At 47.7% G+C, this 72,089-nt stretch overlaps 1 protein-coding gene across 1 annotated transcript; it reads left to right on the top strand.

The window, feature by feature from the left end:
* Nucleotides 1-24,664: 24,664 nt before the first annotated feature.
* Nucleotides 24,665-66,425, top strand: LOC119378969 (NEDD8 ultimate buster 1). Its single transcript, XM_037648085.2, has 10 exons — nt 24,665-24,957; nt 25,077-25,241; nt 27,534-27,701; nt 27,783-27,909; nt 28,035-28,221; nt 31,948-32,134; nt 35,467-35,625; nt 46,255-46,551; nt 55,476-55,746; nt 64,758-66,425. Exons 1-10 carry the CDS (start codon nt 24,841-24,843, stop codon nt 64,898-64,900), a joined length of 1,821 nt encoding a protein of 606 aa, XP_037504013.1. The 5' UTR covers nt 24,665-24,840; the 3' UTR covers nt 64,901-66,425.
* Nucleotides 66,426-72,089: the final 5,664 nt, after the last annotated feature.

The raw sequence follows: 72,089 nt of genomic DNA, 5'->3' as shown, positions 1-72,089 counted from the left end.
ACACTTCAAAAGCACCTCAAACATTTGCATTGGTTTTATGCTAAAACCTTGCACCAAATGCCTGTCAATTCCAATAGCGCGTAACGAAAACTGCACCGCTCAGTGCCAAACTCATTTCGGAAACTGATGCAGATATCTCTCCTCAAATGCTTATTCACCCCAAATCGACATGGAAGTGAACGCATACGATATCGCACATAAACCTTTCAAAACTAGAAAAATTACAAGTTTCGCGCGCAAAAAAAAATACCTTCTTCAGAAGTTCATCCTAATGATTAAAGAACTTCGATGCTCTCTTCAGCCTTTACTACTGCGCGGGTTTTCTTCTTAAAACATTACACCGCATCTAGTAACACACAAAAATAAACTGGCTGAATTCTACATTCCTAACAAAAAAAATCAGTAATCCTAGTTTGCCCGCACGTGCAAAATTACTCGAACTGACCGTTCCCCCTTTTCTCAATTAGATTCGCTTGAATCGTACCCGATGGGGCCGCGGTCCAGCCGGCTTTCTAGCTCGCCAGAGGCTACAACATGCACGAGCCAACAGCGGCATTCCACAGTCACTCTTCATTCGGCACCTTGGTCGGCTTCCTTCAGGAAGGCGAATGGAATGCCAGAAACGGGGAAGAAACAGTGTCCGTTCTCCCTTTGTGCTCGCCTCCGCGCGGTGCTTTGTTACCCGCCGTACACTGGCCTTTCGGCTTTGACGACTCGGACACACCTGCTTTCCCGAAGCTGTCAACCTCGCCTTCCGTCGTGGGAGCGCACCTTGCTTTCTCCCTCTGCGCCCCTCTCGCTGCTTGCGGCTGAATGAACGCCTCAATTTACGTTTCCGCAAACCGTCCTGTGGCCTACCCTTTTGTCTTTTTCGCGCCGGGTTGGGACCTTTCTTAAGCTTACTCTGTGCCGAATGCTTCCGCCGCTTTCTTTTTCTGCGTTTTCGGCAAACATCCTTTCCCTCGACGCCTTCACCCTCGCTTCGGGTTGCGACATGCGGAGCCATGCAGCTCGTTGGTGTTTCCGCTACACCTTCTCTCTCGCTCACACCTCTCGAGTTCTCCGCCACGTCGGACTGTCGGGCCAAATTATCTGCGTCAGCGCTGATAAAATCTGAACCTGTGCCCTCACCGACGGTATCGCCGAACCCTTTAAGCGTCGCGTCCTTGCTATTGTCAGCCACCACGCTAACAGTGTTTACGTTTGACGATTCCGAAACGTCCTCTCGAGGCACGAGGAAGGTTTCCAGCTTCTCCTTGAGCCCATCAGGGCGGCTGGCACAAACCTCGTCCACGCCAGGAACGTCTTTCGGAATTGTCCCTAACTCTAGATCGGCCAAGGCCTCATTCTCCACCTGCTCTGCTTTCATGCTCTTTTGAAACGCCGGGCCTTTCTCTGGCGCGATCTCGCCAACGGCGACCTGTCGCTCGTTGTTCTCAGGAGAAGGATCCCTTAGCATGCTTCTTTTGCTTTCCTCTCTCCTACCAGCTATTCCGAATCTCCGGAATAAAGATGCCTTAATTACATCGTAGTTGTCCGCGTCCTTCTCACTGAGTCGCGTAACAACCTCAACTGCCTCACTGGGCAGAACTGACAATAACCCCTGAGACCAAGTGTCTCGCTCAAAAGACAGTTCTTCACACATTTGTTCAAATTCAGCAAGATATAGGCCGATATCCCCTGATACCACATATGGCTGCATATACCTTGACATCTTGAACTCTGCCTTCTTGTTGAGAAGAGGTACCACTCGCTGGGGACAATTGCCCGACCTCTTACTCAACTCCCGGAGTTCTACCTTGACTTCTAGTTTGCGGAGCTCAATCTCTTGCTTACGCCACCCTTCCTCTCTTTCACGCTCACGCCTCTTTTCTTCCCTTTCTCGCTGTCTGAGCTGCTCTTCCTTTTTTTGTTTGATGCCTTCCCATTCCTCACAGAGCTCCTCATCATCAGCCCCCAAATCGATAATCGCCTGTATGAGTAGGGGTTTTCGTGTCTGACCCTTTGTATCGATCGACAATTCCTGACATAATAGCAACAAGTCCGACTTATGCAGCTTCCGCAAATCCATGATCGTTCTGAGTGCCCGCTACTTCCAAAATAACTATCCGAGAGTACGTAACCTTGAGTCTCTCGGCAAAGTTATCTGCCAGATCTAAAACCCTCGTTTAGAACCTGGTCCACCTCAAAGGAAAAGCCAAGCACTCACCCACACGTGATCGATGTTTCCAGACAGCTGCAATCCCTTAGGCCGACTGTTGTTGTCGCTTGTAGCTTCAGATCCCAGCGCTGATCACCAGTTGTTGCGACCGGGTATTTTGGATCTATCCCACCGCTGACTCCTGTTGTCGTGTCGGTGTATTTGATCCGTCCCTTCTCGACAACCATGCTGTTGCTACGAGAGGGCAGCGTCGTACCCGGACTCCGTTTGGTAGCGTAGTCGAGTCTCCGGGTTGAGGAACTGATGCTAGCAAGTTGGGAAAACAATAACAAGTTTACTGACACTTTTCGTACACTCAATTACATAGTTACAAGGAAAGAGTTCAGCGACGAGCGCATTGGATGAGCCTGTTACCGAGGGCTCAGAGCCCCCTTTCTCACTCAGCACCGTCGTTTTAACCCCTCAGTTTGGCTCCTCCCTCTTGATGACCACCAATCACACACATGACACCTCCCACCATGGCACAGTCCATTTCACTGTCGCGGAGGGGTCATGGCACACTTGAAGCGGCAAGAGTCCTGCGGTTGTCGACACGCAGGTGGGGGAGAAGCAGAACAGGTTCCTCGTGCCTGCCCATGCAGATCTTTTCCCGACGCAGCGAAAGGGTTGCGGAGACTCCCGTCCAAACATACCCGTCAGGTGGCTTCGGCAGCGTACCAAGCCAAGCCCAGGTGGTCCATTGTCTCCGGCATCGCCGTCCCAGACTTTGAGGCCGAGATTCTGCCCATTGTTGGTCACTCACCGTCCCAGGAATTTCGTTTCCAGGAAGGATACAGGTGTTCTAGCAGCGGGAGAACACCTCGTCCGCCGATTCTCTTGGTCAGTGCTTCGCCACCGACAGCCGGTCATAACAGTGCATACCACCAAATCCCCGTGGCTGAAGAAGACATCCCCAAAACAGCCATAACGACACCATTCGGCCTTTTCGAATTTCTGCGTATGCCATTCGGACTCCGAAATGCTGCGCAAACTTCACAGCGTTTCATTGACACAGTGACACGCGGACTACCATTCGTGTTTGCCTACGTCGACGATTTGCTCGTAGCAAGCTCATCCTTCGAAGAGCATGTGCAACACCTCCGGCTTCTCTTTGAGAGGCTGGCAGCCAACGGAATTGTCATCAACAGCGGCAAGAGTGAATTCGGAGTGCACGCTCTTGCATTCCTCGGCCATTATGTGGACACCAACGGCATCCGCCCACTTCCCGACAAAGTGAATGCAATTGTAGAGTTTCCCAAGCCGACATCGCTTACCAAGCTCCGCCAGTTTCTTGGTCTGGTGAATTTTTACCGACGCTTCGTAAGAAACTGCGCCGCGCTACTGGAACCGCTCGATCGTTTGTTTTGCGGCAAACAGCAGCCTGCCACACCACTAGCATGGGACAGTGCCGCGGAGGACGCCTTTCTTTCAATTAAGCGTGCCTTGGCCGAAGCCACCCTCCTCGTTCACCCAAATCCGGACTCTCCATTGGCGCTCATGACCGACGCATCCAGCTCGGCGGTGGGAGCGGTTCTTCAACAAGAAGTTGATGGAGACTGGCAACCTCTTGCCTTCTTCTCTAGACGCATGAACCCCGCCCAAACCCGCTACAGTGTGTTCGGCCGCGAACTCCTCGCCATGTACCTGTCCGTGCGCCATTTCCGCCACCTGCTCGAAGGCCGATCGTTCACCATCTACACCGATCACAAGCCCCTGACCTACTCCATCGGTCGTTCCGAGTCCATATACACTCCACGCGAGGTACGCCAGCTTTCCTTCATATCGGAGTTTACGACGGACATTCGACACATCAGCGGCTGTGATAACGCCCCGGCGGACGCTCTCAGCCGCGTGGACGCCGTCACGCGCAGCCGTTCGAACAGCTCGACAGCCTCGTTTCCATTCAACCTCCGAGAGCTCGCAACAGCGCAAGAGAGCTGTCCGGACTTGACATATCTGCGCAACGCGACGACCTCTCTGCAACTAGAGCCAGTGACCTTTCAGAGTGTACCCATTGTTTGTGATACCTCCACCTCAGGAGGCACACCACGGCCATTTCTACCCGTCGCCTTTCGCAAGCAAGCCTTCAACTCACTGCACAATCTCGCCCACCCTGGAATTCGCGCAACGCAAAAGCTCATCGCGGCTCGATTCGTCTGGCCTCGCATGAACGCGGACGTTCGCGATTGGGTGCGCGCGTGTGCACCTTGCCAGCGTGCTAAAGTTCACCGCTACCCGGTACCGCCACCCCGCCGCTTCCTGCAACCTGATGAACGGTTCGCGGTGGTGCACGTTGACATTGTCGGACCGCTTCCACCTTCTCAAGGCCACCGGTATTTGTTGACATGCGTTGACCGCTTCACCCGGTGGCCCGAGGCAACGCCACTTGCTGACATTACAGCAGCCACAGTCGCCGAAGCGTTCGTCTCCACTTGGGTTGCACGGTTTGGCTGCCCGACAACAATACTCACTGACCGTGGCCGTCAGTTTGAGTCATCGCTCTTCGCAGAACTTCTAAAGCTCCTTGGAACGGCCCGTTTGAGAACAGCTGCTTACCACCCCCAAACAAACGGCCTCGTCGAACGCTTTCATCGGCACCTCAAAGCGGCATTGACAGCGCACGGGTCCCGAAACAAATGGGTCGAGACACTTCCCCTCACTCTTCTGGGCATCCGATCCGCATACAAAGAAGAGCTGTCGGGGGCCACAGCAGAGCTTGTTTATGGCACCACACTTCGCCTCCCCGGCGACTTTTTCGACGCCACAGCAACCCCAAGCGCTCCTACAGCCAGCGAATATGTGAGCCTGCTTCGCACAGCTTTCCGGAATCTTCGACCGCAGCCGACGCGTCCAAACCCAGCCCGGGCAGCTTACATCATGCCAGACTTGGAAAGAGCATCGCACGTGTTCGTGCGGTACGGGCCTGTGCGTGGTTCACTGCAGCCTCATTACCTCGGACCCTTCCCTGTGCTGGAGCGTCTCCCCTCGAACTTTGTTGTGGACATGAATGGTACAGTGAAAACGCGCTCTCTTCTGTTTCGGCATCTTGCCTCACTGTGCCCCCCTCCCCTCTGTCCCTTTGTCACTCATCCCCATCCCGTCCTGCGCTCAGGGTTCACTGGGGCCCACTTTGACCGCGGCAATGGTAATCGTTCGTCGCAGTGGCCTCCTCACTTGGGGGGGAGCTCTGTAGCGCATCCTCTTACGTCGCGCCCCGGAACCGGCGCCTGCCCGGCCCCCCCCCATCGCAAGGAAACAAAATAAAAACTCTCTTGCTAAGCCGCCGCCGCCGGTCCGGGGGCGCGGGGAAGAGGGGACAACTCGAACCGCGCTGCTTCTCTCCTATTTCTCCTCTTTCCCTTTCTCATCGCCCTGCGCGCCTGCTCGCGCTTTTGGGAAACGAATAAACAGTTCCTAACCAGATGTTGTAGCTCTCGGTTCCTCCTGCGCGCGCTCTACATACGAATCCCACCGCCTCCTTCTGCGACTTGCCGGGCTCTCAGAGAGGCAAACTCATAGGCGGGCAATGGCACGCTCCCTTCGTGGCGGGGCTTCCCATTCTGCTGCGGAGATTACTCGTGGGCCGTGGCTGTAAGTTGTTGCTGTCATCGGAGAGGGAGCATGTATTTTCTTGTCTGCTGAACAGGAGTACAAAGAACGAGAGCAGTGCACTTTTTGGGGGGTCGCGGCGTGCCCAGGGTTCCCCTTCAGGGGGGGGGGGGGGCGAAGGTTCATCGCGGCGCCCCCCCACCCTATAAAGTCAAAGTATGGGGCAAACTTTGCGCCCCCCCCCTCCCCTGTGCACACGCCTTGGGGGTCGCGCATGTTTACAACCCAAGAAAAAGGGGGACAGCTTCGGTCAGTTCCAGAGGGAGATGATGATGATGAATCAACTTTTATTAAGCCCAACTGTGTTGGTAGTGCACGCAGGCACCAGACGGGGCGGTTCCCTAGTTTCGGGACCCGTATGTATCTAGCAGCTCCTGGCCCCTGTCCGTTAGTGCAAGCTGAGTCGGTAGGGCGGGGCTGGATAACAAGGTCTCCCATCGCTCAAGGGGTTGGGAATTGGGGGTGTTGGGGGGAAGGGAAGGAGGGGGGTTTTTTAGTTCTGTGCACTCTGTCAAGATGTGCGGCAGGGTGCCATTCTCGCTCTTGCAAAACGGACAGAGCGTGTCGTGTTCCGCAGGGTACATGCGGTTCATCAGTACAGGATGCGCAAGCGATCCCGCCTGCGCTCGACGCAGTATCGTCTGTTGTTGCCTGGTCAGTTTGGGGTGCGGCTAGTGCGGCTCTGGCAGTCTGCACCTTTCCTCTCGGTACATCCGGGTAATGTCCCGAAAGCTGGTAACCGGGTGCGGTAGCTCTTCCGGCTCATGCTCGGCCCGGAGTGACATTTCTCGGGCATGATAGTCGGCAATGGTGTTGCCTGCTACCTGCGAGTGAGCCGGGACCCACACGAGCTCTACGGCTCTTCCCGGAGGCTTGCACTTGGATAGAATGGCTCGGGCCGCGGATGAGATTACCCCCCTGCGGAAGCTTCCGTAGGCTGTCTTCGAGTCAGTGACCACGGTGTCCACGCTCGGCTGTGCGAGTGCGAGGGTCACGGCCGCTTCCTCGGCAACTGCGGGGTCTATTGTCTTCAGGGATGCGCTGACGATCAGCCTGTCTTTGGTTGTAACCACCACCGCCGCACGCGGTCACTGTGTTTTCGGAGCGAGGCGTCCGCGTACAGGACCCTGGGGTTCTCTTCCAGCTTCCGGGCCATGGCTTTGGCCCGTGCGGTGCGCCTCTCGTCGTCCTTGCCCGGCGTCATGTTCCGGGGAAGGGGTTTGGTTTGAATGGTCGTCTTCCAGTCTTCCGGAAGGGCCGCCTTGATGGGTACTGGCTCGATCTGCCATCCTATCTTGCGTAGGACGGCTCGTCCGTGCTCCGTGTGACTGAGCCGGATTCTTTGATTAGAGAGGTGGGCTTTCCAGACACGGATTTTGTGGACGGCCTAGGCGCGCGCGTTCTCTCTAAACATAAAAAAAAGAACAGAGGGAAAATGCCACTCCGACTCGCTGCAAGTTCTCAGAAAACAACCTGCGCAATGTCCTGTCTTTCCCTCTATTTCTTTTCTATTTTGCGCATTTCCGTCTGCACCACTGCCACGTGACGTCCCCTTTTCTGGAATGTAGCTAGAGAACAATGTCCGTATAACCTGCCTCCGGAGGTTGGTGTGACTCCAAGCCAGTCAGACATCGAAGGCATGCAAGCGCCGTACACGATGGCGGAGCTGCAGGCAGCAATCGACCAAGCAAAAGTACGCAAGGCGCCTGTACCAGATGGGATCTCTTATGAAGTGTTCAAAAACACCGATGGCGCTGCCCTACAGTGGCTGCTGGACACGCTTAACGTAATTTGGACGAGTGGAGAGCTGCCTGAATCGTGGAAGCATGCCGAATTGGTGCCGATACCAAAGCCAGGAAAGCACCCGGGCAACCTCTCTGATCTTCGGCCGATCGCTCTTACGTGTACGTTGTGCAAGCTTCTTGAACGCATGTTGGCGTCGCGTATCTCCTGGTGGCTGGAAAAGCACGCCTGGTACCATCCGGCCCAGATTGGTTTTCGACCGCATTTGGGCACGGAAGATGGCCTGGATCATATGACGTCAATGGTGCTCGTGGGAGGGAGAACAAGCAGCATTCGAACCCTTCTCGCAATGGACGTTCATAAGGCCTACGACAACGTCAGTCACTCTGCCATCATTCGCGTAATGCAATGGCTTCAACTTCCGCCTCGTGTGTGCGACTTCGTGGTGTCTTTTCTGGCACACCGTACCTTCTGCATACGAGTCGGCAAGGAAAGAACCGGCCACTTTGTCACGAAAAGGGGTGTGCCGCAGGGCTCGGTGCTGGCTCCGATACTCTTTAATATTGCCCTATTGCCCCTCGCGTGGCAACTAGCAAGCATTCCAGATGCCTTCTTCCTCCTGTATGCGGACGATTTGACTGTGTGGACACTACATCCAGACCTGCAACGCCAGCAGCATGCACTCCAGAGTGCTCTGGACAAGGCCTCGGACTGGTGTGCGCGCATAGGACTCACACTATCGGCCACGAAGACGGTATTCATGTCTATCACCAACAGACGAGGTCGCCGTCGCCTTCTGCAGACGCCTATTTGTTTGAGCCTCAATGGCCAAGCCTCAGCACTGTATCCACTATCCGTGTGCTCGGAGTCGAACTGGACGCATCTGGCTCCGCGAGTGCATGGGTTCGCTCTGCTCGTCGAAAGAGTGCTAATACCCTCCATCTCATTCGACGTATTTCTCAAAAAACCAGAGGTGCTTGCTCTCGAATGGCCCGTGTTTTAGTGCGGTCGATCCTGCAACCTCGGCTTGTTTATCAAGCTCAGTTTCAACGCCTCACATTGAGAGATTGGGACTTGCTCGAAACCGCCAACCGAGATGTCATGAGGGCGATCACATGCCTTCCTCGGATAACACCTATCGCGACCCTCCAGGAGGAAGCGCAGCTCAATACCATCGACGAAATCGTACACCAGCGTCGAATGGCTCGCTACCTAAAAAGTCAAGCTGTTCCTGCGGCGGCGGCTCTAGCTCACTACTATAATTCAACGCTGCCACAGCCTGCTGCACCCTTGCCAGAAATTCCACCATGGCTCAAGGCACAGGCCAGCGACAACCGACCACTGACTCGCCTGCGACAATCCAACCGACAAGTGGAACAGGAAGCCGTCGTCACTACCATCGACGACTCACTATCCGCCTCGTGCATCGGTATGGTGGCGCCACCGCTCGGATAAGGCGGTTGTACCAGAGAATATCTACCACTTGTTGTACCCTCTTCCAACCCCCCATAGGATCCCATGCATTTTGAATCAAGTTTGCGATTTCGTTGCGCAAAAACAAACTAGCGCCATCTCTCGACAATACGCCACACCGACGACGCAACACGTCCTCTTGCTTCCACCGACCGGCCATGCTCCAAGCTAACTCCTCTCTCCACTTTCTTTTATTTCTTTCGGTGGCCGTGAGAGCGCGCCAGAGCGCGCGCTGTGCTAAACCAGTGCACTGTGCTGTAGCGCACCCGACAAGATCGGCTGGGCTCGTCGCTTTCGTCGCGTCTTCCTTGAACGTTGCAACGTTAATATTGTGTTAAGGCGGTGGCCACACGTCGGACGATGAGCCCTGATTTCGTTCAGCTGCCATCTCATCAACGGCAATGTTTCAGACGCCTCAGTTGTGTACTTTTGTCCGTTGGTTGCGGGACAAGATGGCCTCCTGCAAGACCGCGTTTTTCCAAGTCAGCTGTGTGCGTAGTTCTCGGCGTCGTAGAAGTTTGATGACGCGAGGATGTCAACTGGTGCTACATCGTGGGAACCGCTGAAGTGACTGCAAGCTTGACGACATTGTGCCAGAATATTCTAGCGTACTGTACGCGCACGATTGTGCTACACTTAAAATACCGCGCTTGGCCTCGAGCGTCAACCTGGTACGCCTGTGTGCAACAAGTGTGTTGTTATCGTTGTTGCGTCGGTTAATATTGAATTGCAATTGGAATACCGTTTTTGCAAAGGTAAGTGAAGCTGTAAGTAGTTGCCCTTCCATATGCTCGCTACTCCACGAACATTACTTCTAGAATCGCATTTTATTTTGAGCTGCACGTACCAAAGGAGAATCTAGCATACGAGATACATTACACGCGTGCGCATTTCCTATATAAATCTGAGTAATGCCACGCGTGCGCATTTCCTATATAAGTCTGAGTAATGCCATGCTCAATTTAAAGCGCATGTGTTAGAGGATTGTGGCTTCAATTGTGAAAGTGATTAGATATTCCGAAATATGTGATTGCAATGCAGTTAGAACTTTCTCATATGTTAATGCGGTCTGTGAACAAAAAAAAAACGCTGTGTGAATGTTTGTTGGTCATTTGCTACAGTACTTTCACGCATTATTATGCAGCTGTGTGACGGCTGTTAAAACGTTCAGCAAGTTAGATTTTGGTTTTCTTGGCCTAGTTGAGTGCTACGAGTGTTGGGCGAAGATAAAATCGCGTGTCTTTTGTGCGTTTCTTAAGCAGGCATACAGCCGTAATAGTCATTGTTGTACTGTTTGGGGTGTTCAATAAAACAAGAATGCTGTTTTGTACTGCAACAATTTTTATTTCATCTGTGTTAACAGATCACGCAAACAACTTGGACACATGCACGTAAGAAACGTACGCAGTACATCGCGCGCACGCATAAAAAAAACGGGCCTGTCATTTTAAAACAAATAATATAGAACAATGGACGTAACAGACGGCATGGTTGTCTAGTGGAGCAGCGTCGGCAGTACAAAAAAAAACGCCAGGCCTGCGCTGAAACCGCAGCACAGTCACAGCGAAAGCTGGAAGAGCGGCGTTTCTAGAGCCCGTTCTAAGCTCTCTTGGGGCTACAATACAAGTACACTAGAAAGGTACCCACTACGCCATAAATAACAACTTTTGTGAAGTTGGGAAGCACCTACTAAGACATTATTCGTCATTCTGCGGAGAAGCGACGCACTAGCTACACGTCTGTAAGGCATTATGTGCACTTTGTTGACGCGACAACTGCTGACGATGAAGAATTATGACCCATCCCTTTGTAGTGGGTTGGAAGCTTTAAACGGCCCACCAGTTATGTAATTTGCATTGGGTGACGCCCGGTCGCTATTTCCCTCTCCCGTCATGCAGTCTAACATACCTTGACGTGGGAGAGAGACGTGGGGGGGGGGGGGGGGGGGGGCGAATAACTTACTGAGACCCCGAGGAAATGGATCATGCGCTTATGGGCTTCCTTGGCAACCAATACAAGTGCACTTGCGAGCAACCCACTACGCTATAAATCATTGTAATCTTACTGAAGCCCCGAGGAAATGGATCATGCTCTTATTGGCTTCCTTGGCAACCAATACAAGTGCACTTGCGAGGAACCAACTTTGCTATAAATCATTGATATTTTACTGGGACCCCGAGGAAATGGATCATGCGCTTATGGGCTTCCTTGCCAACCACTACAAGTGCACTTGCGAGGAACCCACTACGCTATAAATCATTGTAATTTTTGAGAAGTAGGGCAGCAGGCACTGTGCCATTTTCGTCATTCTAGGGAGAGCCGTGGTACCTGCTAAACGCATGTAAGGCAATATGCGCACTTTGTTGATGCTGTGCCTGATGACGATGAAGAATTATGGCAGAGCCCTTTGTAATGGGTTGGAAGCATTCAACAACCTATTCGTTGCGCAGTTCGCATTGTTTGACGCCTTGTAACAGAATTGTCGTTGTGCGACGCTTGGCACTTATTTTACTCTTCTACCACGCTATATTGCATATGCTAATGTGGTTCCTTCCCGACATGAAGCTTGTATAGAACCTTTTTACAAAGCAGTTTCAAGCACCGGCATGGCTCAGAGGTTGAATACTGGGCTCCCACGCAGAGGGCCCAGGTTTGAACCTCGTTCCATCCTGGAATTTTTTTCTTATTTAGTTTTTTTTTCTTATTTCGAGCGATACTGGTTACGGACACCGGCGGCGGCGGCAGCGGCGGCGGCGGACAACTACGGCGCCAAAAACGGCCGGTGAAATGATCTCATAACAGCTTTCGCTGTAATATCAAACCAGAATGAAACATGAATAGAAAAACGGAGAGTAACAGGCGCTTTACCCACGGCTTCTCTGAGCCGCGCATATCCACCTATCGCCACCGTCCGCCGTTGGTGGCGCCACCAGTACCACTGAAAGCAGCAGCGCACGAGGCGGATAGCGGTATACGTAGATGCAGCTATCGATAGCTGCGTTTTGCACACCAGCCTCGTATGCCCCACGCTACCTGAAACGCAACATACATGCTCCTATGTCACTCAATAGGCTGCTCGTCTATACGGACTCCACGCAGGCAGTTCGAGAGTTGCGAAAAGTTTACTCGTGCGCCTGCCCTGTCCGCGTATCCGCCTCGTGCGCTGCTGCTTTCAGTGGTACTGGTGGCGCCACCAACGGTGGACGGTGGCGATAGGTGGATATGCGCGGCTCATAGAAGCCGTGGGCAAAGCGCCTGTTACTCTCCGTTTTTCTATTCATGTTTCATTCTGGTTTGATATTTGTACTGCCGACGCTGCTCCACTAGACAACCATGCAGTCTGTTACGTCGATTGTTCTATATTATTTGTTTTAAAATGACAGGCCCGTTTTTTTATTCGTGCGCGCGATGCACTGCGTACGTTTCTTACGTGCATGTGTCCAAGTTGTTTGCGTGATCTGTTAACACAGATGAAATAAAAATTGTTGCAGTACAAAACAGCATTCTTGTTTTATTGAACACCCCAAACAGTACAACAACAATGACTATTACGGCTGTATGCCTGCTTAAGAAACGCACAAAAGACACGCGATTTTATCTTCGCCCAACACTCGTAGCACTCAACTAAGCCAAGAAAACCAAAATCTAACTTGCTGAACGTTTTAACAGCCGTCACACAGCTGCATAATAATGCGTGAAAGTACTGTAGCAAATGACCAACAAACATTCACACAGCGTTTTTTTTTTTTTGTTCACAGACCGTATTAACATATGAGAAAGTTCTAACTGCATTGCAATCACATATTTCGGAATATCTAATCACTTTCACCATTGAAGCCACAATCCTCTAACACATGCGCTTTAAATTGAGCATCGCATTACTCAGACTTATATAGGAAATGCGCACGCGTGGCATTACTCAGATTTATATAGGAAATGCGCACGCGTGCAATGTATCTCGTATGCTAGATTCTCCTTTGGTACGTGCAGCTCAAAATAAAATGCGATTCTAGAAGTAATGTTCGTGGAGTAGCGAGCATATAGCAGGACAACTACTTACAGCTTCACTTACCTTTGCAAAAACGGTATTCCAATTGCAATTCAATATTAACCGACGCAACAACGATAACAAGACGCTTGCTGCACACAGGCGTACCAGGTTGACGCGGGAGGCCAAGCGCGGTATTTTAAGTGTAGCACAATCGTGCGCGTACAGTACGCTAGAATATTCTGGCACAATGTCGTCAAGCTTGCAGTCACTTCAGCGGTTCCCACGATGTAGCACCAGTTGACGTCCTCGCGTCATCAAACTGCTACGACGCCGAGAACTACGCACACAGCTGACTTGGAAAAACGCGGTCTTGCAGGAGGCCATCTTGTCCCGCAACCAACGGACAAAAGTACACAACTGAGGCGTCTGAAACATTGCCGTTGATGAGATGGCAGCTGACCGAAATCAGGGCCCATCGTCCGACGTGTGGCCACCGCCTTAACACAATATTAACGTTGAAACGTTCAAGGAAGACGCGACGAAAGCGACGAGCCCAGCCGGTCTTGTCGGGTGCGCTACAGCACAGTGCACAGCGCGCGCTCTCACGGCCACCGAAAGAAGAAATAAAAGAAAGTGGAGAGAGGGGCACCTAGGAGCATCGCGTATCGGTGGAAGCAAGAGGAAGTGTTGCGTCGTCGGTGTGGCGTATTGTCGAGAGATGGCGCTAGTTTGTTTTTGCGCAACGAAATCGCAAACTTCATTCAAAATGCATGGGATCCTATGGGGGGTTGGGAGAGGGTACAACCGCCTTAGCCGAGCGGTGGCGCCACCATACCGATGCACGAGGCGGATTGTGGACCCGTCGGTCTACACTGGCTCAAATGGCCGCAGATGCCGCTTGCCATCCAGCGGAAGTTCAACACCCGCTGCCTCTACTTCGTTTGTCCCCAAAGGACAGCTTGCTCCTGCACAAAGAAACCCTCCGGCGCTCCACGCGTGCACTCATTCCTCCGCGTGGATCGGACCTTCCCGGCGGCTTAACTCGCAGAGAGGAGGTTGCGCTCAGGAGGATTCGTGTGGGCGCCGCGTTGACTCCTGCCATCCGGGCTGCATGGACATCCGGTGCACAGCCTCCCCCAACGACATGCCCCTTCTGCGTTGCTCCAGCCACAGAGGCAACGATCGATCACCTACTTGGGACCTGTCCGGGCCTTCACAAGGCTCGCACCCGCCACCTACGAGGCCTTGACTCGGTCGACCACCCGACTTAACGCGCTGGACGCACGGGCCGTTGCATCGACCGCTCCTGGCCTTTATCAGCGAAACTGAACTCTTTCCTTTTATTTAACTTATGCCGTAGGGCATACTGGGGCCAATAAAAAAAAAAGTGCAAGACAAATTTGTTCGTGTATGTTTTTCCGCAGGTGGCACTCTGAGTTCTAACTCTTTCTGCTCATCCTGTCAATTTTTTTCATTACAAAGGAGCGTTCTACATTGCATTTCAAGAGAGCGCAGAGCACGGTGTGGTCCGTGCCATGGCAACACCTCCTGCCATGGAGTCTGCGGCGGGGGTAGGTAGGGGGCTGAACCCCCCCAATTTTTCGATTTTGTATGTGTGTGTATATATATATATATATATATATATATATATATATATATATATATATATATATATATATATACACGTATGTGTATGTGTGTATATATATATATATTGTAGCGAAGCTTATTGGAACCCTGAAGTGGGTCGTCCTCTCCGGCCCCTTCTAGTGGGTTGCCCTCTTCGGACAGAGCGCAGCTCGCGCAGAGTCGGCCCCGCCTTGACAGTCTCCTCAGGGCAAACAAACAAACAAACAAACAAACAAACAGACTGTCGCTGTCGTTCATCTTCGCCGAGTGTCCGCCAATAAACATCTTTATAATTTGGTGGAGAGTGCTGTGCCCTTCAAACAACTACGGTCAGCATTCAATGCCCTTGGAGCTGCGATCCCGTGCCGTGCCCTCTACCATGACTCAAGATGCCGCCCAGCAAACGCCTCCCCCTGCACCGACATCTTGTCCCGGTGTCCCCCGTATCCGCGACCCTCCTGTTTTCACCGGCGCGGATGACACCGACGTCGAGGACTGGCTCGCGATTTACGAGCGTGTCAGCGTACCCAATAAATGGGACGAGGCCGGAAAACTAAGCAACCTGGTTTTCTACCTCGCGGGTGTCGCAAGCCTATGGTACAACAACCACGCTTCCGATTTCACTACGTGGTCCGCTTTCAAGACCGCCATCGTCGACGTGTATGGCCGCCCTGCCGTTCGTAAGCTGCAAGCTGAACAGCGTTTGCGTGAACGAGCCCAGCAGTCCGGCGAGTCTTTCACGAGTTACATTGAAGACGTCCTGGACTTGTGCAAGAAAGCCAATGCGACCATGCCTGAGTCTGACAAGATCCGGAACGTGATGAAAGGCATCGACGACGATGCCTTCACCATGTTGCTCGCGAAAAACCCTAGCACTGTGGCTGAGGTCATCACACTGTGCCAAAGCTATGAGGAGCTGCGCCGGCAGCGGCTGATGACGCGTCGACCTCCATCACGCGACGCCGACCTCGCAGGCATGTCGGTCATTTCGGACCACTCCGTCTTGCTCGCCGAAATCAAGTCCTTCGTGCGCGAGGAGATTGCCCGCCAGTTCTCTCTACTGGCCTTCGCTCACCCGCAGCCTGTTGAACAGCCGTCGAGCACACTGCTGCCTCCCCTACGCCGGGCTATTGAGCAGGAAATCGCAGAGGTCATGCCGGAATACCACCAGCCCCCTCGGGCGACTGTGCCGCTCAGTTACGCGCAAGTTGTCGCCAGGCCACCTCCAGCGATTCCTGTGGTTCCCCCACATACTTACGCCGGAGCCGTCGCAAGGCCTCAGGCCTTCGAAGAGAGTGTGCCGTCTGCGTACGCCGACGTCGTCCATACGCCACGACTGCAGGCCACCATGCAGTCATATCAGCAGCCACCCCGTCCCTCGCGTCCTGCGACATGGATGGGACCTAGCCCGGCAAGCCGATGGCGCACTTCCGACAACCGCCCCATCTGCTTTGCGTGCGGTTGCGCCGGTCACGTCGCCCGCTATTGCAATCGCATGCAGGCGCCTCGATTCGGATCGACCGTCACCAGCCAGTCCACCCGCCCATACTACGAGCCGCCGCCGCCTATGTCACCGACGTCACGCCCGTCTCCATCTAACCGCCGTTCGCCGTCCCCAAGACGCCGCTCACTGTCACCGATGCGGCCCCGTCCGATCGCGCGCGACCAGGAAAACTAGTCGTCGCAGTCCAAGAGGCAAGGGCTGCGACGCTATCGAACTGCCAAAGCCCTCAGCAAAGCCCATCGAACGTAGTAGACGTGTTTGTAGATGGCGTGCGCACATTGGCCCTTGTGGACACTGGAGCTGCCGTATCCGTTATCGACGCTAAATTTAGCCGACTACTACGAAAAGTGGCGACGCCGCTTTCGCGAAGCTCCGTCGTTTGTTGACGTCTCCTCCGATACTACGCCACTACGACCCTGCGGCCCCTACAGAGGTACACACGGACGCCAGCGGTGTGGGCCTCGGCGCTGTCCTTGCACAGCGCAAACCTGGGTTTCCGGAATATGTCGTGGCATATGCAAGTCGCACGCTTACTAAAGCCGAGACCAATTACACCGTCACGGAGAAAGAATGCCTGGCAATCATCTGGGCCCTTACGAAGTTCCGACCTTATTTGTATGGTCGCCCATTTGATGTCGTCACCGACCATCATGCGCTGTGCTGGTTGTCGTCATTGAAAGATCCTTCAGGCCGTCTCGCCCGTTGGGCACTTCGCCTGCAAGACTACGACATCCGCGTACTGTACCGCAACGGACGCCAGCATGCTGACGCCGACGCCCTGTCGCGCTCTCCCTTGCCTGACGACAGTGCCCACAGCTCAGTGTCTCCCCTTGCCGTTTCTTCCATCGACATTCACACCATCGCTACCGAACAGCGCAAGGATCGCTGGATTGCCTCACTGATAGACTTGCTGACTGATCCGTCGGCAACACCACCCACTCGCGCGTTGCGTCGTCAAGTCCACCATTTCGCCGTTCGCGACGACCTCCTCCACCGACGCAACTACAGCGGCGACGGCCGCCAGTGGCTACTAGTAATACCCCGAAGTCTGCGTTCTGACATATGCGAGTCGTTCCACTCTGATCCGCAGTGTGCGCATTCTGGGGTATCGAAAACTTACCACCGCATCCGCCAACGGTACTTTTGGCGAGGGATGTACCGCTACGTGCAGAAGTTCGTTCGCTCCTGCATCGATTGTAAGCGCCGCAAGACTTCAACGCACCTGTCGCCGACAGGTCTGCAACCTCTACCTTGCCCTGACCGGCCGTTTGGGCGTGTTGGCATCGATTTGTATGGGCCACTTCCTCTGACATCCGCTGGTAACCGCTGGGCCATCGTCGCTGTAGACCACCTCACGCGATACGCCGAAACTGCCGCCCTCCCAGCGGCTACAGCGCGCGATGTGGCCTCCTTCCTGCTCCACCGATTCATGCTACGTCACGGTCCACCTCAGGAGCTGCTCAGTGATCGAGGCCGTGTCTTCTTGTCAGAAGTCGTCGAAGCCATTCTAAAGGAGTGCAACGTTGTTCACCGCAAAACTACTGCTTACCACCCGCAGACGAATGGCCTCACCGAACGCTTTAACCGTACGCTCGGCGACATGCTCTCCATGTACGTCGCCGCCGATCACACCAATTGGGATGCCATTCTGCCCTTCGTCACCTACGCCTACAATACCGCCGCTCAGAGCACCACTGGTTTTTCTCCCTTTTTCTTATTGTATGGCAGGCACCCCTCGCACACAATCGATACAATCCTTCCATACAAGCCGGATCGGTCTGAGTGTGCGCCGATTTCTGCTACCGCCCGACTTGCTGAAGAGTGTCGCGAACTTGCCAAGACCTTCACTACGCATGACCAAGAGCGACAGAGGAGCATTAGCGGTGACAGAATCACTTCTGAGCCGACGTTCCTCCCTGGAGCGCTCGTATGGCTCTCGATTCCTACCACTGCACCTGGCCTCTCTTCAAAACTACTGCCCAAGTACGAAGGCCCCTACCGTGTCGTTGAACGCACATCCCCTGTAAACTACCTGATCGAACCTACCGATCCATCCTCGGACATGCGCCGTCGAGGGCGCGACATTGTAAACGTGGAGCGCCTCAAGGCGTACCATGACCCGCTCATTGTGACAAGTTGTTAGGTCGCCAGGCGGCTCCCTTTTCGCACCCGGAGTAATTGTAGCGAAGCTTATTGGAACCCTGAAGTGGGTCGTCCTCTCCGGCCCCTTCTAGTGGGTTGCCCTCTTCGGACAGAGCGCAGCTCGCGCAGAGTCGGCCCCGCCTTGACTGTCGCTGTCGTTCACCTTCGCCGAGTGTCCGCCAATAGACATCTTTATAAAATATATATATATATATATATATATATATATATATATATATATATATATATATATATATATATATATATATATATATATACACGCACACATACAAACGCACGCACGAACATAAAAAAAAGGATGGTTGAACCCCACACCGAAAAAAATTTCTGTCTACGCTTCTGGTCTGCAGTCATTGACGTAGCCAGGAATGGTGGGGAGGCTGTGGGGGGAGGGGTGTGCAACCCCCCAATTTTCAGTTTTACACGCATAAACACACGCACGAACGTACATAAAGTGTACATGGTTGAATCCATGCAGCAAGGAATACGAAGGAGAGGCCCTATCGTATTTCAATGCATTGCGAAAAGTGTGGCGGAAGTGACGTCGGATTTATGGGGCAAACAAAACAGCAGACGCTCCGCGGCGTGCTCTCCGCGGTGGTTAGCTTCTGCGCAGATTTGTAGTCCCGGCGTAAACTTAGCGCGTATTGTGCGGTTCGCACGCAGTAAAGTGTTGCAAGCAGACGTTTACGAGGCTGTTCGTGCGTGGCAGGCCCGAGCGCGGCGTGCTGAAATTCTTCATGGAGCGTTTTTGTGCAACAGTACAGAATACCGGTACGTGCCGTGATCAAAAACGTTCAGCCCCTGCATCATCGTATTCGAACTCACCTAGCAGTGACTTACGCGTTCTGCTGGGCGTTAGGCCTTCCCTTTCTCGCAGCCCGATTTCCCGATCTGTTGCTGGATTAGCGGTTCTTTGTTCGTGTATATCGTAGTAGCTATTCGGCGCAACGCCAACCTATAGTTGACGTAACTTCACGTCGAAAAGAGGACACCGCTGTATTGTATACGCGATCGTGCACGTAGTTTGTAATTCCAGTACGCACACAACAAGCACGCAGCGAGCGCACACCGCACAATACATACATCACGTAGTCCGATAACAACAACATAAGTTTATTGCCCTTTCGTTGAACGACACAGCCTCTAAAAACGTACGATGCCTTCGGCGCATGTTATGTACGGCGCGTCAGACGCCAAAAACAAAAGTTCACGTGTGTTCTGAGTTGACACAATGAGTAGGAAGCAACAGAGCTCACAATCAAGAGCTTCGCATGCAAATACCATGCATTAGTGATCAGCAATGAAGCGAACGTGTACGTACACATGAAAAGTGACACCCGGTACTTTCCGCAGTGCACGCGATTTGCACCGGTTATACGCAACCATACGCAACAGCTGGGCATTGCGTAGCTTTCCCGAAGAACGCACACAAGTAGCAGAATGCGTGAATCGACTGCGCCGCGGCTCCGCTTGCACGGCGAAAAAAAAAAAAGGCTCGAATCGCGCATGCGCTTGCAACCGACACGACGGAAATCGCGAAATGTTTCGAGGCTCTTTCGCTAGGAGGCGATGTGGGTGATTGCGATGTGGAGGCTTCACGAATGTGACGTCAGGGCCTCTCCTTATTTTTCCTTCCTCCATGGTTGAATCCCCCCCCCCCCCTCCCGGTCTGCGGTGCCAGTTACGTTTTGTCACAGCGCATCTTGCAATATAAAGTGATCTGAAGCTATTTGCGATATCCACTCCAGAACTGAAATTCTCGCAATTAATTCCAAGGAGTGACACCGGTGACACCGCTCAGTGCAGCGTGATGAACTGGCTGTCAAAGCAGAAAGCACCCTATTTATGCTTTCTCTCTGCATGCACATGCACCGCACGCGCTGGAGGTATGTTCTGGCAGTTCCACAGAACACTAGGGGTAGTTCTAGGAGGTATTAACAAAGAAGTCAATGACCTGGCAACTCGCATACCAGCGCTAACCGGTCCAAACGGCCGCAAGGCGTGGAGTGGGGACGTGGGGAGCAGGGGTAAAGTGTGCTAGAATGCTAGAGTCGCTAGAGTCTAGGGTGCCTTGATGCCCGCGCGCTCCGCTGAGGGTGAGGACAGGCGCGTCGTCTGCTACGACGGCCGCCATTGCGAATCCCGCCGCAGCTTGGCAGCATGCGAAACGCGCTACACAAAGCGCTTGCGGTGCGCGGATACGTCCGGAAATAAGTGCACGCTAGTGAGCTTTCCCTTTTTCTTTTCTTTTTTGAAGCTTGGGCAGCTTTTATTGCTGTTGTTGCCTAAATGTTTATCAAGGACGCATGTAATTCATGTAAGCTGATGACCTGCGCATGTGTTATGCGCTAGAGGTAGACGTAGATGCGCGCAGTATCAGTACGTTTTTCCTTCTTCTTTTAGGGGCGAAGCTCCTTATGCCGTGGGTCTGTCCATCCTCCGTTTGTAGCGTTGTAGTAGGCACCTCTAGCTCGTGAGAAGCGCGCGTTCTGGTATGCAGTAGAAGAAGAAGACGACTTGACGAGTGAGACTCTCGTGCGTGTTCGCCTGTGTGGCATTATTTCTTCTTTACTGCGCGCGTTCTGGTATGCAGTAGAAGAAGAAGACGACGTTGACGAGTAACGGAGGGCACGGAAGGCGGCGGCAGCGCGCGCTCGCAGACAGAATCCTGAGGTGAGAGCCCGCGAGGACGAAGCTGCACGTCGACGCCGCGAAGCAGATTCCGCCGTTCGAGCCCGCGAAGCCGAAGCTGCTCGACAAGCTGCACGGCTGCGGCGCGAAGACCCCGCCGTTCGAGCCCGCGAGGCCGAAGCTGCTCGACAAGCTGCACGGCTGTGGCGCGAAGACCCCGCCGTTCGAGCCCGCGAAGCCGAAGCTGCTCGACAAGCTGCACGGCTGCGGCGCGAAGACCCCGCCGTTCGAGCCCGCGAGGCCGAAGCTGCACGGCTGCGGTGCGAATCGGATCTTCAAAATGTGAAGGACCGTGAAGCGGCGAGAAAGCGCGCGTACCGGCAGGCAGAGCCCGGGGCTCTGCGAGCACATGAAGTGGCTGTAAAACGCACCAGGAGGGCTCTGCCCGAAGGCGCCGACGCGCGCTTCCAGCGGGACTTCCTTGATAACAGTTTCGGCCATAGTTGCGGTGTGTGCAACAGATTGTGGTTCTCAAACAATCTAGTCACAATATCTTCCATCAAGAAGGACCACGCTCGCGCCAATGCCATCGCCTTGCTGCAGCGCGAGTTTGCTTCGCCCCACTCATCATCATTCACCACGTGGATATGCTGTGATTCTTTTTTTGTATCTGCCGTTTCTTTTTCTGTATCTGCAGGTATTTTTTTGCATGCGCCTAATTGCATGCACATATTATTGAGTGTTTGCAATACTGTTTTACACTTTGTGCGGCAGATGCACGGCGTCGTTTATTTGTCTCTTTTATTAAAATAATGTCTGGGGTTTTACTTGCCAGAACCATGATATGATTACGAGGCACGCCGCAGTGGAGGGCAATATGAATTTTGACCATCTGGTGTTCTTTAACCTGCACTGACATCGCACAGTACACGGGCCTCTAGAATTTCGCCTCCACCTAAATGCGACCGCCGCGGCCGGGATCGAACCCGTGACTTTCGGGTCAACAGCCGAGCTCCGTCACCACTATACCACCGTGGCGGACATATTTTTTAAGGCGATAGATTTAAATGCCTTATCAAACGCGAAATTTGACTGTCGGCGTCCCGCGTCTACGGCGTCAGCGTACCACCACGTCGGCGACGAGGGATGCAAGAAATCATCGTCATGTGATGACGTCACCATATGACGTCATCATGGCTTCGCAAATTTTGGCGTGACGTTATATGATGGTGTTATCACATGACATCGTAGCTTGGTCAAGAGTGGGCAGATCACGGAGGCAGTGCAAAACCAGGTGAGGTGCCTCTGACCTTGGACGCAATGCAAAACCGCGCTAGGGCGCAAAAAACTGAGAAGATGGCTTTCGCTTTCGAGCCGTCTTAAGCGAACGAATAAGGGAGCCTGTGAGTTTTTATTTCATTAACTGGTTTTCCATGACGTACTCATTGTACAACTTGACTTTGTTTCTTGTATTGTTTTGCTGACATAGCGTGTCTACTGTACACAATGCTTCCCCGTCTTCTTGTTGTTTTCATGCGTCTTCTTTGTATAGACGCTTCGCGAGAACTGTTTGTATGCGCATGCTTGTATGAGCCTTCAGGGCTTACATTATTAGTAAGTAAATAAATTATACTTGCGCAAAGCAATAAAATACGAATGTGTGTGTGTGTGTGTCCATTTATTTGTGCGCATTATTGCTGCGCTGACAGAAGCAATTACACAAATAAAACACAAATTACACAATAAAACACAACTGCCACTAGTCGCTTTACAGTGACCGTAAATGATTAAAAGAACAGGAACTGCGTAATTAAGACAGGACGAAAACGTAGCCTTGAAACACAGAAACAGGGAAGGATAAAAAACATTTAACTGCACACGCATATGGGCATCAGACCAGCACAGAAGGCGTACTTGAAACACGGAAAGGAATATAAAAAACAAGAACCCGCCGTGGTTTTAGTTATGGTGCTTGACTGGTGACCCGAAGTTTGCGGGATCGAATTCCGGCCGCAGCGGCCCCATTTCGATGGAGGTGAAATGGCAGAGGCCCACATACTTAGATTTAGGTGTACATTAAAGAACAACAGATGGTCAAAATTTCGGGAGCCTTCCACTATATACGGCGCCTCTCATAATCATATCGGGGTTCTTGGGACGTAAGTTCTCACAAATAATTATTATTAGGAAAAAAGAAGGAGCTGATCTGCAGACAAACACGCATAATATATTCCATAATACATTTCAAATCACAAAAATAGCGAAAGCAAAAATCAAAGGCAGTGTTGCGATCGGCGAGCCATCCTTTGCCGCGGAGCGCCGGGACGGAAAAAGGCAGCCGCTTCACTGTGCGGCGATAAGGAAGAGCGCGAAGACACCCCGCTGATTCTCATGCGCCAGGAGGTGCATGGTTTCAATTTGCTCGAGACAGCACCATTGTCGCCGGCGCCGGAGCGGAAATGCGACACATAGCGCCTTTGTGCCCCACGAAAGGCCGCGACGCCGAGTTTCCGCCGAAGACGGACCTCGGACCACCGCGGTGTGCGTCTCCGGCTGGTAGGTCGTCTACGCTCAAATCAGCGCCAGCTGCCCACACGAATAGCAGTGGATCTGCCGGGCCTGCAGCCGCCGTTCGACCGCATGGGTGGTCGGCTCGAGCAGCGACACGAAGGACTCATCACAACCCACATGCTGGCGGCATGCTTCCCCCGACGCGACATCGTTGCGAGAACAATGCGCGTGTTTGGGTTGTGTGTGCGTGTGCTGGGGGCGGTGCCAGCAAGGTGACCTGCAGGATTCACTGCCCGATTGGATGGAAACGTCTTCCCCTGTTTCCCTAGGTCTGGCGTCTAGGGACCGCCAAGGGGTTAAAAGACGCGAACGGATGCATGCGAAGGACATTCCGGAACGAGCTGTCTAAATGTAAAAATGTAAATAAACCTCCTGTACGATTCTTCTGCTCCTCAGTCCGGTTCCCTCCAACAGCAGCTCTTTTTGAGGACGAGGTTTGCGACCGCGTGCCTGGACGTGTGGAAACCAGCGCAATTGCGGGAGAGCCTCCTCTACACGAACTTCCAATAGCAGATAAAGGACCAACCAAGTGCAGTAAAGAATGTTTGCGAAGAAAAATGCAGGATTCACGCACACGTGAACCAAAGCATTTTAAGCACGTAGCTGATATCAGTGTGTCCATTTATTACGCAAGGTCAACACCGGCAGAAGTTATCCTTGCATGTGCATTTGAAATACCGGCCGGAAACTTACGCTGCAAGTGCATAACGTGTTCTTCGGATGCCGCTTGTCACGTTTGATTTTTACTGTCCAAAGAAACCTCGTAACTTCTAAAACGATACAGCTCCCAGCGTTTCTGGAACGATTGGTGCACTGCGGCACGCAACACCCGGCCATGGTGACGGTAGCGAGCGCATAAAACTGGAGGGAAACGAGCACCGACCTAAAAACAGCACGCCGCGCCACGCACAAGTGACCGGGCGGGGGATTCAAAATGGCGGCCACGCTGCCTCCAAGGCCGAGGAGGCGGCACCTGCCCTTTCAAAAGCTGACACCACTCAACCACTCTAAGCGGGGGCGCGCGCATCGAGGCACTCTACTAGAGTCGCTACAGTAGCGCCAGTAGCGCCTCGCCTCTGCGGGCGGCGTACGAAGCCGAGTCGGGCCGAGTCGATATAAAGCCAAGTCAAGATGTATGTATAGTCATGTACGCGCTTGTTGTGGTCGTGTCATGGTTGTGTTGGTCGCATCAAATTTTACACGGTCGGCCGTTGTAAGAATTTAATTTTTTGCCAAAATTTTTAGCCCAACGGTTTACGGAAACGATCGCCAGTAGCGTGAGTTGTTTATCAGTTAGTTTAACCGCTGTACTGTAAATAGCCTATGGAGTCGATGGACGACCAGATTGTGTCTCGCATTCGAAAAAAGCTCAACGACGAGAGCGTGAAGCTGTGGCTACCTCCTTTTACCGTGGACGACCAGGAAGGTACCATTCCTGATGTAAGTGAATGCTGGATGCATTGCCATAAGTAAATTTTTGCACTAATTAGCAGTATAATTTTGATCTAATGTGTTTTCCTGCATGTTTGCCTAACCACTATTTTTTACTTCGATTTCAGACCTTAGTGGTGCGGTATGCGACTGAATTGCAGCTGGATCCAAGTGTTGTGCTTGCTGCCCTTAAGCACTTGAGATGTCACGCCGTTGCAAAACTGGCCGCGAATCGGAAGTACCAAAGTACAGGCGTTGCTACTTTGAGAGTAAGGGTTGTCAACCCTCGCCAGGTAAGTGCCGTGAATTTTACCTAGCTGTTTTAAAGCTTGCTGGGCGAACACTTTCAGCCAAGACTACAATTAGGACCCCATTGGCTTTAGGAGGATTGCTGCTTTGTCAAACCAACCGTCCAAAATTTTGCTTTGTCATGTTTAACCGATGTCACAAGACCGTTTTCGATCAGTTAGTGTCAAACACGTGTTCACTGCTGTAAGCGATGTTCATATTTTTTTTCTTATTCAGAAATTAAGCTTGTTACTCGTAAAAGACTGCAGCGCGAGTGCGCTTGTTTACTGTTTGCTTGATAATCCGCATTAACCAAAGAAGACAATCGCGTTTCAAAGTTCTTTAAAAACAATTAAACTCGTCATCTTGTTTTAAATGGTTAATTACACTAAATTGTTAATTAAATTGTTAATTGTAACAATAAATTGTTAATTAAACTTGTTAAGCATCCATCTTTCTTTCTTCAAGACGGCTAGAAATGTCCCCTGGACACGTTACTCAAGCAAATATTGTTTTCGCCATTCATGTTCTTAGTCCTTCTGTTTGTGAGGTGCAATACACTCTAGGTGATGCACATGTATGGTACCTACACTCACATACAGTGACTTGATTTTTAGGCCCTTTAACAGTCTCATCACACTTATACTTTGCATTTCAAAAGTGCACCAGATACGCCACCATTGTCTTGGAGCTCCTTAGCCATATTTAACCCTTGTGCCACTGAACCCCAAAAATAATCGAGGCATGGAAAAAGCTTTTCTGCAAGTTTTTCTGAAAATGTCATTGCTACTGTGCAGTCCTGAAGGCACATAGCCAACGTGCAGAATCGAAGCTAGTGTTTGCTGCAGTTTCCGCAGATGAAACTGCTGTTGCTATTAACGCGATCATAGATGGTGCACAAGGTTACATGTGCTGAATGTGCTCTTATATTTTTATTGTGCTATTGGGAACAAAATTGTTAAAGGAGTACTGACACAAAATTTCGCGGCCGAGATAGCCTGCTGGATCGATTCCCGTGTACGTGCGTGTACCATCTGCGAAATATCGACAGCGAATAAAGCTTGGAAGGTATTTTATATGAATTTTGAAGTTCGCGAGCGCGATCCAGCATTATAGGCCGCACCTGGTGCATTGACACCCTCGGAGGTGACCCGAGGTGATACCCCTACTTCCCCTACGTAATCGTTTCAGCCGGTACAAGTTACGATGACGTCGTAGCCGCCATTTCTGTTTTGACGCGCTTCCCGACGAATCGCTCCTCGCCAGCGGGTCAAACCTGAAGTGATTCGCCACGTCGAAAATTCATTCCATCCCCGCCGCAAGAAAATCGTCGCCATCAGACGACAATGAGCCCGACGACGACGGGCCACGCGGAAATGCGTCACTGTTCTGTGTGCTCACGTGACCGAGCGTTTCACTCGCTAGGTGGTGATAGTTGCACCCGGTGGCTTGTCGTTTTTGGAGCTCTGTCAAACCGAAACTGAGGCTGTGTCGGTAATGAGGAGCTTGTAATTAATTATCTGTCGTGCGCTGCAGCAAACGATGTGCCGTGTTATGACTAACAGGCCCCCAGCAACACATTGCAGCAAAAAAACGCGGGGCGTAAATTTTTGTGTCAGGACTCCTTTAAGGACATGAGATTAGGGAAAAATTTGAATTCTCACTTAGCCTGAAAACATACCTCTAAGTAGTAGTATAAACCTGTAGTCATTTTTGCCAGCTACACATCCATTAAATTAGAGGGTTCATCAGGTATAGAGCAGAAATTACATGTCACAACACTAATGCAATACTTGACAGACCAGATAATTTAGCTGCTGTGTATATATTAATGGTAGTAATAACATTTGCAAGAGATATTAGTGAATCAGAAACTCAGAATAAAATGACATACAGTAATAAACATATCGTCACTATTACAAGTAACTCAATACAAAGCATGTACAACGAGGAACAAGATTACAATCATTCTTTAAACAGACACTGTACATGTGCTGTTTTTATTTGTAATAAAAATAACAAGAAAGTTGGAGGAATGCTACGGAACTGAAGCTGTACCTGCAGTAGTCTCCTCTTTGGCCACTGATGCTTTACAGGGAAAGAAGCACTGTGTCTGGCAGTATGTGGTGAGCCTAAACACTGCAGACTTGAAAGTTGGCCATAGAACACTATTGCTACTTTGGCACTTGAGCAACATTGATAGTTCACGGCTCTCTGCTGTGCAGCATGTTGCAGATTTTATGTAGAGGATTATTGCTGCATCCTCCACTTAACCTAATTTCGATTGTTTGTTCCAGCAACCACGCAAGGATTTTGAACTGATTGAAATTGTGCTTCAAGAAAGTGGTCGGAAGTTGCGAGAAACAGTTGCTTCCATGAGTGGAATGGACCCATCCATGGTTAAATTGATCTCTGGTGGCAGGGTGATCCGAGATGACTGTTCTTTACAAGAACAAGGCATCAAGGTAATTAAGAATATTGATTTCTCTTGTAACCTGTCTGGCTTTCATTTCATCGCATCTAATGAGTGTCTTCTTCTTGCATAGCATAACGGGCAGTTGATGGCGTTGGTTCTTGTGGAAACTGCTGATGAGGCAAGGGAACGAGAAAGGCAGGAAATCGAACTGAATAAAATTCGCGAGGATGCTGGCCTTCTGTCCTCTGTTGATTCAGGCAAGTACACAGTGCTTAAGTGCATTCGTAACCCGACCTTTTGCATAGGCACTTCTGATCTCTTGGCACCACCTGGTGAAGTATTCCACTTTTACACTGCTGTGCTACTCTGTTTCCGTTTTCAGATGACCCTAGCAGCAGATATTATATGCAGATAGCTGACCAAACGGGAAAGCCCATTTCTCTACCTCTGGCAGAAAAGAAGGCGCTTGGTGTAGCTATGGTCCTTCATGAGAAAGGTCGTGCAGCTTTGAAACGGAAGAAGTACAGTGAGGCTTTGCTGCTGCTACTGGAAGCTGAAAAAGAATTCAGGTGAGCTGAAATTTGTTTTGAAAGCACTGTGGGCTATCCATTGCTTAGTATAGTTCTGCAAAGACAGGATTCAGTCACTGTGAAGTGTAGCTTTTGTTTCACTTGTAGGAAATGTCAATTGCATGGGAAAGTTCACCTGCCTGTATGTAAAAATGAAATCTAGAAACTACAAATAATATTTAGTGAAGCCTAGTCTTAGTTAACAGAGTATCTTTTTTTATAAGTATTCATTTAGCAACTCGCTAAGTGCCCATTACGTTTTAATAATATCCTGCTGAAGCATTAGCCACCATTATTTGTGCCAGGCTGTTTTTTTATGCAGCTGTTCTTTCTCCATTTAAAAATAACCTTTCTATGTAAAAAAATTAGTTTAATGTGGCAAGCTTGTGCAGTGCTACTTTTAGGCCACCAAAGCACTTTTGATATTTTTGCTTATATATTTAGGGGAGATGCTACTCGAAGACACTTTTTCTTTAATATTCACCCTAGAGCAATGGAACTTGAGCTGCTTATAGAACTTTTTATGCTGATTTCAAATATATAATTAGTTTTCTTGCAAGTTGCATACTTTAGTTCTGCAACATGACAAAGTGAAAAACTGAAGCATTTTGCCCCCCCACTTTTCAGACCTAAACTTCAATAATTTTTTACAATTGATAGTTCATAATGTTTCAAATAAAGTGTGGAATGCAAATAACTAATTAGGAAGTCCATACAAAATATGTACTAGACGTGAAAAATTTTAACGTTGCAAGTTCATATTTCTCCTACCCTAGTAAAAGTTTACATAACTTTTTTTTTATTTTATAATAAGAATATCGAAACTTAAACAAGATAATTGCATTTCTCGTACTTTGGAAAAACTTTGGGAAAAATTTCATGCAGATCTGAGCACCAGAAGTACCCGAAAAAGGAGGGGCACATTGACAAAAATGGCAAAATTTGTGTTTTGAGAAAAACGAGTTTTAAAGTCAAAATTGCATGTTTATTTATCAAAGATGTCATTGAATGCAACGAAATTTGTACACAAGAAAGAACAATCCTCCTTGTAGTGGCCACTGCCATTAAAATGCGCCAGCACCATAGGTTTGGCCCTCACGGCTCTTTCGAGCTGACTCCTCGACAAGAGATTTTTTCTTCAGTGCACGCCGACGGGCCCTTGCTTCTCCTGTTAGTTTTTGAGACATTTTTTTCTGGCGTGTGCTGTCCCGTGATGTGCCAAGAGCAACCAGATCATGAGACGGGAGCACGCCAAGCTCTTCCAGAACACGTTCAAAACTGGAGTGCCCTCGATTAAACCAACATGTTCAGTGCTGTCATATCAGCAATCAACGAAGACTCGTCGTCCTGCGATTTTTCTTCGCCTTCGAAGAGTCCGATCTTTTTCTGGGAGGCACTCACATATTCGAATGCCGCGGCAAACTCGTCGGACGCATCGGCGTCACTGCCACTACGCCTTGCGGCAGCAGATGATCTTTTCGTGGTTTGAGTGTTCGGCTTTGATTTGCGCCGGCGTCCTCGAAATTTGTGCGTCGCGTGAAACTTCACAGGCCGGTGACCGCGCTTCCTACGGCTTTCTTCATCAATAACGGATAAGCACTCGAGAAAAGCGTTGTTCAGCTGCGCTGCTCGACGAGACACGGATCCTGCAAGTAGGCTTCACAGCACACACAGGCGCGCAGCGGCCATTGGCGGCTCCCGATCCGTACCACGTGATTTAAAGCCAGTCGCGGCGCTCGAAGAAGGCGGCAAAAGCGTGCTTCTCTTTATTATTTCTTGCGCTGCAGCAGCGCGGGAAACCGTTGTTATTTGAAGAGTGAGGCTCGGCTCTTCGCCTCATGCGGTCGACAATGGTGAGCGGCGGCGCATTATCAGCGGCAAGGTGCTCGAAGATGACACACTTTCGGCCTTTTGACAGCCACCTTGTGCTCTTTAGACGCAATTTTAAAGCATTTCCAGTTGAGTCTCGACATTGATTTTTTTTCTCAGAACAGTAGAGGTACTAATCTTAACAAAACAGGCGAAAACAAAAAAATCGATAATTTTTTTGAAAACTCGTGTTTTTCGACCCGCATCTCCCTTTAATTAATATTGGGGTATTGAAAATTTATTGTAATGATTCGGTGTGGGTAAGAATTCCGTCAGAAATTTATACAAAGGGCTGCTCTTTAGAACAAGAATTCTACCCATTTTAATGACATGCTGCGAACAATGATGTTGTGGTATCGAATGTCGTTTTATAGGTTTGTAAGGTAAGCTTAGGTTTGAGAGCACTGCTGAGATGCACCAGTGAGCTGCCATCAATGATGGCAAATCCACTGAGAGAACAGGAGCACAGGTGTCGTGCTGGGAGGAGACCATGCAGGGAGAGCAAGGCCACTTGTTCTGCCACTGGAATTCTGCGTGCATCCGGAGAGTAGGTGGGAGTGCGACAAGCTAGGAAAAATGTACGATGTGACCAAAGCATTTGAAGTACTAGCATTCTACGTGGGGCAGTGCTATGGTGTTACAGTGATGGTGATCTGATGACCGTATGTTCCACCGCTGTCGCCATTCACCATCTGCAATTACATTCTTTTGTGCAAGGGCAACACATCCCTCCTGCAAGCACCTTTGCATACATTTCGTATTGATCATCATCACTGTCAGGGCCGCACATCAACCTGCAATTGGGCTTTGAAGTTGAGTTCCTGCAGCTGTTGCTGCTGTCATTGTCGAGCATATTCAGTACTTCAGCAAAGCGAAGAGCCTTGCTCCGCTGTTCCACGTGCATCCATTGATGGGCAAAATAGACTAGGACTGCCAGGTTCTGGTGCATAATTGCTGCGAAGCTTGCTTGGATCAGTGGTGTCAAAATTAGAGCCAAAACACCAACTATGCTTGGCAGCCACCAGGGGCGTAGCCAAGGGGGGGTTGGGGGGGTTGAAACCCCCCCCCCCCCCCCCCGAAATTTTTCAATTTTGCTTGAGTATATAGGCACGTACACATACAAACGCACGCACGAACATACATAAAGTATGGTTGAACCCTCCCCGAAAAAAATTTCTGGCTACGCCCCTGGCAGCCACCATTGCTGCTGTGCTTACCAGCTGAAGTAAAGCAAAAACAAACAAAGGTATGGCAGTTGGAAGTTGCTTGACTTTCTTCGTGCTCTGATTTTGCAGGTGAGAGCACTTGAACAGCTGCTGTCGGCACAGCAAAACTGCTTTGGTTTCTACCGCTGTATGACAGCACTCCAAGAACTTTTGTTTTACCGCTGAAACGCACCAGCTCTGGAAAGAGTACTTCCAGCGTGCTTTTCGGTGCTGCTGCTCTCCCATTAGAACTTATTAGTCTTTTTAAAGATGTTCAGTATTCACATTGCGGAGTAAAGTGCTGCTTGTTAGGTAGCTTGCGGCAGGTAGTACTTCTAAGAAACATCATAAACCTTCTGGCTTGTCATGTATATATTGAAAGTACTACAAGATAATTACAATTATCTAATTATGCAGAGCACAAATGGTGGCAGCTCCTAATGCCTCTTACACAGGCTATTGATTTTGCATGCTTGGTGGACCTTGTCTTTTCTTTATCTTTTTTAATGTCCGGATGTGTTTGGGACAATAACTGCTCGCCATTAACTTAAACCATCAAGTTATAATTATGTGTGCAAGCAAGTGCATTGTTGGTTTTTTCATTTGGTCTCAGTTGTCAACACCCTTTGAATGTGAAAGTGCCTTCTTGTAGGACCTGCAATTCAGAGCTGCTGACAAATGTGGACAACTATGCATTGCTGTGCCTTGACATTGCCTGGTGCTACCTCTCGTTGAGAAGTGTTGACCAGTTGTTCGACGCAGAGGCACGACTCAAGGAATGCGAAAATGGCTTTCGGCGCTCTTATGGCGAGAATCTGGAACGCCTCACTGCAATCAAGGCATGTTATTAAGGAGCAGAGCTGCACTAACAACACTGCTCTTATGCATGCACTCTTTTGTCATTGTGTCTGCTTTACTGACTGAAAAGCCGTCATAAGTGAAATGCTCGTGACAGTATTGGTGCATGCAGAAGCTCTACTTCAATGAGACATGAATGAAAACTTCGGAACATGTTGGACTATTGACTCTTCGATACTAGCACTGCCTTTTACAATTTTTTCTTTTGCTTTGCATTTATTTAGGTTACTTTAAAAATCTGTTGGTTTAGTTATTTCAACCTTAGCAAGGCTATAGAACTGGTTTGAATGATGCATAAGTTCATATAAAGGGAGGTGTTTTTAAAGCATGGGCACCTTCTGTCACAAACGTCATTGGCTTGCGGTCTCGTGGGGAGGTGTTGTTGCACATTGTCTTTTGCCAAATATTTATTTATTTATTCTTATATTGTACTTTATCTCGTTAGTACAAAAAACCTGAGCAGGTCGCGTCGTGAGAAGGATAGATACTAACTGATAGAGAGATATAATGGATAAGAAGAGATAGGAAGTGTGGCCAAGGATGACAGTTGGGTGGAGTGATGAAATTGAGAAATAAGTTGCTATAGCACTTGTTTTTATGGACCTGTTTTGGTATCGTAAAGATGAATATGTTGGGACATCGCAATATCCCATCTTTCTCCGTCTCCCTGCGACTACCACACAAGTTGCAGCTAGAAGAAATGCACACAGCACTCTTGTTCACCTTTATAAGCAGCAGCATCATACCTGATGTTGCTGCTATGCTGTCAGCAAATCTTGCTGTCACAGTAGTGTTGATGTCACCAGGTTTGGCATCTTGAGTAACTAGTGTCAAGCTAAAATAACCTACATGTGTTTTCTAACCTTCATACCTGCTGAATGTGGCCTTTTCATGTGAAAAACATGTGGCAGTTTCTAAACAGCCATGGTGCCGAATTTTCAACTTTGTGTGCACTGCATAATATGTATACTGCTTGCATCCCACAGCAAGCTCCCCAAATTTGAGTCTGTGTGGTACGAATTCGTATTCAGGTTTTTCTTTAAATTGAAGTTGAACCTTGCAGCATGCTGGCAACACTGAAAGATGACAGGCCCAGTATTTTGTAACTCTTTATGCTATACTATGCTAACCTTATCATCCACAGCTTATGGCTGGCTCCCTTTGATAACGTGGTGGACCACTGGTTGCTTTGACCACTGGCCAAGTGTCGAAATGCATTACCTTCAGAAAAGCCATTGGCATAAAATACCGGCCCAGAGTGAAGTGTATTTTGCATAGCAAATGGCTGCATTATATGCAGGGTTTCACTTCGACATGTGCATCTTGTCGATCAGCGGCAAGATTCTTAAGCTGTCTCTAACCATAGATGTCCTTTGAGTTGATGCTACTCACAGTGGTCATACAGATGGGCACCCTGAGCTTCTCTTGACAAAGATATCTTCACCACTGTGTCCTGTTGCGTATGCAAATAGCAGGCAGAGCATTTATCAGATACAGAAATAGGCTCCTGCATCTTTCACCTGCTGGTCACATGCCAGTGTGCTGCCCAGTGGTGCTGCACTTTTCACAGCTATGAGGGTTATGTGCTCACTGACCTGTCCAGTTTGAGCTGTCTTGTGACTTTCTCAAAATGCAAAATAATTGGTATTCACAGTACAGCTTAGCTCTTTCCCTACCGTGGAGAAAATAGGTGTTTTTTTTTAGGTTACTCTCGATCTTTTTTTGCTGAAGGAACTGCAGCATCTAATATTTTAGTTTCATTAACAAGATGTATGTTATATGAGTGATGAAAATTTCCAGACTCAAGATTGAATGAAGGAAGGGAATTTTTCGAAGGCTGAATGAAAACCAACAGATCTACTGGTTTTCATTAAGGTTGTGTCAAACAAAGAAAAGCCTTAGAAAAATTCCCTCCTTCATTCATTCATAGCGAAGGTCTCGTTCCGGCAGAGTTGATGCCTTCGGGTAATGTGCGAGGGCTTATTGGTTAGCTCTCCGCTCGATAAAGGTTCACATGCTACGTGATGCCATATGGTACAAACAAAAAGTGTTCCACACTTGTTGTCATGGCTAAGAGCGGCGCTGACTAACACTCCCAGGGTTTGCATGCGCATAAATACCCGATAAGTGGACAAGGGGATGACCGTCCCTGTAGCTCAGTTGGTAAGAGCATTGGGCGTGTAATCCGAAGGTTGCAGGTTCGGTCCCTGCCAGCAGCAAGTTGTCTTTTCATCCAGTTTACTTTCTTCACACATCTATATCACAATTATTACACTAAACTTAAAAAAAAAACAGTACGATTAACGTCCCCTGTACCTTTCTTGGATTTTTTATCTGTGGGTTTTCATTAAGATTCAAGATGGCGGGACAAAACTGAACAGAGTTTGTAAAGACACGTTTCTATCTACTAAAAAAAATTTAAGAAAAATTGAGGTAATACAAAATGTACTGCTGTCTAACCGGCACCATCGCTGAAGAATTCAAACTTTTTCATAGAACAGGACTTCCCTCACAAAAATCTTACTGCAAGCCCCTACAAATGGGCGTGTCATGTGGCAAAGCAGTTCCTCGATGTGAAGCATAGCGTAATGTCACATGTCTTTTTCTAGTCTCACTTGTACTACTTACAGTTTCTATAAGTTTCTATCCTGGTACGCTGGTGCTGAAACGCGAACTGAGACGGCCCGAAGCAGAAAAAGAAGCGGGACGATGTTCCAGGCTCGTTTGCATCGTCGTTGCTCTTGGAGTCAGTCTGACAAAAAAACAGCATCCGTGAACACCTGAATGCCGATATCTGCAATCTTTCAAAGTGCACACACGCCATATCTGGTGGCAGCCATTTTCACTTTCCACCTAAACGATCGCACCACTTCGGAGCGCGTTCAAGAATCAAGGCCTCGTGGGAAAAAACATACTATATAAAGAAAAAAACTATAGTTCTCCTTCACGACGGATGGCGCAGTATGTCCGTTAACGGCGTGGAATGTCTCTAAAGCGGCACTTCAAACCATCGATAGCGGACTGTCGATGCCCTGTGGGCGCTGTACGGAAAGAGTTAAGGGTATTTTCGTGAATGTATTATCTTGCATAATATTTGTCATGCATTGAAGGCCACCGTAAACTCTTTATGGCAGGCCTTCATGTTTGTAATGGGATTGTCATTTGGTGACAATGCTAGTATATTAAGTTGGGCTATGCTTGGAAGGAAGTTACTTTTTTTTTAATACACTGTAGCTTCTGAAATATTGTTTCAAAATGTGTCTGTTGTCTCTGATGTTTGTTGTGAATTAGGCGTGATTATTTTTGTCCCTAGGGTGGCTCAAACAAAGAAGCAGCACTCTTCTGCCGATTACATCTCCTGCAAGGCATTGTGGCCTTTCATCAGGAGCATTACCCTCAGGCACGGCAGTATCTGCAAAAGGCAGCTACTCTCATTTCACAGCTCAAGCTTGATGACTCGAAATTGGCACAGGTATGTTCATTGTAGGATGTCCTTGATCATTGATGTGGTGCGTAACCAGAAAAAAAAAAGTTTTAATTTCTGTAATCCTTATATTGTGTGCTAGGCTGTCTGCTTACCTCTTTGACTGACTCTTTCTGGAATGGCAGGAGTACTGCAACAATGTTTGGTTGCCATAGTATAGGCCCATTACAGTGTATGGCCACCCTAGTACAGTTAAAGGGGCCCTGCAACACCTTTCTTAGTTATATTGGAATAGTCTCATTATTGACGTGTGACTCTTCACGAGTCATATGCCGCAAAAATTTTTCGAATCCGTCAAGTCTAAGTGGTGTTACCAAATTACAGAGATCACGTTCCGCAGCTTTCTCCCTCAACTCAACGCCGCGAGCGCGCGGAAAGATAGGCAGCGAGTCGAGGGAGGCAGCGCAGAGGAGCGAGGCTCCGCCCAAGAGCGCCGGCGGAGTTTTTTTCTTCATTTTTTTCTCTCTGACGTCTAGGCGCAACCACGTGGTCTGTGCCGCCACTTCCGGTCGGCTTGCGTCGTTCTCGTCGAGCGGAGCCGATATCGCGCGTGCTTGAAAACTGCGCGTCGGTTTGGTAATGTTGGGTGTGCACCTCGAACGCCGTAGTGTTTTCATCGCTCTGCCAACCATGGAAGCAAACCTGCGCGCTCGTTTGGAACGAATGACAGCTGAGGTCGATTTCGGCCCATACTCCGATACACCGCCTCGTAAGATGGCACTGGCAGACGACCCCGAAGCGCCGCCATTACCGGACGCCAGCATTGTTATCGGAGACACGCTGCGCCCGTGCCTCGGTCGGTCGTGAGAACGTGCCGACGATGCAGTTCTCAGCTGACGAGGCAACACTCGAACGGCTGCCACTCTCAACGGCAACCGGCGATGGTCAAAAGCACAGAAATATTCACGTTTTCGGCACTGCGCATGGCGAAGAAAACGGAACCACGCAACTACGAGCAGACGAGCTGTCGGTGAGACCGGAAGTGCTAATATTAATGTTTGTTTGGTGTTCTTAACGCGATAACAGAATATAAACATACATATTATCTACTTATTGAACTCAAAATTAACAACGAAAGTAATAATGACGGTGTTATCGTAATTATAACATCAGCCAATGGTGGAACTGCCGACAATCGCGTCATATTTTGCGGACTAATACATCATTTGTCGAGAGAAGAGGGAGCGATTTTCAGCCGACTTTGAGAATTTATTGTAAATTCCAGGCCGTGCGCATCGCTATAATATTTGGCTCGCGTGTTCTCGGGAGCCTCGACTACCGATCGGCAGCGCTTTTTGAGCATGCTCGAAAAGTGTTGCAGGGCCCCTTTAAGACTCAATCTAACAAAATATGATTTTATGAAGTTCCCATCTAATGAAGTTCCCTATCTAACGAAGAAGTTTTCATTCCCCAGCAGGTACACATAGGGTTCAATGTTGTCATCAATCCAAATTAACAAAGTAACTTGGCCACCAAATTCGATCTAACAAGGTTAAAAGTGTTAATGAGAACTAACAGACAATAATGCCAAGGAAAATATCGGGGGTGTTATCTGTAGTATTTAGAATGTACCGTATAAACGCGTGTAAGGGCCGCACTTTTTTTTTCAAGAAATGAGGGCCAATTTTCAGGGTGCGGCCCATACACGCGACATTTTTTTTTTTTTAAAGTAAAAACACACCAGTTAGCGAACGAAGAGCGTTTATTGCAGTATACGACATTTCTTGCGACATAAGTGCACAATCGTCGTCACTCGGCGAGTCCTCAGACTTGGAGTCCGAGATGAGATGGTGTGCTGCGAAGTGCCATCCAAGCTGTTAGATATTCCGGCGACTGTCCGTTGTGAGTGCAAGACCATCATTCCGCACTTCAGTCACATAGCGGGGCAAGTCTTCTTCCAAATCGGGAAACTTGCACTGCTCTCCTCGGAAAGCGCGCTTAGTGCTGTTGGTGTTTCGCAAGGCTTCTTTTTGAGCACACCAACGTCGAGCACACTTCTCGTCAACGTCGAATTTTCTGCCGGCGGCACGTTTCCCATGCTCGAGAGCATACTCGATCAACTTCAACTTATAGCCAGCAGTGTAGCTATTCAGGTACTTGCCCATCTTGCCAAAACGTGAACGCCGTGTGGAAAACAAGCTAGCACGAAGGTCACCGAGCAGTGCAGAAAACTACAGCAAATGGCTGGCTGAACTGCACTACAGTCTGTAACTGCACAAACCAAACAACGCGAACGCCATGCCGGCCATGCCAAAGTTGGTGATGCTAATGCCGATATGGATAGCGCCGATAGCGCGTTTGTATAGAGATGTGAGAAGCTAAAGATAAAATCTCGCTTTAACCTTTAGTTGGGTCTATGAATACTAATAAAAAAGTTAAAATTTTTAGCCCACTTCACAAACATCTTAACACGAATAAAATAAAAAAGAATATATATATATATATATATATATATATATATATATATATATATATATATATATATATATATATATACACACACACACACACACTCTGGTGACGATGATGATGGTTGCGTTTCCTTGCGCCATCTATCGACTACGCCTAGAAGCTTACGCGCGCGCGCATTTTGAATACGTATTGGTTGAGGAAAGTGTAGGTGCGGCCCTTACGCGGATTTTCTTTTTTTAGAATATGCACTTCAAAAAAACGGGGTGCGGCCCTTACATGCGTCTACAGTCAAACCTGCTTATAACGAACTCGAAAGTGTCGCGAAAAGTGGTCGTTATATCAGTAGTTCGTTGTATATGGACTCGCCCTTAAAAACGTGCGCTTTGCGGCCAAACCGTTTTTTTCCCCTTTGTGCACTTTTATTAAAGTGCTAACAACTCCTTCGGTGACAAGCTAAGCCTTTTCGCGTCGTGAAGCGACGTCCGCTGCGTGCTCACGAGTGAACTAACTGCCTTTGCAATGAGCTGACACCGTTTCACCGAAGCGCAGTACCGCGACGTGGAGCCGATCGTCCCTGGCTAGTTGCGTGCAGCGCGTCGCCTACTCGGGTCACGGAATCACTGCCGGGCCGCTTGCTGTATGCTGTATGCGCGCGTTTGTACGTTCTTCGTGCTTGCTTCACTCCGGATCGTGCACGGATGCGGCGACTAGCCTCTTCGGTAAACGCGGCGAAAACAAGCATTTTCCAAGCAACGCGCACTACGTCTCCGCGATGCTCTCGCGGCCCTGCACGATGATGCGCGGCGCACTTCAGTTGTCACCTAGTCAAACACGCAGTATACGCCCGCTGTCAGTGCATCGACGTTTCTCGGTGCTCGTGCCGCTCAAAAACAGCGAGTTTCTACAAAGCGACGCGCACTTTAAAGCGGTCTCGCACGACGCGGAGGCGGCAAACTTGCGAACGGCAGCATGGCTAAGCATGGCACGCTCGTACCACCGTCAATCCGCAGTGTACGGTGTACGCCACACGCGCAGCCGAGCACATATCTACAGATGACTGTGATAAGGTGGTTGGCTATAAGGCATAACGGCACGTTTATCGACGGCCGCCACCTCGCCTTCGCTCTTTTCTGATGCTTATCCGCGAAGGCATCGCCGCAATCGCGCGGAAGTCGTAATCACCGATCGACCGGTTTCTGCCGTTACCGAAAAGACAGACGACTTTTTGCGGCACATTGTGGCGTCGACGAGTTTAAGGACGCAGTGAACCTTTTTGCGATTGAAAGTTATCGCGGTTATCACTTCTTGCATTTATGCCTTCTTGCGTTCCAAGGCATTGTTTGAAAGCTGACCGCAAGGCTTCATGCTGCCTACTATTTTTTTTTCCTCACTGCCATTCTACCACTGAAGAAACGCCTGGAAAGTGAGCGACCTCGCTCGCAGCGTCCGAAATCTGCGTGCAGTGCTCTGCGATCTGGGTATCTTAGTCGCGAGTAAACGGGAGCGGGGCACGCGTGAGCGCGCGCCCCTGTCACGCTTTAGAAGGCATGCTTAACTTTTTTTCGTTTCGTATGCGCCATATTTTTACCGCGACCGCGTCTCAAGTGTTCGTTGTAAAAGTAGGAGGCTTTGAAAAATGTTCGCTATATCTGGACGCAGCTTCAGTGGTTAGCATAGGAAAATCGTAAGTGCACCCAAATATGGTCGTTATAACCGATAGATCGTTACATGTGGGATCGTTATAAGTGGGTTCGACTGTATACGGTAAATGTGAAGAAAGTAAAGTAGACGAAAAGATAACTTGCCGCTGGCAGGGACCAAACCTGCGACCTTCGAATAACGCGTCCGATGCTCTACCACTGAGCTACGGCGGCAGTCATCCTCCCATCCACTTTATGGGGTATATATGTTCATAAAGTGGTGATTTTCTTCTATTTTTGGCACACATGGGTTTTTCTTCGAGCTTCCACCCTAACGCTACCAAAACATCTTGGCGCCCTAGTCACAGCCTTAGCTTTATTTTGATAAGGCTGCACGTCGAGTGCATGCACTCTACAACGGAATCTGCAGTCGGTCGCTCTTATGTACTAAATGGCGTGAGGGGCGGCGGCAGCTGCTTTCGTTATTTTGTGGTATATGCGACAAATAGCACTGCTCATCTCCTCATGACTTTCTTTCTCGCTTGGCCTGATCGTGCCATCACCACATTTGTTCACTGCATCATTTCATATTGGCAACTTGTCATAGTTTCACATGACCATCTACCCGGCCTGCATAGCTCTAATCTCCTTTTCTAGGAGATTAAGTGAGGTCTCGCTGACGCTGCGCTCGTGTCATTGGTTCTTCCTTCTTTTAGATTCGTGTGTGTGCACTGTTTTGTGATGATATAGTATTCGGACAGTGCTAAGTTTCATACAGGCTGCGGTGACTGCCAACTCTTGATAACATACCGGAGACTCTTGATAGCATCTCGTCTGCTGCTCTCAGTGCTTTCAACTCCTGGCGTGACACCACGAGATGGTCCCATCCGTCGATAACGAGCACCATGTCATTGCATTCTTCCACTGCTGGTTCCGGCACTGCAAACATGTGGCAAACGGCTCGGTGCATCGGAGTTGAGCATCAGTTTACCGGGTTTAAACAGCAATTTATACTTGTAAGCTCCCAGCAACGGAGCCCATCTTCGAATTCTGGCAGCGGCCATAGCAGGGGTCTGGCGATCTGCCTCCAGAAGGTCTAGCAAGGGGTGGTGATCAGTGACCAACATGAATTCACGTCCAAGGAGGTAATCCCAGAACCAAGTAACTCCGTACGCCAGCACTCGGGACTCATGTTCGATCTGGGAATATTTCCTTTCTGCTACAGTCAAAGTCGAGATCTAAATCCAATTGGTCTGTTCTTGCCATTGATGCGATGGGAAAGAACCGCTCCGACGCCATGCGACGAAGCGTCACATTCCTAGAGTAGCTCCCGTTTTAGGTCAAAATGGGTTAAGACCAGTGCAGTGCACAGAACGTTCTTGGACTCTTCGAAAGCTCTTTCTTCTTTCTTGCCCCAAATCCATTTCACTCCTTTCACTAAAAGCCAATATAATGGTGTGAGCAACGTAGACAGATTCGGCAAGAAATTGTAAAATGTTATGCCAAGAATTGACCGCAATTCGGTGACATTTCGGGGGCCGGAACTAGCCTTATAGCTTCAGTATTTTTTTTTCTAGTGGATGCAATCCCTCTGCATCGATCCGGTGACCAAGATAGGTTACTGATGACTCAGAAAATCTACATTTGTCAGCACAAAGCTTGATGCCATGCTCCTTGAAATGATGAAGCACCGTTAGTATTCTGGTCCCCGGCGGTGTCTATTAGCACATCATCTAGATACGCTTGGGTACCTGGCAGACCTTTTAGCACCTCCTCGATCTTGCGTTGAAATATAGTGGGTGCTGAGGCTATGCCAAAGGGTAAGCGGTTGTAGCAAAATAGCCCCTTGTAGGTGTTAATGACCACCAGCTTTTTGGAGTTGTCATGAAGCGGGCTTTGATTGTAAGCATCTCGGAGGTCTAGAATGTTGAACTTCTCTTCCCCACAGAGATTACCAAATATGTCGTCTATAATTGGCAATGGGTATTGTTCTACTTTGCACACAGGGTTCAAGGTGACTTTAAAGTCACCGCAAATCCGCACTGTACTATGGGCGTAGCCCATTCATTATGAGGCATGGAAGAAATTATGCTCGCTGCGACTAGCCTGTCCAGCTCTTGCAACACTTCTTCACGAAGTGCAAATGGAACCTTGCTTGCCTTGTAGAACTTTGGGTTGGCTCCGTCTTTGACGTGTAGTCAGGCCGGTGCGCCTTTCAGCAGTCCAGTTCGTTGGTGAACAGCTCTGCATAACACTCCGGTAGTGCTGCGGACGGCGAAGCAAACGTGCTTTTCGTGGCTGCTTCTTTTACGAGTAACACCGGGACTCCTTCTTCACGCAACTTTTGCAAAAGATCCCGCCTGTAAAGAATGGGGCTATCACAATTCAGAACTATTAGGCTACAGTTTACTGCAGAAGATCGGAAAGAAACATTCATCTTGTGCACTCCATGCACTGAGATAAACCGACAACTTTATCTGTGCTTCTTGTAACTGCAGCCATCGTTGATGGTACGTTTCATAAACTGTCCTGGGAATTACACAGACTGGCGGTCCTGTGTCAATGTCCATCGTTAGATTGATGCCACCCCAATTGAAATGTTTCCTGAAAGGCGGGACCAAGGCTGGAGCAGTAGTCAATGACCAAATCTGCGATGCACTGCTGTCGCTATCTTCAGTATCGTCCTTCGTATGCGCCGGTAATGCTGGCGCTCTCTGTGGTGGTTTCAGGCAAGCACATTCTGGCCAAGTGACCCTGACACCAACGCTTGAAACACCGCAGCTTCTTTAGCCTGCACGTCGAAGCTTTGTGCCCATAGCTGCCACAACATCTGCACATCAACGTTAACGGTTTCTTTTCATTCGAGCCTCATTTGAGTCGCTGCTATAATTGTAGCACATTAGTCTGCTCACTGTCGGCTGAAATGCCTTGTGAATCTAGTTCTGCGGTTTCCACGGCAAGAGCGAGGGCCTCGGCGTCAGCCAAAAACAAGTCCTTCTTCGCTAGTAGCTGTTTCTGCAAGCTCTTGGACCTTGCACCACACACTACCTGGTCCTTTATCATGTTGTCCAACATTGACGCAAATTGGCACTGATTCGCCATTTGTCGTATGGCCACCATGAATGCGTGCATAGGCTCTCCCTCTTGCTGACAGCGATAATAGAACTTGAACCGCTCGGTAATTTCATTCGGCTGTTTGTTATAATAGCTGGTTAGGGTCGTCACAACATCATTGTAGTGCAAAGAACTTGGTGCTAGGGGTGCAACTTTACCACATAGGTCTTCAACTGTCGAAATTCCAAGCGCGGCAAAAAGCAAGGCTCTTTTCTTCGCATCTTCGGTGATACTGTTAGCTTCAAAGTATGCTTCGATTTTCACAAGGTACGGTTGCCACTTACATCTCGTATCATCGAAGTCTGGTAGCTTGTAGGCTATAGCTAGCATTGGTTACGGGCGGTTGTCAGGTCCTGCAGGATCCTTCTCTTGTTTCATTCCCAAACTTGTCAAGACTGTAGCCAAGCGAAGCGCCCGTGCATCTGGAAGGGAATCGGACAGCGTCTCCAGACATAATCCGTAGTTTTATTCCCCTCTGAAATATGTAGGAAGGGGGGAGGAGGAACAGAAGAAAAAGGTGGCACACGGCGCATGGGTGGCTGCCACATGCAGATTTGGCCGACGTAACTGTGATGGCATCAACCGTCCAAGTACCACAGTAAGATTATTGGTGGACAGCAAGTGAGACTCATGACCGCGTCCATTGTCAGGTTGGCGACGGTGACAGATACATATGCTCCCATGGCAGTGCCGTGTATCTGTTTGTAAGTACTTATTCCGGAATTTTAAGTACTAAAAACATGTCCCCGCATGGTAACTCTGGAGCAGTGTCACAAATGCTAAAAACAAGTTAGATTGGGAAAACTTTCCTGGACTTGTGTACAAAATTCCATGCGCAGACTGCAATCATGTTTATATATAGGAGAAACAACCAGGACTTTCAAGAGGTTACAAACAGCACTGTAAATGACTGTAAACACACAAAGGTGACTTCCATTGCCATCAGGGAGATGCTGTCTACTGGTCATGTGGTAAACTGGGAGGATGATTCCATCATTGCCACAGAAGAGAAACTTTCTCTATTTCTTCATCTAGAATCTGATTATTCAATAGACTACTGCACTCGCGTCAAACTGGAGCATCAGTAATCTTGCCCCCATATAAATGCACATTGCCTGAAACAAGTGACACAGTGGCCTTATAAATGAGGGAACTTGCTGCTCTTGCCATGTTTGTGAGCAAGGCTCCCATGCGGGAGCCAAAGCAACTTTTTTAATGAAAACTTTACCTTGGTTGGCACTGTGTTTTATTTTAGTCTGCATGTTATTCCCCTGCCAACTCTCGATTTCGTAATGCTTGAAAACTCTTGGGTTTTTGTCTTTGAAGCCTGTACGAACCCCGCACCCAATTTTGCAGCAAGGGAAACTTGGCATGTCTTGATTCTGGCAACACGAAAGGTGAAACTATTGAACTTTATCCACTTAAGGGGACCCTGAAACAGTTTTGACGACTTTGTACAAACACATTGAGCTGGTAGAGCAAGTCCTAAGGATAAGTTACAGACTGATTTGAGCTCTGTGCGTAAACTGTAATTTATTACAAGGCTTTAAAGCTGCGAATCGCCACCGTTCACAGCGGCTCAGCCAAATGCGTTTTCAAACCACCCACTTCCAGTGTGTGTCATATTGGAAGCGCGACGTGTGGAATTTTCCAGAATGCTAGAAACATGTGATGAGACTTGTTGCCATTAACTTAGTGAGTAAAATAGCATCATATGAATATGTATTCGTATTTGACTGAAACCAGTGTTGTAGATTTGACTGAAACCGTAGTAGCTTAGCATGTAAGGTGGCGCGCTGCTTAGCTCGAGGGCGCGGGTTCAATTCCTGGCCACGGCAGCCATACTACCGTGGGGTCAAGATGCAAAGAACACGCATGTGTTAAGATTTAGGTGCTTTAAAGAGCCCCAAGTGGCCGAAAGTCCTCCACTATGGCATGCCTCACAAAACCAAGCCAAAGATACCTTTCGCTCGTGATGACTAGGATTGCAAGAGTTACACCTGAGCCAATTTTTTTTTTTTTTTCATTGATATGTTACACACTAAAATGATGAAATGTTAGTGCTGATATAAGTAATACCGAAAATTTGAATCGCTACAGCATGGAAATTCGTTGCAGCTATAGTTAGCAGCGTGGAGTTAATGCTATACAGTAGAACCCCGCTGATACGTTTTTGAAGGGACCGTAGGAAATAAACGTAAGAGACGGGAAACGTAAGAGCCGAAAAACAGGAAAAACGGCAAAATATTTAGTGGTACAGAATTTTATTTCAATTCTTACGAGCAGCACGAAAATTGGCGCGCTCAGCCGCGATCTAGTCGATGGATAGAAACGTGGAGCTTAGGACGGCCTCATCCACAGAAATTTTATCAACGTATGTGATTTTTTCAACACCAACAGCTGTAGGCATGAAAGAACTAAGCACACGCAATCACGACCGGCGCGGCGAGTCCGACCGCGAACCGCACGCACGACCATGCGAGCTCCAACCAGCTCGAACTCCTCCCGTTCTCCGACAAATAACGATGATGATGAGTCTACGCCAACGCGATGGCAGAAGTGAATGCCAATCTCGAAGGCCTTGCTTTCGCAAGCAATTACGTCATACACGCCATCTTTGTGCAATGCAAATCTCAAAGGCTATGCTTTTGTGAATAGTAAATGCCAATCTCGAAGGCCTTGCTTTTGCGAGCAGTTACGTCATAGACGCCGTCTTTGCAATTTGAATCTCAAAGGCCATGCTTTTGTTTGCATCAATTGAAAGATTCTGTTGCTTGCGCCTCTCATGCGCCTAATATTACGGTCAAACGAGGCCAAGCTGCGTGAAAATGCACCATGGCCGCTCTCTTTGGTAGTCACTCGGTCGGCTCCGAGCGCACTTCGCGACGTATCATACGGGAACGGTCCGACAGTTACGACGTAACAGCGGGGTTCCCAATACATTGTATCCTATGGGAGTTATGCCGGGACCGGCGGAAAACGACGTAACAGCCGGGAAAACGCAGCAGTGAGGAACGTAACAGCGGGGTTCTACTGTATTGCTTTGAGGAGGGGCATAAAGGGAGGCACAGTGCATCCTTGTATAACAGTGAAATTATCAGGATATCTTGAAACAGCATAGTGGGTTATGAGGGGGTGCTGTAGTATGGCGCTTCAGATTAATTTTGACCACCTGTGGTTCTTTAGCATACCGGTCAATTCAGCAAGTCTCAACTGTTCTTGTATGACTTCCTTATTGGAATGCGGCTGCCATGGCCCTGGAATAACTCGTGACCTTGTGCTTATCCACAGAGTGCCATGCTCACAAGGGCCACTGAGTGGGTAACCCCTCGATTCCTTGACTTATGAACTGTTTTACTGGGTTATGCACAAAGTCTTGGCATTATTTTATTACCTCTCTGTTTTTTCCATTTTTGTTTACTATTAATGCATAAGCCATGTCACTTTTCAGGTCATGGCGATGGGATTCTCGGAATCTGTTGCCCGCTTGGCACTGCGTTCAGTTGGAGGAGACGTGGATCTTGCTGTGCAGCACATCATTACGCGGCAAGATGAGAAGAAAGCGCAACAGGAAAAAGAACTGGAGGAGAGGAATCTGAAGCTTCGAAAGCGCAGTCTGGGCAAGACTTGCAATGGAGAATGGGTTAGTGTGGAGAAGTACGATGCATTGAAGGCGATGGGCTTCCCTGCAAATAATGCACGCCATGCCCTGCAACAGGCCAACAATGACATAAATGTTGCACTTCAGGTAAGTTGCGAGTTTGAAGCGATTATTTTTTTCAGTATTGGTTACAGACAGCTGTCAGAAAAATCGACGAAAGACCCTATGGTCCTCTTGTCAAAGCATTTACTCCAGGGACCATTGTTGATCTTGGTTCGGGCACAGGCTTTATTATTTTAATTATTTTGAGCCTCGCTATATTGAATGTTAATCTTGTTATCAACCTTCTCCTGTACATATGTTCTGTCTACAATTTTGGTTGGTTTTTTGTGCTTGAAAATGAAAGGAGTGATTCCTATTGGCTAAAGGAGTGAAAACCAGACACCTAAGTCTTGGTGAATATGACCAGCAATTGGATATAGACATGTGACAATTCAATTTTTAGGTGGGAATGTACAATCTATAATGGAAGGGTGTCTGGGAAGAAAAGGTGCTGTCCACAACATGGCAGCCACAATGTGTTTCTGGCTCCCCAGATTTTTCCAATGTATACACCCTGCAAATTTGAGGTCCGTTTCTGTTGCTTAGAAAAGAAGTTGCTGGGTTATGGATTTGACACGATCTGTTTAAGAACGATAGTAGGGCCAGGCAATCTTTATTTTCAGCATTTTTGATGTGCAGTCGGGTAAGAGATTAATATAAGCTAAATAGTGATGAAGACGGTCATGTGCTGGCAAGGTTGCTTGCGAGAAGATGACAGGCCGCGTGATTGAGACCCCTGGCGTAGAGGATCACTCACTGTTTGAAAGCAGCGCTGTACTGTTGCCAGTGTGGCGGCGGAGTCTTGGTGTTCGTCGGGCAGCGACACAAGTCACAAACACCACTGTTTGTAAACAAAGCGAAATGCAGAAATGGCAAACAGGCATGCAAAGAGTGCAAAAACAGGCAAAAACGCACGGAGATGCTTGTGGGCGCATGTGACTGGTTGAAGATGTTTCACATGCTGCGACTGGTGCAGTGCGCACAGTTGCTTGCTACCAATGTTTGTGGCCGACACTGCATAATTTTTTTTATGTAATGGAAAAATTGGTGCATATGATACCGTTAACAGCTAAGAGCACAAATGTTTTGTAGCTTAGAAACACTTCCCAATCTAAATTTGTTTTGAAGTGCGCAGCAGCAGCGATAACCAAAACAAACTGGTCAGTGCAATTTCCATGGGTCCCAACCAATAATCGCTCCAATCGCTGCGAACAGAGCGAAGTATTTCCAGCATGTTGGCCGGTCACCACTGACTGTTGCGGCGAGAGCGATCAGCCGTTAAAGCTGTAACAAAACGTAAGGGCATATTGTAAGATAAATTCCTCATTTAAGCAGCCTGCTTTCGCATGGTGTCTGATAGCTATTGCACAATTGTGTGTGCACGGCGTGTGATACTACCCGCAGCCTGATTGGAACTACTTTGGACCCCACAGATGGGTCGACATTACAATTCCGCGTATAGGTACAGTCCGATTATAGGTCGACCCTACTACTTTGGAAGGTCATTTTATTTTTAAAAAAATCAACTTATAATTGGCAATATACGGTAAATTTTCAAAATGATACATAACACAGTAAACAGCCCCCCCCCCCCCTGAAATTTTTCAATTTTGCATGTGTATATACAGGGTGTTTTTTTTTTTTTTTTTTAGACAATACAGATTTTTTAATAAAGATCCTATGACAGTAAGGCTCTTGTCGTTTTCGCACACGCATTCCACGTCGAGGCGGAAAAACTTTGCCGTAGTTGAAATGGACACTGTTACCACTAATTAACAAAAACGTGTTAACTTTTTAATTATTGACTTGAGGGCAGGCGTTTATATTACAAAGTTGTAGTGCGTACAAATTTATGACATGCCTATTTTTTACAAATCGTTAAAGTTGCACGTAGTTCGAGATATTCTTCATTGAATCTCAAGGGCCAAATCAAAACTGATCGCGCGAAGCGCACAAGACGCGCGACGGCTCGTTCTGCTACATCATACCGGAACTACCAGTCACAAGGACACGACGAAATTTGAATAAAGGCAAGCCGCGGCCGTATGTTTTCGTGAAAAGCTGCAAGTCATCTCGCTTGTGCCTGCGCATCACCTTATTGTAGCACGTAGTGTTTGGTGCTTATCCGTTTCTTTCAAACTGTGCACAAGAAAACCACGATATCAACCTTCTCTTTGTCTGGGAAGCATAAAACTGAGGGGATTCCACTTTGGCGCTTCTTCTTGCAGACCTGCGATATAGTTATTCGCGCCTCTTTATAGTTTAAAAAAAAAAAACAAATAAGCACCACCCATCGCACACAAACACTACTTGTGTATTTCAGAATGCTTGCCGATTTTTCTGGCCAGATTCTGCTTCTGCGCGCCTTCATTCGAAGTCACTTCCCTGTCACATGTCGTCCCGGTGCTCCGCTGCTCTTTGTGTGCGCCAGGCGCGATCAGTTTCGATTTCGCCCTTGAAATTCGATTATGAATATCTCAAACTACGTGAAACTTTCTAGATTTCTAAAAAATGGGTGTGCCATAAATTGGTACGCACTACAACTTTCTAATATAATCACCTGCCCTCAAGTCAATAATAAAGAAGTTAATTAATGAGTCTTTTTAATTAGTGGTAAGTGTCATTTTAACTGCGGCAAAGTTTTTCCACCTCGATGTGGAGAGTGTGTGCGAAAACGACAGGAGTCTTACTGTCATAGGATTTTTATTAAAAAATCTGTATTGTCTAAAAAAACACCCTGTATGTATACACGCATACATACAAATTAATGCACAAACATGCATAAAGTATGGTTGAACCAGCTCCTCCCCCACACGAAAAAAGTTTCTGGCTACACTACTGCTTACTAAAGTGGAGCAGTTCACACTGTAAGCAGATATGTCCAGTTGCCTTCAAATTGCTGGTAACTGCGCCCTTGGTTTATTTACAGCATGGAATGCCAGCTGAGATTAAGTGCATACTGTTCTGTATCTAGCACACCTGCCACATATTTCGAACTTAAATGGATGGCTAAACCTTTGAAACCACATTTTTCTTTGAAAAATTCTAATTTGGCTGCATACTGCACTGTATGATCTGCACTGCAGCTAGCACTGTATGATCTCAGAGAGCTCATTGCTGTGTTGTTCCAGTGTGTTAGAACGGAACTAAAACCAAAAAAGAAAAAAAACAATATTTTTGACCGGAACGAAAACGTAACCGAAACTTGATCTATTATTTCGTTTGAAAGTGAAACCGAAATTTTTTCAATCGTTTTTTGGTTCACGAGAAAACTTGGCAATCCGGAACAACTTAGGTAATGCAACGTGAGCAATTATGCATATCTCATGGTACAGTATTAGCGCGTACCTCAGGCAGGAATTCCAAAGCAAAGATATGTTCAAATTGTGTGAAAAACGAAAACAGTGGTAACCAGAGATGTTTATATTAACGCAAGTGGACTTCTGCGCGCCTGTCACGCAGGCCAGCGTGGAGAGGGCATTGTCGGCGCTGAGGTTTGTTACAGCAAAAGTTGTTATGAAATCTGTTGAGAGCCGCCGCCGATGTCCGAAACCGCCATCGCGTGAAAATAAGAGAAAAATGAAATGGGAAACAAATTTCTAGGATCGGATGGGATTTTAACCCGTGCCCTCTGCGTGGCAGTTGAGTAGTCCACCACTGTGCCACGCTGGTGCTTGTAATTCCTTCACAAAAATACCCCATACAGGCGTCGTGCTGGGCCATGAATTGTATTAACATATGTAATAATGCATGACAGATCAGTAAAATTACAACCTGGCGTCACACAATGAGAATTGCGCAACAAGTCGGTCGTTGAATGCTTCCAACCCATTACAAAGGGCTCAGCCATAATTCTTCGTCATCAGCCACAGCACAAAGTGCACATAATGCCTTACAGATGTGTAAGGGGTACCGCAATTCTCCAAAGATTGACGAAAAATAGCATAGTGGGTGCTTCGCTACTTCAGCAAAATTACGATGATTTATAGCGTAGTGGATACCTTGCATATGTACTTGCATTAGTTGCCCCAGGAGAGTCTACAACGGGCTCTAGAGAGGCCGCTCTTCCAGCTTTCGCTGTGACTTTGCTGCGTGTTCCACGCAAGCCTGGTGATTTTTTTTTTTAGGAGCGAAGCTCCTTAGGCCTGCACTCCTCCGTGCCGTCGAAGCTCCCTTCTCTTTAAGCATCGCTTTAGGTTCCAGTGGCCGGTGATTTAAGAGCAAATGTTTAGGCCTTGAGCGGTTTGGTTCTAGCGCACCAGAAATTTGAGGTTAAAAGAAATAAGCTGCACAACTGGTTATAATGGTCATCTTCACTTTCACCACCTTTATCGTGGCTTGTGAAATGACAACCATCATTCCAGCGCACTACGGTCGCTTTGTCGAAGGTAGTAGCAGACGCTCTCCCCACCTGGCACCGGCGCAAAAAGACAATGAAACGCTGCGCACGGCGTTCCGTCGCTGCCGTCGAAGGTCCCCGCCGCATCACTGCTCGCACTCCTCTCCCACCTGTCTCAATCTCCCTGCGCTGTGTACGCCGCACACTCACTCGCTCAGGCGTTCCCGCCACCGAGCGCAGCAGATGCTCTCCCCACCCGCTCCCCACCCTACCGCCTTCATAAAAGCAAGCAGCGAGATCGGGCACATGGTCGTTTGCGTCCCCTTTCTAAGAAACTTCGCTCATTGGTGGTTGTATTCGTACATGGAACAACTGCTAGTTTTTATCAGAACAGCGGTCTCGCACATCAGAGAGTACACTCAATGATGTGCTGCTTCTGAGATCGTGCTCACTCCCTTGACACAAAGCATTGAGCGTGCTAAAAAAAATCGTAATTGACTTTTGAGAAAATACATACTATGACTTTGAAGGGTATACTGGTTTGTGCTAGTTGGTAGGAATTCGTGGTACACTTACTTCCGCTCCTCTGAAGAACGTGGGAAGGTGTTTTGCCCATGTCCCACTTTATTATGAGGAGGGCAAGTAACTATATCACAAGTGCAATGTTTTTTTTATGATTACCATAACTTCAAATTTTTGCATACAAAAAAAACGTTACGAACCGTTACAGAACATTTTTCTTTTTCGTTCCGGAGCAGAAACGGAACAGAACTTTTTGCGGTGGAACGGAACTAAAACCGAAACGAAAAAAATTTCGTTCCGACAGCCTGGTGTATTCAGTGAAAACGAGTTGGTACATCAGCAATATGCTCATAGATTCGGAAAATGCCCGAGGAAAACATAGTATGTATGAGGTGTGGAAAATTCATGAAACCTGTGACGTTATGGGCATGTCCCCATTGATCTCTCTTTGGACAGGTGGCACCATTTTACTCATATATGCCTGCTTCTTTCTGCATTGAACACTATTGTTGCTTTGTTTCATGAAAAGGTTCCAAAATTGAGCCATTCGAGCCATGTATGTATGTAGCCATACCATGCAGCTGAAACAGGACATCTTGAGAAGCTTTTAGCGCAAACTAAGACAGGGACACAGAGGGAGGTCTGTTTGCGTCTTAGTTTACGCTAAAAGCTTCTCAAGATGAATATGTACCAACTAGCTCGACTTTCGGTCTTACTTAAGCAGGACGCTGACCAGGACTAAGCACAAAAATGTGGGAAAACTTGACACTCGCTGCTTTCCTTGTCTTTCGTAGTCTCATAGTCTTACCGTAGTCCTGGTCAGCACACTGCTTGGCCCTGTGGTGTGGCGATTAATAACCAATTCGCCCAACTTTCCATTTTAGTGAAGCCATCTATTGCATCAAATGGCATGTTGCTGTCATATGCAGGCAAGAAAGCACATGTTATTGTGACTGCTTGGAGTTAAAGCTGGCGTACGTTTTCATTTATTCTTTCTAAGGATCGCAGCAATGTCATGAACAGCTCTTAATAATTGCCAGTAAAGTTTTTAGATGTCAACGATCATACTTGTACTCATAAATATACGGTGCGTGCACGCATGTGTAATTAAAGGAGCACTGACACAAAATTTCGAAGGCGAGATAATGAGTGAAATAGATGTATGTGGAGCCGTACACAACGTCTACGAAATATCAAGGGACAATATAGCCTACAACATATTTAAAATCGATTTTAAAGTGCATGCCGCACGACAGAGCGAGATACGAGCGCTTCGCGACGCCGACATCAACGCGGCGGATGTGTAAACAAACCTACGTCACGAGTTTGTGTTGGCTGGTGGCTGGTTGTGCCCTTGCGCTTGTGCCGTGCTACCTGCCATTTCTTCCTCCGTGCCTGCGGCTTTGCGTGTGCTAGTTGTGTTCTCTTCCGCTGTACGCTCGTCGTGCCCGTTGGCAGATGTTATGGCCCGCTCACGCTAGCGGCAAGCCTGCCGCAACGGCGCGGTGCCGCAGAGCGTCGCCGCACGCGCGAGAGCTGTCCAACTTGCACGGCAGGCTTCGCCGGCGAGGCATTCGCGCCTCCGAAAAACATGGCAGCACTGCCAAAAGCGGTTGTCGTCCACTTCAAATCTATCAAGTGGCCGCCGTGCGCTCTGTAACGTGTAAGTTCCGAACTGGTGCTTCCATTTGCTTTAGATTCATGTCCTTAAGCTTCGACAGCAATGTATTCATCCCGATTCGGCGCCGTTTTTGAGAGCCATAGTCAAATAATCGATGCTGTAAGCTTAGCGAGTCAAGATGGGTGCTTCCAAATGCTCGGAGGACATAGATTACGCGTTTGTTAGTTGTTTCTAATCCTCCATAGCTGGCGCCACTTGACCTGATTCGGTGCCCACCGCACCCACGCTCGCGCAATTTTGCGTGTCACAATTTTGCGTGTTCACGTGGCCAGCTGTGTTTTCTCGTCCTCCGGAGGACGCTGCCTAGCTCGGTGCTCTTTGAAACTGAAACTGCGACTGGGCGCTCTAAAAACGTCTCTAAATAAATAACCGTCGCGCACTCGCGCAAACGAGGTTTGCAGCCATGATAAGTGGATCATAAGCTATCTTTTGCAACAAAAAAAACAAGGTGCAAAATTTTTGTGTCAGTGCTCCTTTAATGAACCATATGTGTTGTGATCCGTGACAGCTAGTAGCCCCTTCCTAACCTCGGTACACTTTTCCACGTGATATCAGAGTACCGCGGCGAAAGCGTCTTAAGGAGTGCTGTAACCATGATAGATGAAGGCCAGAAAATTTTAGAACCGCTGTCCTTTGTTGTTATTTTCTTATCGCGGTGGTGTTGGGGATGTTTTTTGAGAGATTTATGGCCGTGCCTACGCAATCGGGAGGTTTATTCGAAATTCGGGAGTCTCCCATGCAAATCGGAGAATTGGCAGGTGTGCTCTTCCTCAACAATCGTGCGTTTTGATGTTGCAAGGCCTAGCTCCTTCGCCAAGACCGTCCGCTTCCTCTTTTGGTTCTCGTCCACCTTCATAGGATGTCTGATTGTGAGGGTATGGCTTGCATCGACGTGGCAGGTACGTGTAAACACAGTACAACGACGCTGCCTCAAGCACAGCAGCGTGCATCGACGCGTTGGAGAAAAAAAAAGTGCGACGCCAACGCATCTGTAATCTTAACATGAAGGCACATGAGGGTGCATTAAGGCCTCCAAAATTCGCGCGCACAATTTCTGAGGCGATGTCTCCTGCGCTTGGGTTCCCACACCCGTGTGTGATTGCTGCGTCTTCCGCAACAGCACCTGTTCATAACACTGTACTCTGTGTATGTGTACACTGTAACACTGTGTATGAAAAATCTGTTCATAACAACTGTACTCCATTACCGTATTTACTCGAATCTAAGCCGATGTTTTTTTTTCGAAAAAACGATGTGCGAAAGTGGGGGGGTCGGCTTAGATTTGTGTACAATGAATAGGTTTTTTTTTTCTTTTCTGGCCTTGCGAATTTCGGGGGTCGGCTTAGAATTGGGGCCGGCCTAAATTCGAGTAAATACGGTACATTACATGCTAATGGGCCTTAGCCGGTACCATGGAAAAATTCGTATCACCACGAAATTTGTACGAGCCGTGATCGTATCACCGAGGTTGTACTGTAATGAGAATGTGGAAGTAAATGTGACCTGAAATGCAGCACTTCAAATGTCCAAAGCATAAAGCTTTGGAAGTACAACACATTTACTTGCCAGTGAATTATGAGATACAGCAAGCCCACTGCTCCAGCAGCTATTGCCCGAAGGGTCATTGCAATCACCCTTAGGGCATAATTGCAGTACTTTTTAGGGGCGAAGCTCCTTAGGGTGTGGGTCGTTCCCTCTTCTGTAGTAGTAGTATGTAGCCACCTCACCCGATCGGCAACGGGCGAGCGCCGATCGGTAAAGTCCCCCCCCCCCTCTCGCCTCGCGAGGCTGACGCAGGCAGCGTCTGCTAGCGAGTTTCTTGATTGAAAAAACCGACTGCTCGCGCTGCAGAACCATTCACTGATCACCCCGTATATATAGGCACTGAATTTTGACCTCCAAGGTAGTGCCTGTGTGAGATTTCTCCTGTCTGTGATTAAACAATAAAAATTCACAGCGTACATGTAAAATTAAAGTGAGCTGCAAGTCGCCATGACTCTCATCGACCATTTAGTATAAACGTGCCCGATCTCACGTCGTTGATGATGTACTGGGCAGAATTCACGGAAGATTCACATATGGCGCGTGTCATTGGTGGAAGACAGTCGTTCGATTTAGTGCGGCGACGTACGCTAGGGGGACCGTTGTAATAAAATCTGCTCGCTGTTGGCTCGCTTTCACTTTCGCTCTGAGTATTCACGGTTTACCGATGATTCCCTCCGGAGCTTCGCCCCACTCATCATCATTCACCCCGTGGATATGCTGTGGATTTTTTTCATGCTTCTCCTGTGTCAGCACTGGACTTTTTTTTTTCGGTTGTCACTTTTTTTTTTTCAAATCTGAAACCCTTAGTGTGGCTTAGTGAATAAGCCTGCACTTTGTGAACAGTGATTCTGGGGTCTCATTACTTCTGCTTTTTGACTACAGATACTCCAGCAGCCGCCGCAGCAGGACCAGCAGCTTCCTACCGCTGCATCCAGCACTTCAGTTGCATCTTCATCTTCAGCAGCACAGTCCGTGTTGGGAGTGAATCAAGCTGTTTGGGCCCAGTTAGCTCAGCAGAGCATTTCAACTGATATGTGGGCCACATTAACGAGACTCAACATTGACTTTGAGGTTGTCTGTGAGGCCCTGTGCAGAAATAATGGTGACGTGGATGCAACACTGAGTGAACTCTTGGGGGACAGTGAAAGTGCTGGTAAGTATTCTAACATCTTGGCATGCAATTCATCAGCTAGATATGATCAAGCACTATAATTTAATACAGCAGTCTGCCTCTATGACAGATGATCACATGGCACAGCTTTTAGCGCGTTTGCAGTGGAGATTGAACCTCAAAGTTGCATGTTGTAGTAACGACAAACCCTAGGGCTTGCAGTCGGTTCCTGAAGTAATACTAGTCTGAAGTTTTTCCTATACTTGCTAGTCATGTCCCTACCACCTAAACCATTCTGACCCATAGCTTTGTAATTAACAGCAAGAGCAGTCCTGAATGGTAAAGTGGAATTTGTAAGTGCTATTAACTCTCATCCACAGCAGTGCTCATTAGCGTTTGGTATACAGTTTTGTCACACTGAACTAGCAATTGTATGGATGTGTACAACATGGCCCTTTATGAAAAGGAACACACAAGTGGGATGGGATAAATGTTATGTATCACATTATACAAATTTGTCAAGAGATTTTCATGTAGTTGTACTCAAGATTGGCCTCAATGTTGGTCCAAATTTTTGCCCAGACTACTGAAATAGTTGGGCACGTAAAAATTGCTTCTGGTTCGGCTTTGTTGACTACCACAAAAGCCTGAAATATATTGAGCCCTAATGTAGGCCGACACCCCACTTAGAAGCACTGGAGGGGGGGGGGGGGGAACAGCACATGGAATGGCCAGAAGTATCGGAAGTCACCATTAGTGCCTTTGTACGATTGCAATTCTAAATGCTGCACAGTGACAATTCCATTTTATATACATGTGTGTTTAATGCTAATTCGACATGCCAGAAGGCCAAAAAGGGGGTGCTCAAGCCTTATCTTCATAAAACATCGCACCCATGATGGAGAGCCTTTGAATTGTGCCCTTGCAGGTCTAAAGACATATGCTACAATAACAGAGAGCTGAGCTAGTTGGTAGGTATTCACGTTAAAGACCATGTGACACCACAAACACTGACCGCGTCAACAGTTTATTGAATGCAAAGCGAAGCCGTTTGCTGTTGAATCTTGCATTGTGTGTGGCTGTGCAGGCATTATGCGAGTGCTGTTTTACTTGGGAGACCGTAGACCATGCATTGGCCCTTGTGCCCACGCAGCTCTGCATGGCCACGGGATCTTCTTGTCTGTGCCCCATATTGAGATAGTATTGTGCATCTCATCTTTGTCTTGGGGCACAGCATGCTAAAAATGGGATACCTACACTGCTGGGGTCATCTTCTTTATAATTACAGTTTTCGGCGAATGGCAGGCATATTGGGGTGTTGCGAGTGACACCGGTGGACAATGCATGCACATGGAAAGACCATTTGCAGCATTTATTCGTGCCTGCAGAGTTGCACATGAGTTGAAATCAACATGGATGTTCTGCAAGCTGGAAGCCACTTATAACTCTTGTGGCAGCTTCCAGGTCAAATTATTGCTGACCTATGATGATGTGCTGTTTAAGAGCATAGTATTGTAATAGGCTTTCCAAGCATCACTTAGTGGTGCTGCTGCTCTTGACAGGCAGTGCCATCTCTGGCAGAAAAATAGAAACTGGGAGCATGCAACGAGCGTTCTCCGTTCTCGACGCCGCGCTATGCCGCGCCGCCGCTCGCTTCCGCACACGTGCAGAGCTCTCGCAGTACATTCGCGTCGCCTCACAATCTAGCGCCTGCAGCGCGGCTTCAAAAAGATCTCCGAGCTGGACAGGCACTTCCGAAAAGCGAACTTCATAAAAGGAGAAAGGCTCATCAGTCACGTTTAAGGTGAAGAGCAGACGATTGACGACAACGATGCCCGACTCAACGCGAAATGCATTTTCAAAGTCGTGATAACACCCTTTAGGACGTATACCTCGATGTACGACTCATTCTGTCATGTTGAAGATACGTAATGGTCCATATGAACTGCGAAGTGAAGCTGTGCACGCTATCAATGTTGTGCGTTGTGGAGTATGAAGTAGGGGTGTGCGAATATTCAAAATTTCGAATATTTTTCGAATAGTGTTTGCTATTCGATTTGATTCGCACTGAAATTTTACTATTCGAACTATTCGAACTTCCCAAAGACAAATGCAGTCAACGTCTGGTTGAAAGTGACCCCTTCAGATTTTTAATATGCTTCACCTCATTACACTCGTATTGCGGCAAAGCTGCCTTTCAGCTCCATTACGGTCGAACTTAGGCAAGAGACAGTCAACGTCCGTTTGGAAGTGGTCCCTAGATTTTCAATATGCTTCACCTCATCACACCCCCATATTGCGGCAAAGCTGCCTTTCAAGCTCCGCTACGGTCGCAAATGTATTAACTCACGAAAACGCTGGTTCCAATATGGAAATGAAAGATGTCGCAGAGTTGGGGACTCAATTAATGCTGTTTTGGACCTGAAATTTGGGCAGGAAGTCCGAAAAATCGGACGCCGAAGCTTTTTAGCATCCAAAATTTCAGATGTTCTTATATATCGACGTCTACGAGGCGGATTTGGAATTCCGGACATCAAGGGAGCACACCCTTGTCTGCCACATCAGTTAGGCTTCCACAGCTGTTGAAAGAGAAGAGGCTGAGGAAATGGCATCTCTGCCTATCACGTGTAAAGTGTTGTCAGCAACACTTTGGTTGCAGCAAATCATGTACATAAATAAAATTCGGCCTCTACATTGCCTCACTCTTGAAAAGAAAGACAACTATGAAATATGACCCCACCAGTGCTTCATCAACCTAGCGAAAAAAGACACTTTCATGTTGCGATCTCACAAGAACATACTTAGGGATTCTCTGCAACTTTTTCTGTAATTTCACTTCGAATTATTCGAAAAATGTATGAGAAATATTCGAAAATTATTCGAAATTATTCGATTCGATTCGCACTCAATCTTTATTATTCGAATTCGCTTCGCACCCAAAATTTTGCTATTCGCACAGCTCTAGTATGAAGCATATGATTGTTTTGATATGGCATGCTTGCAGTAGCAGCCGTGTACTTTCGTGAACAAACGTTTGCGGCGTGCGAAAAAAAGAAATTATACGGCATGGTACTAGAAAAGCCTGAGAAGGTTAGAGTCAAGTCCTCCGTGCCGCTCGAGCATCACCCACCGATTTAGACGCGAGGCAGCTAGCTGACCTTTAACCACTGCGAGGAAAATTCAACTGCTCAGCTCATTTTTTTCGGCTCTCGCATCATGCTTGCACTCACTTTTTATGAGAATATCGACTTTACAGGCGTATAAAACCTGCTGCACGAACACGTCCGTTCCAGTGTGATAAAGCAGCCTTCCCGAAGCGTAAATTGCAGGCGCTGAACTTTTGATAATGTGCAGAGTTCAGTTGAATTCAACCAACCGCACAACGCTAACCGCGGTATAACGCTAGTGTGAACGTTCGACGACGGGTAGGTCTCGCGAACACGAGGAATCAAAACACAGAGTTGTTTCAGCTACAACCATAACTGGACTTTCGCAATGTGAGAAGACAGCGAGTAATCATTACTGTAGTTGTTGCGTGCATGCGCCGCGTTACGTACTGATACAGGTAGTCGAAACGAACGAAAGCGGTGAACTGAGACAGCCAAAACAGAAGGCAAGACAGTGCTATCAACAAGGACATACTGAACCGAGAGGCTTGCACAGCAAGCCTCTCGGTTCAGCGTACCAAGCTGCCGGCACGGCGCCCCAATTCCCCGCACCGACTGAGGAGCGCTCGTGCGACAGTGTTCCCGCTGCCGACAAACAGGCTGAGTCGGTTGCGCATGCCCCCAGTTGCACCAGAGCTTCTCTCCAGAGCCGCAGCGCGGCGCTGTTGTCGCGCCGCAAACTTGAGCTTGGGTTCCCTATAGACATGTGTCCAGGACATTCACGCACTATTTACACTGCATGTGACCTCGTAGTGGCACAGTGCATATCCATAGAGGTTAGTTTGCTTCTACACCACATCCGCAGCTACCTTTTCCTGAATAAATATAATGTGTGCAGCAAACAGTTCAACAAACATGAGGCACACAAGTGCTGCACAGCCAGGGGATGCAGGCTTTTATCGCTAAAGTTGTCAAGTACTACTGTACATTGTAACTTTACATAGTGCTACTGACTTTCAACATCGATGTCACAGGTCACAGTTTTTGTGCATTGTACATGACCTTGGAGATGCAAGTGGATAAAATTTCCGTTTTTCACTGTTTTTGGAAACTGGCCAAGACCGGAGTTTTAAGATAAACTTCAGACAGGCGCATATTTCTATTTTGAATTATGGGTATACTGAACGGTTTCCTGCTTCCTATCTATCCACCAGTGGGTGTTATTGGGCACTATTTATAGATGCAAAATCTGTGACCTCTGATCCAGTTCAATATTTCATTGCCGCATACTTTACGATAGTGGCACCACTTCTGGCTATTTTCCTAAATTTTTTTCTTGCCTTGCCGTTGCTGCAATCAGCGCACATTTCTGATTTGGTCTCAAAGGTGTACACAGGTATTGGCCTGCCTTTCTAAAGTTTATATAATAACAAACTACTGAGTTAACATTCTATAATACTTTCTTTTGGTTTTAGTAAAGCATTCTTTATAATGTAGAACAAAATTAATGATGAGAAGGCTGTTTGTTATTTGCAAGCTATTAGAAGAACATGCCATATTCAGTTTGTTTCACCTGGTATTATTCATACTCGATAACACTGTTCATGCACTCCTACGGTATTTATATACCAAAGAAGTCTGTGATAATGTCCACTTGTGCACTGCATAGCATAAATGGTGGTTCCACTTCAAAGATGTCTCATAATATGACTGCTCAACTGCTGAAATATAATCTGCTTATGGGCAGGGACCTTTCTTGCATCCATGCACAAGGTAGTTATGCGGAAGATTTTCCACACTTGGAACAAGCCAGGGGTGTCTTCACTGCAACTTTGGTTTGGTCGTGCACATCCACTGACATGAAACACACCTTAGTCCAGTCAAAATTTTTTTCTTGCTCGCTAGAAGTGTGCCAAACTCTCAATGCCTGTTGCATGTCTAAGTGGTGTAATCGGATTTATACTGCAATACACACACAGGGAAAGTTAAAAGTAATGGAATCGCTTGGGTAGCTCTTAACCTGAATGATCGTATATGTGTGTAAGGCAAGCTCTCCTGCGCATTTTTTTTTTCCACTTGTATTTGAGACCACACCCTGGCATGCAGGCGTGCATTTGATGCTGCTCCAAGTCAGACTTGTTTGGGCCAAGACCTGCATGGAAAGGTCCAATAGCAGTTCCACCACTAGGTGCAGCATCACTGCATTTATGCAATGATTGCCTCCACAAGGTTCCAGCTGTATGCATGCAAGCTGTACTGCATGCATGTGGATGGTGCTTGATGTGAATGGTGGCAGCAGCATCAACTTGTATTTGATAAACTACTAGTATTTGCATTTCACCAGGAAAATGTGAAGCAACTTTTTCACACTTTTTTTGTAAAATTGGACCCTAAATATATTTTGCAAAGGCTGGCAGCTGTCTGTCACATGATTTGGGCAAAATCAACCTTGTTATTTTAGTGTGCTCTCTTGAACGATCAATGTTTTCTTCTAAAGATTCTGGGGCTGTTACAGAAGGATGCTACTGTATTTTCCGTTCTGCAAGTCGTGCCTTTGTATAATTCCCCCCGCCTTTATAATAGATGCTTATGCCTGCAAGTTGTGCTAAAGCCCACAAACACAGGCCAGTTTACAGTTCCAACCACCACACTTTCTTTCTTTGGCCAGCCTCTTTTAAACTCTTCATGGCCTGAATCTTATGCTATGTGTCAGTCAAGAATCAATTTATTGCTAAAACTGAAGGGCCGTCCTGCTTCACGGTTACCATTCTAGACTGCATAGGCAATAGGGGTCAACTTAAACTTGCACGGATGGAAGCACTGCTCCAATCGCTCCATTCTGCTCTAAACTACACGCCTGCTCCTGCCTGCTCCAAAACAACACTTTACCTTTGAGGAGGATTGCTAAGTTAGGTGCAGTCCGCATCTTCAGTGGCAACTGAATTGTGTTGTCACCATGGCCAACCCTGTCAAATCTCTTTGAGCAGGCACCCCCAGCAGCTGCAGAGCCAATCCAATCGGATCCATTTTAGTACAGTCACCCACCTTGCACAGTGCGTGTTTTGTTTTGCTGTTTTATGTGCTAAACAAGACTGATGGCAACTGAGACCTACTCTATCTCTCGTGTTGGCCAGCACTGAAGGACACTGACAGTTTCTGCACACTGTGCAATGTTGCTCGGTGCTGTTCGGGGCATAGTAGCACAGCCGTTATGTGCCGTGCAATCTCTCAGAAGCATACTTAAATAAGACATAAATTTAGACTAGGTAGTTACAAAAACCTTTCATTATCGACAAATGCTAGAAGTTTTGATACTTTAGCATAGGTGTATTTTGATTTGGTTGCTAATACAATTCAACACTGTTAAATAGAGAAAAAATTTTTCGTTTATTTGTCTTCTTGCACGTGTATTTTGATAATATCTTGCTTTACTAAGGTGTTCCGAAATTCTGTCCATCTTCTCCGATGCTGCTCCAAAAATTCAGTTTTGCTGTTCTTAGAGCTGCTCTAAAGCACTCCAGGCCGCTTCCATCCCTGAACTTGGCAGTATAACTTTTTCACAAAGTTTTAGGCGCCGTCACAAAACACGCTGCCAGCAATCACCTTGTAGTGTGGCACCGACGAACACCAATCCAACATGTTATCGCGACTTCAACAGCAAGCATACAAACACGAAATGGCAAGCTGATGCTGATGCTGATGTGGCTGTCAAGCTTAGATTAGATAGGGTTGCCTTCGTGATATGCACGGCATATAGCTGATGCTTTTCTATTTTTTCCCCTGATGAGCAGATGTGGTGTGCTACTTCGTAGCAATGGAAAAGAAAGATGCTGTTTCCTTATTTTCTGCATCAATATTGCAGGCTTAACAATATCTCAACAAAACAAACACTAGTACATAGTAAGTCTGGTTTTCCATCATAGAGGCTACCGCTATTGGAGGTCAAATCTGGAAGGCCGTGCTGATGCAACTGTGATACCATAGCTGCACTGCATGGAGCTGACACACTGTGGTCGCAGTGTTTTTTTGAACTCTCGGCACCCAATTTCTTGCACGCATGAAAGCAATATAAGGACATGTATACATAGGTGTGATGTTAGTAACAGTGATAACTGGGCTAGCTGGTACTTGTTCATCTTTGACAGAATTTGTGTTTGAACAGTGTTTGTGGTGCACTCGTGCATCATATTCTGTCAAAAATGAAGTGATGTAGAAAGTTGCTGCAGTAACTTGCAACAGCAAATACGGTAGTTAAATTTAGCTCTGTTGTTTATCTTTGGTGTCCCTTCATTTTGCACTAGTTTTAGATGGACTTGCATTCCATTTGTATACATAGACTGCTTAGATTCTGGCAAAACACCAGATGAGTTCAGGTTCTTGAATACACAAGTCACTTGCATTTCCTTATCTAAATCTCTGCTGTACATCCCTGGGTTTGCCATTTTCGATATTTTGTTGACACTGCCTGGCAGTGCCCTAGAGCATGCCGCACAGGTTGGTAAAGCCATGATTTCTTTAACATTGTGTATTACAGCAGAGCTGTTATGGTTGAGGTTTGCCGTGTGTCATAGATAGAGAATTATCATCATGAACCGGCATGCGCTCAACCATCGCCTAAGCGTTCTCTATAGATGGTTGACAAGCGAAGCTGAAATGTAGTGGAATTTGCCCAATTTCTGTGGAACATACGCGCTATAGGAATTTCACAGCAGAGCTGTTATGGTCGAGGTTTGTTGTGTGTCGTAGACAGAAAATTATCATGAACCAGCACACGCTTAATCACTGCCCGAGCATCCTGTACAGATGGTCAACAAGAGAAGCTGAAATGTGCCCACCAGCTCTGCTATGACCCAATCTTGCACGCCTTGGTGCAAGCTGTGCAAATTTTTGTTATGTAGTTCACATGTCACACATGTTGATAAGTCTATTACACTTGCAATCTATTTCTTTCAATGCATAAGACTTCTTTTGGTGTGTCCTGCAAATATACAAGGGCTATTCAAAAAGTAAGGGTCGTTTGCTAATGTTTAACTATTTACACATCAGAATAAAGATTTATTTGTGCAGCGCCATCTGTTAATTCTTCGCAAAGGTACTGAAGTTATTGTTCCGACTCAGTAGTTGTCTATTTGTCGGGGATTGCAATTGACAATGTCTGCGAAAATCGTTGCTCCTGCCTGTTGTGAAGTGCGAGCTGTAATTCGATTTTTGCATGCAAAAGGATCATCAGCTTCTCAAATTTATAGGAGTTCTACCTAGTTTATGGACCTGAAGGGATGAGTGAAGGAAAGGTCAGAAAATACTGTCGAGACTTCACAAATGGCCGCATAAATGTGCACGACGGAAAGCGGAGTGACAGGCTCAGAATCCAGACCGGTGAAACTGTTCAACAAGTGGACCGGGAATTGCAATTATATCGACAACTGACAGTTAGAGGTCTGTCAGATGAATTTCCTCTTGTCAGCCGCGCTACAATTTGCACCATTGTAGCTGAAAAGCTCTGATATCACAGTGTGTGCAAGGTGGGTACCAAAAATGCTTACGGACCAACTCAAACAGCAAAGAATTCCCAGGCGGCGAACTTCTATGGAGAAGGACTAAAGAAACTGGTGCAGCGGTACGAAAAGTGCTTAGAAGTTAAGTGATTATGTAGAAAAGTAAGGTAGGTTTGTAATAAAATAAACCTGCCAATAAAATCTTTTACTAATGAATATTTATTTTTTGGGGACCAAATGGCCCTTACTTTTTGAATAACCCTCGTATATACTTAAATGCATCCTGCAATCTCTAAACTGACCATACTGTTTTGCTGCAGTGGGATGGCAGATATAGTGTGCATGTGTATTTGCTTGTATGCATGTGTGTTTCCATCTATTCGATATGACTTGCATGAGCATTGTTATATGTGTATACAATTTGTGTTACGTTTTCTTTTTTTTTTACAAGATGATGAAAAGGAGCGGGATGCAATGCAACGGCTTGCGCATGATATCTCTGTCAACGAAGAGGATTTCCTTGATGTGTCCCTCGATGAAGAGCTTTCCTATCTCAAGGAATATGAGGCAAAGCTTGCAAGCTTGGGCCACTGAATGTTCCTGATGCTGCAGCTAGAACTGTATTGTGTCAATGCATGGATTCAATTTGACCACCATGTGTCCTGCTGCTGTCATTTAAATTGTGTTGTGTGAATGCATGGAGGGGAGTATGCATAAAAATTGTGCTCGAAGTACCTGTTGTGTGATGCAATACATTAAAGCCCATTTTTATATGCTACTACCACAGCTTTGATAATTCAAAACTGTGTCACCTGTCCAGCAATGTGATGTGTACACAGGGACAAGAGTGTGAAATGTATTTTTTATAGTGTTTTGTGTGTTCAGGGCAGTTTTCTATATTAGTGTGATATCTGCATTGCATTAAGCATGAATGTTGTGTAATCTCCTCATTAGTGCACAGCAGGTTAAGCTTGTTGTCCATTGATGCAATTGCAGAGATGATGTGTTCATAACTGCCAATTTTTCTAGTGCCATAACTTTTTTAAGCCCAGGCTTCTGCAGTGCCTGCCCATTCTGGCCTTAGTAGGTTAGTGCATTATGTTGATTCTTACTGTGGGTGTGACTCAATGCACTGCCACATTGGGCTACAAGTTACATGTTGACTGTTCTTTCACTTTAATGAAACAATGCTCAGGTGTGATAGAACAGACATGCTTGCAAGCAATATTGACCAAGGAGTATTTTTGTTTGGACAAACTTGCAACTTTCCAAAATTCCAATAATCTGAAAAGACTAAGTGAGGCACCTTTTGTGAAATCAATTTGGTTTTCGTACATTTCTGGCTGAATTAATTCCACATAGTCATACCTAAGGCTTTATTGTTGGCATTGCTCATGTTGAGCCTTTTTTTTTATTATTATTATTTAGTGCCCATTGTTATTTATTTGAACTTCGTTCAGTTTATCTGAGTTCACCTTTTCTGTGATACTGTTTCTTTCGTGTGACCATGCCCAGCATTTTATCATGCAACTACTGCTTGTTAGAATGGCATTGTTTGAATGGTACTTTGGGCTCGTTGGAGATTCAATATCGACATGTTTGCGCAGCAGAAATGTAATAAGGACAGAGGAGAGGACACAACACAGTACCTATGCTGTCCTCTCCTCTGTGCTCGTTCCATTTGCACTGTGCAAGCATGTCGATATTGGGCTTTGTGTTGGGTTTGATGACGTCACAGTTCAGTCTTCACAGGAATGTCTTGTGCACATACATTTTTCAGTAGATGGGCATCTTGTGTCTCAAATTTTATGGTATGACACACATCAAAGGTCTTTACAAATAAGGTGTCAATTGTTAGTGTTCCTGTATGTATGTGCACCTGTCATCTTCCTTCTTTTTGCGCTGGTCAACATTAAGTATTGGCCACCTTGTTCTCTAGTGTGACGAGATGTTGCCAAAACACATCTTGCTATTTATACTATTTCACCTGAAAGCATTTCATATTTAATATAAAGAATTCATTCCGCTCATTGTCCGCATGTTTTTTTTTTCTACATTGTTTATTTTGTTGTATTTGTTTTGTACCGATCTTATTATATTAAAGTCTTTCATAGCTGTTCGTTCTTCTTTTCATTGGGTTACCGTTGTACACCAGCGTATTGTATACACGATTGTATTCTTGTATACAACGAGACCATTGCAGGAATTCACTTTTAACCACTGTAGTAGTACACATTCAGCTGACGGTATCATTCTGTGATACTTTCCTTTTATACTTGCAGACAACTTAATTTGTATGGGTACGCAGGCAGTGCTACAGGACTAAAGTGCACATGTGATACCTCAGTTGGATTTTGTCCAGAGATGATTGCCACTCTTCAAGTGCAGGCTATAAAATGTGATCTGATCCCAATTCTAGCTACCCCAGTGCCACGCGTGTCACGTGCTTTCAGAACTGTATGGTTGCTATCCATGACCTCTTATAGAAAACTATAAAATCTGATCTTGCAATTGCTTTTTGTTATTACGAAAAAGAAAGCACTTCACTGTTTACATTTGTCTGTGGCTGAAATAATGAGTGGCTCTTATGACCAATAGGTCGGACCAGATGTGTGCATTTTTTTTCGGAACTGCAATCAAGTTGCAGGGTGCCTCTGCTTATTTACTTCTACCCTTTTTTATGTATGCTCGTGTCTCTGTGCATGTTTGTGCGCACGCATGTACGTACATACAAGAGTACGTACGTTTACATTTATACGTACGTACATGTATGTATCAGGCCCGTAGCCAAGGGGGGGGGGGGCCGAAATTTTGATGACACATCGTGTTTTATCGAAAATAAATCATGAAAATAGGCGTTTTTCTCAAGTAGTCAAGGTTTTCAGCAAGTGCCCCCACCCCCCGAAAAAAATTCCTGGCTACGGGCCTGGTATGTATGATACATGTAAAATTTTAACGGCGAAGCTGTATAGCCTGGCGGTAACTTGTGCTCCGTCGTGCAAAACTCCTCAGGTGGGTATGTGCCACAGGAATTGGGCATGCCCCATTACAGAGTACAGCAGGTGCGTGTGTCGAACGAACACGTGAAAGAGAGAGATGGAAAATAGAGAAATAAAGGGAATGAAGACGTAAAAGATAAAAATTACGGAAAAACAAACGGACAAAGCGTAGAAATAAAGAGGAAGGGAAAAAGAGTGGAATAAAGACAAAAAAATTCAGTGACAGAGAGAAAGAGACAAAAAGAGAAAAAACAGAGCAAGACAGAAAGAGAAACAAGGGAGGCCACCCAGCTGCGCTATTCATTCAGGCTTGGCACTACTAGTGTGAAGAAACCATAACTTTATTTCTGGGGGGCGGGGGGAGGGGCAACCCCACCCCGGCTACGCCACTGGTGTTGTATACTCAAGGTACTTGCGTAGGAATTGCGTATTTTTCTAAGACTATAAGGAGCACTGACACAAAATTTCGCGACTGAAATAGCCTGCGGAATCGGTTCCCGTGAACATGCGTATATCTATCACATCTCAACGTAGAATATAGCTTGGAAGGTCATTTAATGACTTGCAAGTCTGCCTGCGCAATCCAGCGCTATACGCCGCTCCTTGCGACATTCGCATCATCTAAGGGGACCTGAAGGTGACTCCAAACTTCCGCGACGTCACCACTGCAGCCGAGCTGGCGCAGCTAGTAATGATGGCGTCACAGACGCCATTTCCCTTTTGTCGCGGTTGCCCCTACAGACCACTTCGGCTGCTGCTCGAGAGTCCGTTCCCCCGACGAACGTGTAAGCTGCAAAGCTTACACGTTCGCTTTCAAAGCGCCAAACCATGAACAATACTACGTACCAGTCGAGGTAAAAATTTACTCTCATGCTAACTGAGTTTTTTAATTATTAAATGCGAAGCATTTCTTAGCGAACCTCACGCACTTTGGGCGTTTCTATCTACGTATCTATCTATCCTACGTCTGGGCGCTCTCCCGGTCGTGTCCATAGGTTGTAATATACCAAAATTTGCATAGCATAGGATGAGTGTATGACGAACATGATTCACTGCTGATGACATGAATAACGCAAAATACCGGTTGCGCATAGGCGTGCGCACAGGGGGGGGGGGGCGCCCCCCCTAATAACCAAAAAGGGGGGCGCAAAATTTGCCCCATACATTGACCCCCCCTAGTCATCTAAGGGGGGGGGCGAAATCTGCCTCGTACATTGACTTACAAGGGGGGGGGGGGCTGCGATGAACCTTCCCCCCCCCCCTGATGGTGAACCCTGCGCACGCCTATGCTGTTGCGTGCGTCATGAAACCTTTCCCTCAGACCGCCTTTCCCTCAGACACGTGTGGCACATACCCGCATACCAGAGTTCATGTTATGCGGGTATGTGCCACAGGTGATAACAGAGTCTAAATCAACGCAGTCACCGCGAACATGAACATTGTCACGGAAGGAAAGCGATAATAATAGTAATTGATGTTTTACGTCCCAAAACCACGCTATGATTATGAGAGACGCCATAGTGAATTGCTTCGGAAATTTCCACCATCCGGTGTTCTTTAACGTGCACTGACATTGCACATTACACAGGCCTCTAGCATTTTGCCTCTATTGAAATTCAACCGCCGCGGCCGGGATCGAACCCGCGACCTTCGGGTCAGCAGCTGAGCACCGTAACCACTACACCACAGCGGCGGACGCAAGGAAAGCTAGGGAGCTGAAGACAGAGCACCGCTGGAAGACGCTGGGCTACCATCCACTCGTACACGTTGTCCGCAACGTCGACCACGTGGATTACGCAAAAACCGCGGCCAATGCTTCCTACAATAACTCTGCCGAGAGGACCATGTCCCTCATGATTACCGGTGACTTCAGCATTGATTTATAAAAACACAACAACGCCTGGTTCCTAGACGGCTTGGATGTGGACAGGACATCACAAGACCTCGGTGCCACGTCCAGGACAGGAGGCGTCATAGATCATTTCTTCATAAAGGCCATCCGCTGTTTCCACCAGCTCTACTATACCTCGCACTTCACTACACTTAGATCGTTCGTAGCCGCGATCACGAATGGATCCGATAACAAGTCATGTCCATCTGCTAGTGCTCACTGATCGCGGTGACGATGACGTTATTCAAGAACTGCCAAGAACCCCTTCCACATATGCAGACGGATTCGTGAAACGTGCCTGTGTTCTGCGTCATAACGAATAAGTATAGGCATAACAACTGAACGCAACTCTTATAGGCTTCCCAAGCAACGCTTAGCGGCGCTGCTGCTCTTGACAGGCAGCGCCATCTCTGGCAGAAAAAGAGAAACTGGGGCGTGATCAGCGAGCGCTTTCCCTTCTCGCCACCGCGTTGCCGCTCGCTTCCGTGCACGTGCAGAGCTCTCGCGGTGCACTTGCGGCGTCTCACAATGTACCGCGTGCAGTGCGGCTTCAAAAGGATCTTCAAGCTTGACTGGCACTTCCGCAAAGCGAACTTGATAAAATGAGGAAAGCTCGTCAATCACGTTAACGGTGAAGAGCAGACGATCGACGACAACCACGCCCGACTCAAAGCGAAATGCATTTCCCAAGTCGCGATTACACCGTGTAGGACGTATACCTCGAGGTAAGTCTCATTCTGTCACGTTAAAGATGAATAATGGTCCACATGCACTCCGAAATGAAGCCGTACACGCTATCGATGTTCTGCGGCGTGGACTACGAATCATATGATTGTTGTTTTGATATGGCATGCTTACAGTAGCAGCCGTGTACTTTCGTGAACAAACGTTTGCGGCGTGCTAAAAAAAGATTATACGGCCATGGCACTGCTTCCTGAGAAGGTTAGAGTCAAGTCCTCCGTGCCGCTGGAGAATCACCCGCCGATTAAGACGCGAGGCAGCTAGCTGAGCTTCAACCACTGTGAAGCAAGATGAACTGCTCGCCTCGTTTTTTCGGCTCTCGCGTCATGCTTGCAGTCTCTTTTTATGATACCGACTTGACAGGCGTATAAAACCTGTTGCGTGAACGCGGCTAGAAAATCGCACAAAGTCAGAAGGTGGTTAATTCAAGGTTGCAATTGCAAAGCATGTATGAAGTGCCAGTTATATTTAGCGGCTTAAATATATATCACCCCAATAGTGACAAAAACAAAGCAAACCTGCAGAACGATGTCAAAGCTTGCTAAAAATGCACAGACGTCCGTTCCGGCGTGATAAAGCAGCCTTCCCGACGCGTGAAATGCAGGCGCCGAACTTCTGACAATGTGCGGAGTTCAGTTGAATTCAACCAACCGCGCAACGCTAACGGTATAACGCGAATGTGAACGTTCAACAACGACGGGTAGGTCTCACGAGCACGGGGAATCAAAACACAAAGTTACTTCAACTACAACCGTAACTGGACTTTAACAATGCGAGAAGACAGCGAGTAATCATTACTGTAGTCGCTGCGTGCATGCGCCCCGTTACTTACCGATTCAGGTAGTCGGAACGAACGAAAGCGATGAACTGAGACAGCCAAAATAGAAGGCGAGACAACGCTGTCAGCTATCCACGCTTGCCGCCTTTATTTCTCGTGCGACACGCCCGGGAACCGATACAGTTTAACACGTGAATCGTGTGCCTTGTCTGCACTGTTGTGGCTGGCCACTAAACCGCAATACTTCGGACCACGCTTGCGCTTCCGCGGGGTCGCTTCTGCCATCGTGGAAATGCGCAGCTTCGCACAGCAAGCCTCTCGGTTCAACGTGCCGAGCTGACGGCCCCACAGTTACACGCACCGAGAGAAGAACGCGAGCGCACGTGCGCTACCGCTACCGTGAAAGGGGCTGAGTCGGCCGTCGGCCGCGAGACGGTTCAGTGTTTTCCGACAGAGCCGCAGCGCGGCTGGCGCGGCGCTGTCGTCGCGCCGCAAACTTGAGCTTGGGTTCCCTATAACTGCAACTGTGACTGTAACGTACGTGCAGTGCACCTGCATGTACCATCCGGCTATATATATATATATATATATATATATATATAAGGAAACTTTTCTGAATAAAGCTTACTTGCGAGTAGCGCCTGTCCTGTGCATCTGTGTTCCTTCACTGTCCTATCCGAATTCGCTCTATCCAGTATTGAGGAATATGAGTACTACATATCAGCTTATTGCGTCTTGTGTTGGTAACACCTACGTTGCTGTTGGCATCCTCAAGCAACTGTAAACAACTGATTATATAACACATGTGCGACTCTTCAAAATATGTGTGTGCGTATACAATTCGCACATTTCTTTAGCGTCATTCCGTAACGTTTCGCTCAATGTGAAAAATTGCGACACAGTCACCTTCCTGCGCATGCTTCGCATAACACCTATTCCCACGGTACGTGGGATCTGCCGATTTTTTACCCCGCTGAGGTTTTCAGCGAGTACACTCTTAGAAAAAATCGAGTGTTTGGGGAGTATTTCTGCCACACAACAATCATCGTCATCCCCCTCGCGTGCTTTCCTCGCGTCGTCACTGCGGTCCCGGCACTTCCCGGTCACGAACGGCGCACGCGTTATCAGCGTGACATAACATTCTTGATAAGAAAGTGATGAGAGCCGGGTTTTCAAGAAAGGAAACGCGAGCAAGCCAGATGACGATTATTGTTGTGTGGCAGAAATACTCCCCGAATACTCGCTTTTTTCTTAGAGTGTATATTCAGAATAATTTTTTACTGCCTTTACAAAGTTTTTCCGGTGATTTCTGAGAGTTATTTCTCGGTCGACAGTTTCTTGTGGCTGATGTAGTAGTATTTATTTACTCCCGCA

This window comes from Rhipicephalus sanguineus, chromosome 1 (assembly GCF_013339695.2).
Source record: "Rhipicephalus sanguineus isolate Rsan-2018 chromosome 1, BIME_Rsan_1.4, whole genome shotgun sequence".
In the NCBI taxonomy this organism is placed as follows: Eukaryota; Metazoa; Arthropoda; class Arachnida; order Ixodida; family Ixodidae; genus Rhipicephalus; species Rhipicephalus sanguineus.
Note: the sequence above shows the minus strand (reverse complement) of the source record. Positions and strands in the feature narration are given on the sequence as shown.

Bases quoted from the DNA above. Each gene is read 5' to 3' on its own strand.
- LOC119378969 (XM_037648085.2), top strand. From the start codon at position 24,841: ATGGAGTCGATGGACGACCAGATTGTGTCTCGCATTCGAAAAAAGCTC. The intron at 32,135-35,466 runs GCATGTTATTAA...TTTTGTCCCTAG, and splicing joins AACGCCTCACTGCAATCAAG to GGTGGCTCAAACAAAGAAGC. The intron at 46,552-55,475 runs GTAAGTTGCGAG...TTTTGACTACAG, and splicing joins ACATAAATGTTGCACTTCAG to ATACTCCAGCAGCCGCCGCA.